Source organism: Prionailurus bengalensis, chromosome D1 (genome assembly GCF_016509475.1).
Source record: "Prionailurus bengalensis isolate Pbe53 chromosome D1, Fcat_Pben_1.1_paternal_pri, whole genome shotgun sequence".
Lineage (NCBI taxonomy): Eukaryota > Metazoa > Chordata > Mammalia > Carnivora > Felidae > Prionailurus > Prionailurus bengalensis.
In genome coordinates this window covers 105,237,178-105,297,647 of record NC_057346.1, presented here as the reverse complement: position 1 = coordinate 105,297,647, position 60,470 = coordinate 105,237,178, and the positions used below count along the sequence as shown (strand labels likewise).

Here is a 60,470-nt window from a genome sequence, read left to right as displayed (position 1 = left end):
ACGTGTTGGTAGCCATGTTTTCAAATCATTGCCCCCCTGAACCCTATGTTTCTTCCAAAATTATTGGCCTTTTCCTGGCATCATATCCTTTTTCATTCAGGCTGGATCCCATAGATCCAATTATTTTACCTTCTTATTAGAACTCACAAATGCAAGTTTCCCACATTGTAATTTCACCTTCTCTGTATGGAGTGTTGTAGGGGAACCCTCACAATCACATGGATAAGCAGCACAACAAATACATGGTTTCAAATCTCATTGGCTTTATCTGTGTTTTTCATCTGCCCTTTGACTATGCTTTGATCATTTCTGTATCTGATTCATATAACTCTTAACCCAAACAAGTCCTTTACCAACTACTACCTTTCACTCTTAGATGACTGCCTAGCCATTTATTTCAAAGGAAAAATTAAGGCTGTCATGCCCTTCCCTTATGTCTCCCAATATATGTATTTACATGACAATTATTTCCTATTTGTTTACTTGCTGAGAACCGGGTATCCTTCCTCTGTTCCTAAAGTGTATATCTCTATGTCCCTGTGCTATTAATCTCATTTACTTTCATGGGCTCATGATCCTTATTCCATCAGTTACCTCTTTGTCTGCAATATATTCAAATCTTACTCCCTATTCTACATTTCCTCTTAAATTATATATGTACTCAAGTCTCTCTCCCCCTTTTTTTTTAAGTTTATTTATCTTAGAGAGAGAGAGAGAGAGAGCATGAGCTGGAGAGGGGCAGAGAGAGAGAGGGAGACACAGAATCCAAAGCAGGCTTCAGGCTCTGTGCTGACAGCTCAGCTGGGGCTCAAACCCACGAAACATGAGATCATGACCTGAGCCAAAATTGGGTGCTCAACCAACTGAGCTACCCAGGCGCCCCTCAAGTCTCTCTTATAGTTGTAGTTTCTAGTTGATGGTTGGCTGAACAGATGCTACTTCTTTCTCATGTCAACTCCAACGCCAAGAAATTAAAAAAAAAAAGCCCTTGCTACATTGGAAAACAGGAAGTGACATTATTGTTGAACCAGAATCTGTGAATTCCTAGGCAACAAAAAGTATACAGACTGTACTGAAGAAAGAGTGCATAACCTAAAGACACTGCAACAGAAGATGGTTCTAAATGGTGGAAGTTCTTGCATTTCATGAGCAAACGACATACACATATAGCACACAGGTATATGTACACATATAGTACACATATTCCACTCCTGAATTCATTTCTTAAAGAAATTATTCAAGGGGCAAAGAACTGTAGGCAACCTAGATGTTTATCTCTAGGAGAGTTAATGTGTACAATGTTCTGGATGCGTGCCGCAGAGTGTTGGGCAGCACTTAAAAATCAATTTGATAGATGTACTGATAGCAGTGTGGATAGATCTTTAAAACGTACTGCTGAGAGAAAAAAAAGTACGTTGTGTATGTATGTTGTGTGTTTGATCTACACGAATTACAAATACATGCTTACCGTACAATGTCATGCATTGTCTGGAAACACTTAAAAATATGCATATTGTATACAATGGAACAGTTGCTCTTGGAGGGAGGGAAATGTGAGTGGGGTATGGGGGATGGGACATGGTGTTTTTTAAAAATAGAGGAGGCTTACAGACATATAAAATTTCTAACAAGGTAATGTACCTAAAATGTTTATAAAATTCAAAGTGTGATAAAACATAAAGTAAACTTGGGGGCAAAGAGATGTAACATTTTGGGAGCTGGACTTTCTAGAAAAATGAAAATCCAAGAGACATTCATTCATTTAGTCTCAATAATATAGGGAGATATTAAATTATAATACACTCGACTCTGGGCAAGCAATGCAAATGTTAGCAACATCTAGGAAGAAGGAAATATTAGAATTTTCTTTTTTTTTTTTAAATTTTTTTTTCAACGTTTATTTATTTTTGGGACAGAGAGAGAGACAGAGCATGAATGGGGGAGGGGCAGAGAGAGAGGCAGACACAGAATCGGAAACAGGCTCCAGGCTCTGAGCCATCAGCCCAGAGCCCGACGCGGGGCTCGAACTCCCGGACGGCGAGATCGTGACCTGGCTGAAGTCGGACGTTTAACCGACTGCGCCACCCAGGCGCCCGGAAATATTAGAATTTGTATTTCAAGCTAATCTATTAAGAGACACTCACAGGTAATGGGATCTTTTATAATTTATACTGACTTTATTTTCCACAATGAGATGATTTCCTTGAGTCAGAATTTAGCATATCATCATATAATATTAGATCTAAATCCCACTCCAGAAACATTATACCCATTTTTAGAATTTCTATTGTATGGAAGAATCTATGACCAGATTCAACTTGAGATAAATTTATGCTCACCTCCCCACAGAAGAAAAACCATATTTATCAATTAAAATTTTTATTAATGAAATGGGGGAAAGGAAATACTACGATGGACTTCATTAAAATGCATTTTCCAAGAAGCCTCTTGAACAAAATGAAGTTCTTCATTCACCACTATGCTTTCCTCCTTGACTCAGGTCATTACGGTTCTTTAATATGTAGGAAAAGGATCCCCTTCTGCCGTGTACCTGAGGTAAGTTGGATGTTAGTAAACTGAATCATTAATACACTCCCAAATAAATAACTGCAGGATTTGGGGAAGAATTTTGGAAAGAATGCTAATTGGAAAGTTCTCATCCTTGAGATTTAAAAATTAAACTATGGGCTTTTGGTGCTTTTAAAAAATTTTCCTTCCTCCTTCTTCCTCCTTTGCTGCCTTTTTCCCTTTTTTCCTTCTCTTTATTTTCTTTCTCCCTTCCTTCCTTTTTGTTTCCTTAGGTTGACAGCCAAAAATGATGTTATAGGAATAGATACATCCCTTAAAAATATTGATCACGTAAGAACATATAGTTTTCTACTCAAACTAAATTGCATTATTTAGTATAGCGTTGAATACCTATCAGTTTAAATTCTAATTGGGTCGAGAGCTATATACATTCTCATAGGTTCAATTCATGATTTTTCTCTTTCAATTTATTCATAGGGAATTATGAAGTTGACGTGTGTGTATGTGTGTTTGGTGCGTGTGATCTAAATATACGCGTCCTCTTTTTCTCCATCTCCCAGTATTAAAATTTATGGCAGCCAACACTTACAGCATGAGAGTTTGATATTATAGCACAACATTCATTTCTGTAATCATTTAGATCCAATCTACTTTCTTGAATCGCATTTCCCACCACTCACCTCCACAAAGACTATACTCCATGCTAATTAATTTATTTACCATTTCATAAATATGCCTTGTTTGGGTTGCCATCTTAATCTGCAGAATTGCTTTTCTTAAATAACCTCTATTTTGAATTAATCTGATAAAACTATTTGGAATAGAGATGGGATTATCAGAAAAATTTTTCCCTTTGAATTTTCCACTTTCTCTTGATACTCAGAGGCTACATCTCCATTTCTACTGCAAAAGGCATTTCCTTTTGAAAATACGTGAGATGTCATTCCATAGAAATTACAAGGGTGTTGAAAGCCTGATATCTGGAACACTGATTGCCTTTTAATACATTTTCTATAAAGTTTCCTTCTCCATTGCTAGTTTCTGAGAACCTAAGAAACATATCATTTGAGGATGTTTTCCCATATTCTGGTGTTCCATAATTTCCATAATCATACATTCCACACATGACACTTCTGATAGGAATGAAACCTAATAGTCTTGGGTATAGCTTTCAAAGCTGAGATTTACCCATATCATTCTTACCTCATCTCATAGCTTAGATGAAAGGTTTCCTTGGGCTCCTTCATTTTTTTCACATTATTTGGCAATTTGCATTTCCATTCTCCTATCAGAGCAATGGTTGATTTAATCTCAGTGATTTGTACTTTAGTATGAATGTTTCAATGCCTATCCTTACTTAGCAGATGCTTGAGGTGGAAGAAAATATTATCTGGGTATCAATGGCTTCATCCAAGTACATATGAAGGCTTAGAACCAGAAATATTTGAAAACAAGATCTGTAAGTCTCTCCCTTCCCCTTTTCTCTCAACTCTTTTTTCCTACTTCTGCTCCAAGACCCCCGGGGTTCTAGGCATTCTGATTCTTTTTTTTTTTTTTTAGTGTTTATTTATTTTTGAGAGAGGCAGAGCATGAGCAGGGGAGGGACAGAGAGAGAGAGAAACAGAATATGAAGCAGGCTCCAGGCTCTGAGCTGCCAGCATAGAGCCTGATGTGGGGCTTGAACTCATGAACAGCAAGATCATGACCTGAGCCGAAATCGGTCGCTTAACCGACTGAGCCACCCAGGCGCCCCTAGGCATTCTGATTCTTAATGATCATTTCCTAAATCTCCCTATGTATCTGGTCTAGAATACATAGATAAACCCCTCTTTCCTCCACATTAACGTTGCATTCCTTCTGAGTTGTTCTTCTGATTCAGTGATCCTTAAACCTGGGCCTCTGATAGGGGAACTGGGGAGGAAAGGGCAGATGTATCTTTTACCAAAGTTCTCTGATTCTGTGATGTTGAGGTCAGTTGGAGATAAAGTTTGTCTTTAGACATGACGTAGTAGATGTGGAGGAAGTAGGAAAATGGATTTTACCATCTCTTCCAACTTCTCAGTTACTGTAAAATCGTGGTTTCTGAAAACGCCAAAGAGTCTACACTTTGCTATTCAACACGTTTTCTCAAACTTTGAAAATTAAAGGTATAAGACTTCAGTATTCCCATATCCCTGGACCTGCTTATAACCTCCAAAAAGTTCTTTTTGTTTGTTTCTAGTGAAATATCTATTGACTTAAGCAGACTCAAGCCAGAAAATCATCTATCTTCTATCCTGTTCTCTTACGAGGTGTGAACATAAAAAAATTATGTAATACAAAACATCTTTGTCTAGGGCAAATTATTGTCCCTCAGTTGTGTAGAAACCTGTTCAGTACACATTAGTACAGTGTGTTTTCAGCTACCTTTAACACATCTTAGAGACGACACTAAAATCTTATTAAAACTTTAGTTCAGTTCTTCAAACAGATTCATAATGGAAGCCAGTATCTTCTAATTCACCAAGGGAGAAAGGGGATACTTACCACATCTTTATTATCTGAGATGTTTAGCTTTGTATATCCAATGGGCCACTGTGCACGCTGTAAACAACTCCAAGATGGTGAATAAAAACAGATATTCTGAAAGGATTTTACCACTTCTCTGTTTCCAAAAATAAAATGTACATTCCTTACAGATATTTATATGTTAACACTTTAAAAATAATCAAAGCATTGTACAATTAATTGCAAGAAGATAAAAAACTAAGAGAAAAACTACTCAATATATCCTCAGCCCCCCAAACTGTGGTTATTTATATATATTTTCTTGATCATAGTGATAACTCAGAATTATTGAGGATGAGCATAAGCTGACAGTTTTCTGCCAAATGGATAAAGAGAATCATTGATTACGTTTTCCTGTGTGTGGTTTTGGGTAAGGTCAGCAAATTTTCACTGAAGCCAGTGGACCTCTAGAGAAGATGGACTTGGAACACTCTTGAAGTTCGGTGTTACAGAACTTATTTAATGGAAAGACGTTTAGAATTAGGCCTGTTTTAGGAAAGGGCCCTAAAGAGGAGCTTACAGTGGAGGGGAAAAAAAGGTTTGGGTTTATGACTAGACTCAACAGAAGGGCTTTTGTGTCCTATGGGTAGGTGGTGTCCTCCTGGGATTGTGCCTCTGACTATAAACCCCAGTAGACCCATATCCTTGTAGGACACTTGGATAGTTGCAGGCCAGAAGGGCCCAAAGCACTTCGTGACAAGGCCACCTTGGGCTATTGACACCAGTTTTCAATACTGACACCATTTGATAGCAACTGAATCCATGACATGTGAAATTATGGGCATGTTGGTAGATCACTGAGGTAGTCTACTACTACTCAACTAGAGGTTTGGAGTCCATACTGAATCTTTGGCTGTCAATGTTCTTGAATAATTTGAGATGGTCAACGGGGAAGAAGACCTTGGATTTCTTGCTTATATAAGCATTGGTGGTTCGAGAGATAAATTGGAAAAATGAAAGAATCAAGATTATAATTGCACTCCAACCCAGTAAAACGAGACATTCCTATTGTGTAAATATAATCTGAAGCAATAGCTGGAGGCTTATGTTTATTCAAGGTTTTACTTTAAGGTATCCTTCAGGGTATGTGTCATAAAATATTAGCATTCCCTGCAGCCAGAAGATGTTTCTCTGATGTGTCATTTAACTGATTTCTGTTAGGCTCAATTTTGTGTAGTGAAATAACTTGGAATTTAGACCATTTTTTATTAGGATGAATGTTCTGCAAGTAAAGAGCTCTGACCATGAGTAAGTAGATTAACATTTTTTTCTTTTTTTTTTTTTAATGTTTATTTATTTTCAAGAGAGAGAGAGCATGAGTAGGGTAGAGGCAGAGAGAGAGGGAGACAGAGAATCCCAAACAGGCTTTGCATTGACACAGGGCTCAAACCTACAAACCATGAGATCATGACCTGAGCCAAAATCAAGAGTCAGTCGCTTAACTGATTGGGCCACCCAGATGCCCCAACATTTCTTAGCTTATTTCTGTAATTGAGTCAGAGACATAAATCATTCCCTGAGGAAGTTTACAATCCCACTTGCTGTAAAATCACTTTCAAAGCTATGTAGAAATAAGAAAAATTCATCAAAATGCAAACCAATGTATGTGCTTTGGAGCTAGCTAATTAACTAAGAGTTTGAGATTTTGAAGTAAAGAGAGCTTGATGTATTAGGCTAAAAATTTAGAAACAGGCAACATCTGGTAGGCTCAAATCAGGAAAGCTGGTTTCTAGGTCTTGGTCAAAAGCCCATCTCTTTTGACCTCTGTCAAGCTCTGGGCAGATAGGATAGAACAGAAAGACAGGAATCCACAGAGAAGGTTTTAGAACTTATGGTTTTAACTCCCACCCAACTTGCTTAGCACTGATTCCTATCTCCTTGCCATCATAGCTTCTTCTCCCCCCCACATGAACAAACATATATGGTTAAATGCACAAATGTCCACAGTCCCACGTGGATAGAAACACAGCTATACACACATAGTGAAACACAAACATAGACACACTTAAAACAGACTCAGACCTGCTGACAGGAAGATTGACAGACACGAAGCAGGAAGTTCAGAAAGATCCATATAGTCGTGTGTATACAGAACTGATTACACATAACATTCCAAATCACATCCATTTATAGCGTTCGACTTTATTCTGTCTGAAGATCACATCCCTGGCGAGCATAAATCCCTGGGTCCCTGGGTGTCACAAGTACATAAGGATGTTATTTCCTTCTTTGAAGATCAAATCTTGCTAGAATACACTTGATCATTTAAGGTCTGGGAAAACTGGTTTCCGAGATGAGGTACCTAGGAAGAACTGAGCTGCCCATTATGAAAATACTAGGTGGGCCTATTGTATACCAGAATTGGTATATAATACCAGTTTTGAATACAATACTAATTCAATACCAGAATTGAATATAATGCCAAACCACTCAAAACACATCTATTAATATTTAGAATACATTCCATTTGCTTACTTGAGGTTTGGGGTGATCCTAGATTTAGAAAGGTAACCTGTAGTTTGAACCACATTTGTAGCAGAAGGCACACATCAGAGTACACTAATGATAAAGGTCACTGCCATATCCTGCCTAATACTTAACTACTTCGATCGCGCACCAAAGAATTTAAGTGTAACTCTAAATCTCTGACGAAATTCTCATAGAAACCTGGTATTTACCTCGGGCCAAATAGGAGCTTGTGTAGTCAAACTGTATATTATAAACTCAAATGATAGTATAAGCAGACCAATCACGGCAGCGCAGGCACTTACGATGTTCACTGCCATAGTATAGGACATCTGGAATAGAAAGAAGCGAGTCACCAGTCACCGGAAGTTATCCATATACATCACTGCCAGGTACATTCAAGTAGAAGATTTATACAAATCCTGATCTTTCCAGAATAGTAAAGGCCATCAAAAGGACTGTCAGAACTGCAGATTTGTCCCAATAACTGAACAATTTGGGAGAAAATAAAAATTTGATGTAGCGTGCATATATTTATTCCTTCTCTGACAACTAATTGTTGAATGCCAATTCTGTATCATGTAAACTGTCCTCTGTGTTGTTAGATAAAGAGGCAGAAAAGAAGTGGTCCTGCTCTCAAGGAAGACTGGTGAGGAAGGTGAACAAGTGCCTATCAGATGTGAATAAGATGGAAAAAATGTTAACAATAGAGCCAAATTTTCAGTGCCACACAGGCATAGATGACCAGAGAGCTAATGTTCCAGGAGTTTGCCATGGTTCATTTAACAGTGCTAGAAGGGGAGTCATGGGGAATTTTGCTGGAGAGATAGGTGTCATCTAGATAGATAGGATTTTATCTTGAAGATAGTGGGGAATTAATTACATCCCTCAAAGTGCCATTGTTTTCAGGCCACATCTTGTTAGGCTATGTACTCAGGACAATGCATATGTAAATGGTGCTGCATAATCACACTTTGTCCATAGATGAAGTCAGAGGAGAGATAAGCCCTATGATACTTTTGGAGGATGTCCTTGTCTTATACTTATTTCCTTGCAATCATTTGCATCAGTGGAATTCTATCTTTTTTTTTTTTTTTAACGTTTATTTATTTTCGAGACAGAGAGAGACAGAGCATGAACGGGGGAGGGGCAGAGAGAGAGGGAGACACAGAATCTGAAACAGGCTCCAGGCTCTGAGCTGTCAGCACACAGCCCGACGCGGGGCTCGAACTCACGGACTGCGAGATCATGACCTGAGCTGAAGTTGGATGCTTAACTGCCTGAGCCACCCAGGAGCCCCAAATCATATGTTTATCTATATGCTGTTCACTGTTGTACACTGATCTTAATTTATTCTTTTGGAATAAATTCCCCTTAGAGATAATTACATTAAAATAAAATGTTCATTAACTCTTAAAACCAAGTATTATTAGTTTTACACTTTCTTTCTTTTTGATTATTTCCACATAGATTTTGAAATCAACTTATCAACAATGAGAAAAAAATCCTTTTAGGACTTTGACTGGGATTGTATTGGATCTATAAAATCATTTGAAGGAAAACTGACATCTTAAAAGTGTTTGTTTTTCCATCCATGAACATACCCATTTATTTAGATACTGTTCAGTTTCTCTCTGTGATGTTTTGTAGTGGTCTATGCAAAGGTTTTGGAAATATTTCATTGACACTTAGGGATAAATTCTTGTTTTTTAAGTTTATTTATTTTGAGGGGGGGGATGTGTGTGGGGAAGGGACAGAGAGAGAGGATCCCAAGCAGGCTCCATGCTGTCGGCTCAGAGCCCGATATGGGACTCACACCCATGAACCATGAGATCATGAACCGAAATCAAGAGTTGGATGCTTAACTGGTTGAGCCACTCAGGTGCCCCTAGGGAAAATAATTTCTAAGTGTTTTATTTTTGAGTGCAATTGTAAAGGTGTTTTTACAAATTTCATCTCCAATACACAGAAATACAGTGGACTTCTTAATGTGAATTTGTATTCCTCAATGTTGATAAATTCTAATTAGTTGAATATTTTTTTTTGTAGACTTCTTAGGATGTATAGGAATGTCTATGAATAAAGCAGGTATTACCATTAACTTTTTAAACTTGATGGTTTTTATTCCTTCTTCCTGACTTAACTGCACTAGACAAGAACTCCTGTACAATATTATATAAATTTGGTGAAACAGTAATTACTGGCAACATTCAGATCCAAGGGAAAAACAGGTTTTTACCATTAAGTATAATATTAGCTATAGAATTTTTTGTAGGTGCCCTTTAGTGGGTGGAGGACATTCACTTTTACTATTTTGATAAGATCCTTGTAAAAAAAAATTTCAAATGCTTTTTCTTCATTTCTTTAATTACCCTAATATATTGAATCACACTGATTGTTTTTCGAACGTTGAACCAAGCTTGCATTCCTGGAATAAATTCTACTGCATTATGATTTAAAAAATATATCACTGAATATGATTTATGATATTTTAAGTATTTTGACATCAGCATTCATTATGGGCAGTGATCTTCTATTTTTCTTTTTCTTTTAAGGTCCTTGCTAATTTTTGGTGTCAGGATTATGTTGGATTCCAAAAATTCCATTGGAAAATGTTCCTTCTCCTTTGTTTTCTGAAATATTTTGTGTACCATGTGATATCATTTGTTCATTACATCTTTGATAGATTTATTACTTAACATGTGTGCCTAGAATTTTCTTCATGGAAAGATCTTTAATGATTAATGCAATTCCTTTAACAAATACAGGGATATTTAATTTTCTATTTCTTCTTGTCCTTTTGGTAAGTTGTGTTTTTCACAGTTTATTAGTATAATGTCATTTATAGCATTTCCATGTTATTTCTTTACTGTCTCTAGTATCTGTACTGATATTTCATCTTTAATTCTTGATACAGTAATTTATGTTTTATCTTATTGTTTCTTGATCAATCTTACCAGAGGTTTATCAATTTTATTAATCTTTTCAAAGAACAAATTTTCAGCTTTGCTAGTTTCTTGTGTATCTGTCTTCTATTTTATTGGCACCTGCTCTTATCTTTATTGCTTCATGCCCTCCACTTACTTTGTATTAAATATTCTCTTTCTTTTCTAGTTTTTAAGTTGGAAATTCAGATAATTGGACTTTAAACCCTTCATTTCTTCTACTATACACTTTTAAAAGCTGTAAATTTCCTTCAAGCATTGTTTTATCTCAAAAATATTGATATGTAGTGTTTCTGTCATTCAGCTCAAAATATTTTCTAGTTTTTTTGTGATTTTTTTATTCATGTGTTATTTATTAACTGTATTGTGTAATTTCCAAATATTTGGATTATTTCTTGGATATACAATGATTAATTTTTAATTTAATTTGCTTTCATTTTAATTTAATTCTATTTCAAGTTATTTCTGTTTCATCAGTAGGTTGCCTATAGTAAGAATAATAAACCTATTCTATAATATTTCGTGCAGTCATGTGAAATTTGTTATTATTTTCTGTTTCAGTGTATGCTGTATCTTGGTGAACTTTCTATGTGCAGTTTAAAAGAGTATGTATTCTAGAGTCTTTCTCTGTGTAGTGTTTTACAAAGATTAACTAAGTCAAATGTTTCAATTTTCTACTCCTGGTTTTTGTTCACCTGTTCTTTCAATTACTTAGAGAGACATGTCAAAATCTATTATGATTGTGGATTTTTCTACTTCTCCTTTTATTTCTTTTGTTTTTGCTTCATTTATCTTAAACTTCTAATATTAGATACCTACACATTTGTGTTAGTTATGTATTCCTGATGAATTAACACTTTATTACACTGAAATGTCTCTATTGGTAGTCACATGGTATGTCTTCATATTTATTGGTTCTTAATGATTATAACACATGAGCTTCCTTATGCTTACACATGTCCATCTTTTCATGTATATTTTTTGATATTCTATTACTTCTAGTGGGCATTACTTGTTTGGCTAGTCTCAGGATATTGGACTTTTAACTGGAGTGTTTGTCTATTTACATGTGATATGATTATTGATATATTTGGGTTGTTCTATTTTTTTTTTTGTTTTTCTTTCTCTGCTTTGAGTTAAAATATTGTTTTTAAGGTTTTTATTTTACTCATTTGAGAGAGACAGAGATGGTACGAGTGGGGTAGGGACAGAGAGAGGGAGAGAGTGAATCCCAAGCAGGCTCTATGACGCGAGCGCAGAGCCCAATGCAGGGCTCGAGCTTACGAAACACCACAAGACCATGACCTGAGCCGAAATCAAGAGTCAGATGCTTAACCGACTGAGCCACCCAGGCACCCCTGGGTTAAAATATTTTTTAAGCTTTTGTTTCCTTAATGGGAAATTTATTTATTTTTATTAATTTTTTTAATCTTTATTTATTTTTGAGAGGGGGGAAGCCGGAGTGGGGGAGGGGCAGAGAGAGGGAGACACACAGAATCCAAAGCAGGCTCCAGGCTCTGAGCTGTAGCACAGAGCCTGATGCAGGGCACCAACCCATGAGCTATGATCATGATCTGAGGCGAAGTCTGACACTCAACCAACTGAGCCACCCAGGCGCCCCTCCTTAATGGGCTTTTTAACTGCATAGTTTTGTATTATTGTATAGTCTAGGTTCTACTATATGTATCCTTAATATATCACTCAGAATTAATATTGTCCCACTCCTTGTAAAACATAACACATTTATGGTATTTTAATTCTATTTACTTTTGTGTTACTTTTGTAAAATATTTTACTCACACATGTTATAAAATTGAAAATATAATGTTAATTTTTAAAGTGAGGTATATAATTGACATGCATGATTATATTGCTTTCAGGTGTACAACATAATGATTTGATATTTGTATATATTACAAAATGATCACCACAATAAGTCTAGTTAACATCCATCATCATACATAGTTAAAAAAATTTTTCGGGGCACCTGGGTGGCGCAGTCGGTTAAGCGTCCGACTTCAGCCAGGTCACGATCTCGCGGTCCGTGAGTTCGAGCCCCGCGTCGGGCTCTGGGCGGATGGCTCAGAGCCTGGAGCCTGTTTCAGATTCTGTGTCTCCCTCTCTCTCTGCCCCTCCCCCGTTCATGCTCTGTCTCTCTCTGTCCCAAAAATAAATAAACGTTGAAAAAAAAAATTAAAAAAAAAATTTTTTTTCATCCTAGTGATGAGAACTTTTAAGATTTATTCTTTGGGGCACCTGGGTGGTGCAGTCGGTTAAGCGTTGGACTTTGGCTCAGGTCATGATCTCATGGTTCGTGAGTTCAAGCCCCACATCGGGCTCTTTGCTGTGTGCACAGAGCCTGCTTCAGATCATCTGTCCCCCTCTCTCTGACCCTCTCTTGCTTGTGCGTGCTCTCTCTCTCCCCTCTCTCTCTCTTTCTTTCTCTCAAAAATAAATAAATAAAAACTTAAAAAAAGATTTATTCTTTTAGCAGCTTTCTAATATGCAATGCAGTATTATTAACAATATCAGTTGCCATGTTGTGTATTACATCCCTATGATTATTTATTTTATAATTGGAAGTAGACACATTTTGACTCCCTTCACTCATTTTGCCCACCCCCACCCTCCACTTCTGGCAACCACCAATCTGTTCTCTAGTTGTATAAAGGTTTGTTTGTTTGTTTTTTTTAGATTTTTAGAAATTTTAGACTTTTTGTAGAATATTCATGTATATATGTAAATTTAGATTTTTCTAGGCTGAGATTGCACTGTATTTATCTTTCTCCATATGACTTAGTTCATTTAGCATAATGCCCTCAAAGTCCGTCCATGTTGTTGGAAAAGGCAAAAATTCATACTTTTTTATGAGTGAGTCATATTCCATTGTGTATGTGTGTGTGTGTTGTTCTTGTATCTTGGCTATTGTAAATAATGCTGCAATGAACATAGGGATGCATATATCTTTTCAAGTTAGTATTTTTGTTTTCTTCAGATAAATCCCTGGAAATGGAATTGGTGGATCACATGGTAGTTCTAGTCTTAACTTTTTCAGAATCTGTCATATTGTTTTCCATAGCGACTGCACCAATTCATTCCCACCAACAGTGCACGAGGGTTCTCTTTTCTCCACATCCTCTCCAAAACTTATTTCCTTTTTTTTTATTGTAGCCATTCTAACAGGTGTGATATTATGGTTTTGATAGGCACTCCCCTGGTGTTTAGTGATTTGAGCATCTTTTCGTGTACCTGTTGGCCTTCTGTATGTTTTCTTTGAAAACAACAGGTGCTAGTGAGAATGTGGGGAAAGCAGAACCCTTTTGCACTGTTGGTAAGAATGCAAACTGGTACAGCCACTCTGAAAAACAGTATGGAGTTTCCTTAAAAAGTTAAAAATAGAACTACTCTATGATCCAGCAATTGTACTACTAGCTATTTACCCAAAGGATACAAAAATACTAATACAAAGGGAGACATGTACCCCTGATGTTTATACCAGCATTATCTATAATAGCCAAATTATGGAAATAGCCCAAGTGTCCAAAGAAGATGTGGTATATATATGCAATGGAATATTACTCAGCCATAAAAAGGAATGAAATCTTGCCATTTGCAAGGGTGTGGATGGAGCTAGAGAGTATTATGCTGAGTGAAAGAAGTAATCAGTAAAAGACAAATACCATATGATTTCACTCATATGTGGAACTTAAGAAACAAAACAAATGAGCAAAGGGGAAAAAAAAGACAGAGGCAAACCAAGAAACAGACTCCTAACTATAGAGAACAAAGTGATGGTCACCAGAGGGGAGGTGGGTAGGGGGGATGGGTAAAATAGGTGATGAGGATTAACGAGTATGTTTGCTGTGATGATTACTGGGTGTTTATGGAAGCATCAAATCACTATATTTTACACTGGAAACTAATATTACACTATATGTTAACTAACTGGAATTTAAAGAAAAACTTTTTAAAAATGTCTATTTCAATTCTCTACCCAACTTTAAACTGGTTTGGCTTTTTTTGCTATTGCTTTGTGCTTGATCTTTATATATTTTGGATATTAACTCCTTATCTGATATATGATTTGTAACTATTTTCTCCCATTCAGTAGGTTGGCTTTTCATTTTGTTGATGGTTTCCTTTGCTGTGCAGAAGTTCCTAATGTGATGCAGTCCCATTTGCTTATTTTTGCTTTTGTTGCCTTTGTCTTTGGTGTCAAGTCCAAAAAAAAAATCATTGTCAAGACCAATGTCAAGGAGCTTATGGCCTATGTTTTCTTCTAGGAATTTTGTCTTCAGGTCTTGCATTCAAGTCTTTAATCCATTTGAATTAATTTTTTGTATGGTGTGAGATAGTAGTCTAGTTCCATTCCTTTGCATTGTGGCTGTCCAGTTTTCTTTAAAATTTTTTAAAAAGTTTATTTATTTTGTGTGTGTGTGAGAGAGAGAGAGAGCACACAGCAGGGGCAGAGAGAGAGAGGGAGAGAGAGAGAATCCAAAGCAGGCTCCGCACTGTCAGCACACAGCCCGATGTGGGGTTCAAACTAATGAACCGTGGGATCATGACCTGAGCTGAAACCAAAAGTCAATGCTCAACTGATTGAGCCACCCAGGTGCCCTGGCTGTCTAGTTTTCTTCACACCATTTATTGAAGAGACTGCCCTTTCCCATTTTATATTCTTGGCTCCTTTGTCATAAATTAGGTGACCATATATGCATGGGTTTATTTCTGGGATTTCTGTTCTGTTCCATTGATTTATGCGTCTGTTTTTATGCCATTTATCATACTGTTTTGATTACTATAGCTTTGTAATATAGTTTGAAATTAGAGACCACGATGCCTCCAGCTTTGTTCTTCTTTCTCAAGATTGCTTTTGGCTATTTAGGGGTACATTTTTTTGTTTTTAGTAGTCAGTAAAGATATTAAGAAATAAAAAACACAATATTTTATCTTTACCTATATGTGGTAGGCTAAATAATAGCTCTATAATAGATGTCATAATCCCCAGAAACTGTGACTATGTAAATATGAGGCAAAGGGGAATGTATAGATGTGATTAAGTTAAAGACCTTGAGATAAGGTTATCCTCAAATATCTGGTTTGGCCTAATGTAGTAACAAGGGTCCTTGTAAGAGGGAGGAAAGAGGACAACAAAGAAAAGACAATGTGTTTATGAGACAGAGGATAAGAGATTAGAATGGTGTGGCTCCAGCCGAGGAATGTGGCAGCCTCTAGAAGCTAAAAAAAGGCAAGGTACAAAATCTTCCCAATAGCCTCCAGAAGGAAAACAGTTCTTTCAACATTCTGATTTTGAGACTTTTGATCTCTAAAACTCTAAGATAATAAATTTATGTTGTTTTAAGTCAATAAGGTTGTGGTAATTTATTACAGCAGCAATAGTGCACTAACATACTATATATTTATAATTTCTGGTGTTCTTTATTTCGTCTTGTGTGTCCAAGTTTCCATCTGCCACCACTTCCCTTCAGCCTGAAGAACGTTAATTTCCTTTGGTATTGCAGATCTGATAATAGAAACATTTCTCAGCTTTTGCTTATATGAAAATGAATTGATTTCACCATTGATACTAAGGGGATATTTTCAGTAGGTATGGAATTCTAGTTGACAGTTTTTCCCCCCAGTGCTTTAAAGATGCCATTACATTGTTTTCTTGTGTCTTTTTTAGAGTAGAAATCTTGCACATATGTTGATATATTTGTTTCTATGAGTCTTAACAGTTTTAATATTAATGTAAATGGTATTTTAACATTTGTTTATCCACTGGTTTCTGCAAGCATATAGAAAGATAACTTATTTGGTTTTTATATATTGAAGATATAAAATTCATTTATTTCTTAAACTTTGTCATCCAGAAATATTTTTTCTTCTTTCCAATATCATATACTTCCTTTTTCTTTGCCTTATAGCAATGGATAGGACACCTTAAATAAAATACCGAAGATATATGATGATAGCCTATATGCTTCTCTTGTTAAAAGATAAAGCATTAGGGGAAGTATTAAAATTTTCAGTTTTCACTATTAAGCATGATATTATTTCTCCCTCTCTCTTTTGACAGATACCTTTTGTTTTTTTATTCATTCATTGAGTTGATCACTTGATTTTTATGTTTTTAATGTGGTAGATCACATTGATTTATTTTCAAATGTTAATCTAACCTTGTATTTCTGGAATTAGTCATGATGTATGATCCTTTCTATTTGCATTTTTCACTATATTATCCTTTCTATTTGTATTTTTCAATATTCTATATTTTATTTGCTAATATATATTTTTAGGATTTTTACATCTATGGTCATGAGGGATTTTAGTCTGTAATTTTCTTTTATTATAAGATCCAGGTAGAGTTTTAGAATCAATGATATATTGTCTTCATAATGGGTTGGGAGGTATTTTTCTTCTTTTTCTATTCTCTGGTAGAAAGTCGCATAGCTTCTCCAAATATGATTGTAGATTTCTCTTTCTCTCTTATTTTGTCAAAAAATTTTTTTTGCTTATTTTAAAGCTACCTTAATAGGTAAATATTTATGGGGCACCTGGGTGGCTCAGTCAGTTGAGCATCCAACTTCGGCTCAGGTCATGATCTCATGGTTTGTGAGTTCGAGCCCCGCATCAGGCTCTGTGCTGACAGCTTAGGGCTTGGAGACTGCTTTGGATTCTGTGTCTCCCTCTCTCTCTGATCCTCCCCTGCTCACACTCTGTCTCTCTCTCAAAAATAAATAAAGATTAAAAAATTTTTTTTAAAGAGGTAAATATTGGGGCGCCTGGGTGGCACAGTCGGTTAAAGCGTCCGACTTCAGCCAGGTCACGATCTCGCGGTCCATGAGTTCGAGCCCCGCGTCGGGCTCTGGGCTGATGGCTCAGAGCCTGGAGCCTGTTTCCGATTCTGTGTCTCCCTCTCTCTCTGCCCCTCCCCCGTTCATGCTCTGTCTCTCTCTGTCCCAAAAATAAATAAACGTTGAAAAAAAAAAATTAAAAAAAAAAGGTAAATATTTAGGATTATTATACATTATGTTGAACTAAACCTTTTAGTATTATGCAGTGTCCCTTTCCAATAAAAATCTGATAACTTTTGCTTTAAAGCCTAGTTTGTATAATATTAATACAGCTTTCTTTTGGTTGGTGTTCACAACAAATATTGTTATTCCAACTTCTACTTAAAACTGTCTATATGTAAAGTATGTTTTTAAAATAAATAACAGCAGTGTAAGATGAGGATCCAATTTTATCATTTTGCGTATTGTTTATTTGGTTTTCCAGTACCATTTGTTGAAACGACTATCCTTTCCCCATTGGGTATTCTTGACTTCCTTGTTGAATATTGGTTGACTATAAACGCAGGGATTTAATTCCAGGCTCTGGATTCTGTTCTGTTGGTCTGTCCTATTTTATGCCAGTGCCATACAGTTTTTATTACTATAGTTTTGTAGCATAGTCTGATATCAGAGGTGTGATGTCTCCAGCTTTGTTCCTTCTCAAGTGACTCAGAGACAATGTTACCTGCTTACTGACTCTCCTTCTTCTGGCAAATAAAACTGTTATCTCTATAGTTGCTACAAGTATTCTGACTTACCAAGAATGTTGAACGCATCCTCTCTGTTAATACTGCAAAGACTCCTGAGAAGAGAAACTGGAAACAAAAATCACATTTATTAATATACCAAGTCATTATTTTTATATATAAACTTAAAGAGTAAAAGAATTCTGGAATGCTGTAACATGAGGAATATCATATTAATTCTTTGGTGGGACCATTGAGAAAATCATTCCAAAAATAATTCAATTTTCTGTATTACAGAGATGGAGAAGGCAAGAAGTCTCTGTTCAGTAAAACAACACATGCATTGGAAATGGAACCATGTGGATCTCAAGTTGACTTCATAGGGCAAAAGGAGTGTCAAATTTTACTTAGATTTTGTCAATCATAATCTAGTGATCCCATTAGGTGAATTATGAGAAAATATATCCCATTAATGAACTTACTACTAGACAATGATATATACTGGTGATTTCACATGGAAGTACTTTTATTACAATGTTAAAAATATTTTAGTAATGGAAAATATAATTTAGAAATTATTTAAGTTTCATTTTACACGTTTAAATATAAGAATTATATAATGTCTTCCATGAGTAGCTTGTGCTGAAACCTTCTATCATTTCCTAAAACTTGTTAGAAAGATGACAGGGTGTACCAGAAATTTATTCATTTCATTGGTACAACTTTACGCAGGCATGGAAACTTCCCATAGCATTAAAACATTAACTATTCCATTAGTGGTAAAGGGAAGGAATGCTCTTTCCCCAGAAAAATGGGGCCACTAACATGTCAATACTAAGTAGCATTTTGGGGTCAGAAGGCTCTGAATTTGAATCCTTGCATTTGCTTTCTATGTGACTCAGTGGAGTCACATAGACTCTATCATTAGTTTTGCTTTTTTCATTGGTAAAATGGGGATTCATATTTTCTGTCTGTTTTACTGTGTTGTTGTTGTAATAATTACATAGAGAGCAATTCGCTGAATTATTTATACCCAACTTGGTCCTACTAGCTTCCACCTAAGGCTCAGAACTACATTTTCTAGAATTCCTTTCCTCTGATGGTCTCTGCTTACAAGTGGCCAAAAGAAAGTCTGGAGCAGTATTTGGAAGAGAGAAGGGAAGGAGAAAGTATCACTCTCACAAGATCATGGTGATCAGATATGGCAGCCATGGCCTTATTTTTTTTTTTTCTCCTATTCCTCTGTTATGTTTTCATTTTTGTCTTCCACAGGCAGCTTCCAGACTTCTCCATAACCTTCCCTCGGCAACCCCACTCTGGTGGCCAGGAACCCATGGCTTCTTAGATTTAATTACAACTTCAACCTTTCCACTCTTGCTGGTGCCTCAGGCAGAAGCAGTTAGAGACTCTCCTTACGATTCTCCAACTCTCCTTTCCATGTCTTCTCATCTCCAGGAACTCCCACATTTGTGAAGGCTCCGATTCTCATACTAGTTTCTGTATTTTCATAAATCTTGTGGTGGTCCTGTTTTCTTTAAAAAAAAAAAACAACCCTGCAGTGAAATAAGCACTTTACCAAGTGCTTTACCAAGTACTAAGCACTGGACCAAGAAGACTCTGTTCTTCCTTAGCATCTTGGACTTTCTCCACTTGAGGTTCTCATTCTGGAAAAGCCTCCCAGAAAACCAAAACATAAAACAAAGTCATCAGAAAGAAGACCATCACCAGGATGTTTTCTTTTTTAATATCAGACAGAATCATGGTCATAAAGAAAATTACTGTAGTTATTTCTTGTATATTGCAGGCCTCATCCCAAAGTGCAGAGCCTGAACACATACGTTCATTCACTTTAGCAGCTCCATTTCTGGATGATGGTCCATTAAAAACATCAAAGGAGTATATGAGCAACAGTGAATTCCAAATGATGTATAGTTAGATCATCAACTGTTTCAAAGATGTCAATTCCCCTGAAGAAGGGCTTAGGACATAGAGACCAGCTAATGGGATGTGGTATGGCAAACAAACAAAACAGAAACAAAAAACCCTTGATTTTATGGGCTATAACTGATTTATAAAATTCCCATTTTCTCTATTCATACATTTATATTTGTCGGACTCAGGCTGGTGGTATATAAGAGAATATTTGGGGGCCACTTTAGGTGAATCGGGCACCTGGGTGGCTCAGTTGGTTAAGCATCTGACTTGAGCTCTGCTCATGATCTCACAGTTCGTGGGTTCGAGCCCCGCATCGGGCTCTGCTGACAGCTCAGAGCTTGGAGACTGCTTTGGATTCTGTGTCTCCCCCTCTCTCTCTGCCCATTTTGCAATAATATTGATTTTTTTTTTTTTTGGTGTTGAGTTGCGTAAGTTCTTTACGTATTTTGGATAGTAACCTCTATTGGGTATATCATTTGCAAATGTCTCCTCCCATTCGGTAGATTGTCTTTTAGTTTTTTTTATTTTTTATTTTTTTAATTTTTTTTTTAACGTTTATTTATTTTGGGACAGAGAGAGACAGAGCATGAACGGGGGAGGGGCAGAGAGAGAGGGAGACACAGAATCGGAAACAGGCTCCAGGCTCCGAGCCATCAGCCCAGAGCCTGACGCGGGGCTTGAACTCACGGACCGCGAGATCGTGACCTGGCTGAAGTCGGACGCTTAACCGACTGCGCCACCCAGGCGCCCGATTGTCTTTTAGTTTTGTTGATGGTTTCCTTTGCTGTGAAAAAGTTTCTTATTTTGATGTAGTCTCAATAGTTTATCTTTGCTTTTGTTTCCCTTGCCTTGGGAATTATATCTAGAAAAATGTTGCTACTGCTGATATCAGAGAAATTACTGCCTGTGCTCTCTTCTCGGATTTTTATGGTTTCAGGTCTCCATCCATAGGTCCTAAGACCTATGGTTTTAGGTCTTTCATCCATTTGGAGTTTGTTTTTGTGTATGGTGTTAAAAGGTGGTCCAGTTTCATTATTTGCATGTAGCTGTCCAGTTTTTCCAGCCCCATTTGTTGAACAGACTGTCTTTCCCCCATTGCGTATTCTTGCCTCCTTTGTCAAAGATTAATTGACTATATAAGCGTGGGTTTATTTCTGGGCTCTCTATTCTGTTCCATTGATCTATGTCTATTTTTGTGCCAGTACCATAGTGTTTTGCAGTATATCTTGAAATCTGGGATTGTGATATATCCAGCTTTGTTTTCTTTCTCAAGATTGCTTTTTCAAGATTTGGGGTCTTTATGGTTTCTGCAAATTTTAGTATTATTTGTTTTTAGTTTTGTAAAAAATGCTATTGGTATTTTGATAGGGATTGAATTGATTCTGTAGATTGCATTGAATCTGTAGACATTTTAACAGTATTAATTTTTCCAATCCATGAGCACAGTATATGTTTCCACGGGTTTGTGTTGTCTTCAATTTCTTTCATCAATTTTTAAAAAAAATTTTTAATGCTTAGTTTTTGGAAAGACAGAGAGAGAGAGAGAGAGAGAGAGAGAGAGAGAGAGAGACAGAAAGGAGCAGGGGAGGGGCAGAGAGAAAGGGAGACACAGAATCTGAAGCAGGCTCCAGGCTCTGAGTTCTGAGCTGTCAGCGTATGGACCTACGCAGGGCCTGAACCCATGAACTGTGAGATCATGACCTGAGCTGAAGTTAGACGCTTAACCGACTGAGCCACCCAGGTGCTCCTCTTTTCATCAATGTTTTATAGTTTTCAGAGTACAGGTCTTTCACCTCTTTGGTTAAGTTTGTTCCTAATTTTTTTTTTTTTTGGTGTAATTGTAAATGGTGTTGTTTTCTTAATTTCTTGTTCTGCTGCTTTGTTATTAGTATATAGAAATGCTATTGATTTCTGGGTATTAATATTGTATCCTGCAAGTATACTGAATTGACTTATTAGTGGAGTCTTTAAAATTTTCTATATATAGTATCATGTCACCTGCAAATAGTGACAGTTTAACTACTTATTTACCCATATGGATATGGATGCCTTTTATTTCTTTCTCTTGTATAATTGCTGTGGCTAGGACTTCTGGTACTATGTTGATTAACATACACAGATTTTCAACTGTACAGGGGTCAGTGTCCCTAACCTCCACGTCACTCAAGGGTCAACTGTACTTTTGTTTGTATGCCACTGGGTTTTGTCATGGTTTGTTATATAACAATAGGTTACTAATAGTAACTTTTTCAATGAGAACTACTTTGACCATTCAATTTAAAACAGTAACCTATATCCTTTCACTACTTCCCCAGAATCTTCATTCCCCCTTACTCTTTTTCTTTTTTACTTCCATAGCCCTTGGAACATACTACCCCTGCTAGAATAAAGCTCCCTAACGTCTGGGATCTGTTTTGTTTGCTGATGCATTTCAGGCACCAAGAACAGGACTTGACATATAGTAGGTACTCTATAAGTACTGGTTGAATGACCAAATTTCAAATTTCTTCTCCTTCTCTCCTTCTTCTTCTTCTTAATATTATTGTTATTATTATCATTATTAAGATTTTCACTCAGGATTTTGTGGGGACAATGTGGCATTATCCACCATACTCGCAGACATAGTGAATTTTTCTTTAGAGATTTCTTTTCAATTCCACCAAATTCTTCTCAGATCAACAGAACAAAAAGACTTCAGTTTTCTTTCCCTATGTAAATTCTGTATGTCCCACTATTTCCTTAGCAATTGTGCTAGCTCATATTACTTGCTCCACTGGCAAAATAAATGGCCTATGGGTAGTGAAATAGTCACCAACCATTTTCCATTTTACAAAAATGCACCTTATGCACCTTACTGTTACTATTGTTCCCATTATCCAAAGAGCATGTAAAAAGTATCCTGTTAACAAAGACATACTCTTATTATGAAGGAATATTACTGGTAAGGATCTAGGTTCTTTTCCTATTGATAGATTCCTTTTCAACTAAATATAAGAATGCATTCATTGAGAATAGAGATTGTGATTTTTTTTTTTTTGTGTTCTATCTCTGACACACTGCTTGGTTCGGAAACAGTCACTAAATGTGATGAATAAATGAATAACAATGAAGGAATAGATTATTCACTTACACACACAGATGACCAATATGCGTATCTTGTTATTACTACAAGAGGAAGATACGCTTTTCCAAATGCAATAACTTGTGTGGTAAACAAATACGTCCAGAGCTGTCCCACGAAGTGAACAATCAGACCAGTCATTATTTGTATGGCCTGGGAGGAAAGAATGCCATTAATTAATTACTACTATTCTAGTTCAATCTTTGAAAGGAACAAACATCAAGAAAATGTCAAGATGGAGAAAAAGGCGACTACCTAACAGAAGTTTAGGATTCTCAACATTTAATTTAAATGAGGAGGCTAGGTTATTATTTCAGAGCAGTTTTCAGATACAATGACTATTCACATGCCCAATAAAATTGTACTAGGAGCTTGTTTATCTACTTGGTTAGCTAAGAGATCATATGGCATGATTCTTGGAGCCCTGAAAGAATTGATCTCCCTCAATGTTCATCAGTGCCTATGTGGCCAACAATCTACACCTGCAGATACAGCTACCAGACTTGGCATTTCTGACCTTACTTGTCCTTCTCTCATCCTCCTAAAATTGAGATTTTCTTTTACCACCCCCATGCCCATCTGGACATATAGTAGCGTCCTCTGTCCTTTATAAACAGGAGTCAAAAAAATAGTGAATCCTTCGGATTTTTGGTTTCTTTTTTTTAATGCTTATTTATTTTAGAGGGAGAGAGGGATAGAGAGAGTACAAGTGAGGGGCAGAGAGAGAGGGAGACACAGAATTTGTTTTTTTTTCAATATATGAAGTTTATTGTCAAATTGGTTTCCATACAACACCCAGTGCTCATCCCAAAAGGTGCCCTCCTCAATACCCATCACCCACCCTCCCTCCCTCCCACCCCCCATCAACCCTCAGTTTGTCCTCAGTTTTTAAGAGGAGAGACACAGAATTTGAAGCAGACTTCAGGCTCTGAGCTGTCAGCACAGAGCCCAACGTGGGGCTTGAACTCACGAACCATGAGATCATGGCCTGAGCTGAAGTCGGTTGCTCAACCTACTGAGCCCGCAGGTGCCCCAAGGGATTTCTGGTTTCTTATAACTCTTCCTAGGAAACATTATCAGGTGTGGAGATTGAGGAGGATTTCTGCCCACTAAAGCCAGACCAGCTACGATCATTTCCAATCAAAGGAGGAAGAAATTTTTAAGCTTGCTATGTAGAGCCACAACTCGCTGTAGGGACTTTCCATTGGTTTTCAGATAAATGTTTCTCAGGTGTGCCTCCTTCTGCCACAGCTGAATCAACCACCCCTCCTTGCACCTCCCTACCACTGAAACACAGGGGTTAAGCCTGAAAAATCTGAAGGAGTTATATCGGAGTTCAGATCCTAGTACCTCTTGCTTTACTCGTGTTTCTACAGTGCCTGGGGACACTGACATCTTTTTTTCCTCACAGATCCTCTTAAACAGGATAACTAACTTGAAATTTGCAACAGGCTTCTGTTCTGGTATATGATTATAAGGAGAGCCAAAAAGTGGCTAGTTGGTGGGGATATCTCTCTCATTTGGAGAACACTTTGCCATCCATGCAACACAATACCATGCATTATGTGGCACTTCTGACAGGTTGTGGCAGGGGAAGGAAGCAAGGGGTCTTTGGGGTAGATAGGGCTTTTCCCACATGGCAGTGGTGTAGAGTTTCATAGGATACAATAAATTTGTCTGAAGTCTGAGTTTAGTGAAGGATGTAGGATCTTTAAAAACTTATTTTTGTGCCTTGAGTTTGATACACTTTTTATAGATTTTGGATACTAGCCCTTTATCTGATATGTCATTTGCAAATGTCTTCTCCCATTCCGCTGGTTGCCTTTTAGTTTTGTTGATTGTTTCCTTCGCTGTGCAGAAGAGTTTTATCTTGATGAGGTTCTAATAGTTCATTTTTGCTTTTGTTTCCCTTGCCTCTAGAGACATGTCTACTAAGAAGTTGCTGCTGCCGAGGTAAAAGAGGTTGCTGCCTGTTTTCTCCTCTAGGATTTTGATGGTTTTCTGTCTTTCATCTATTTTGAATTTATTTTTGTGTATAGTTAATAAAGTCATCCTGTTTCATTCTTCTGCGTGTCACTGTTCAGTTTTCTCAACAACATTTGCTAAAAAGACTGTCTCTTTTCCACTGGATATTCTTTCCTGCTTTGTCAAAGATAAGTTGGCCATACATTTGTGGCTCCATTTCTGGGTTCTCTATTCTATTCCATTGATCTATGTGTCTGTTTTTGTACCCGTACCATGCTGTCTTGATGGCTACAGCTTAGTAATACAACTTAAAGTCTGGAATTGTGATGCCTCCAGCTTTGATTTTCTTTTTCAACATTGCTTTGGCTATTCGGGGTCTTTTCTGGTTCCATACACATTTTAGAATCATTTGTTCTAGTTCTGTGAAAAAATGGTGTTATTTTAATAGGGATTGCATCATGGAGGGTCCTCAAAAAGTTAAAATTAGAACTGCCCTATGACCAGGCAATTGCACTACTAGGTATTTATGCAAAAGGATACAAATATGCTTGTTTGAAGGGGCACATGCGCCCCAATTTTATAGCAGCACTATCAATAATAGCCCAACTATGGAAAGAGCCCAAATGACCATCAACTGACGAACGGATAAAGATGTGGTATATAGATACAATGGAATTCTACTCATCGATCAAAAAGAATGAAATCTTGCCATTGCAACAATGTGGATGGAACTAGAGTGTATTATGCTAAGTGAAATAAGTCAGTCAGAGAAAGACAAGGGTCATGTGATTTCACTCATATGTGAAATGTAAGAAACACAACAGGTGAACATAAGGGAAGGAAAGAAAAAAATAAGGCAAAAATAGAGAGGGAGGCAGATCGTAAGAGACTCTTAAATACAGAGAACAAACTGAGGGTTGCTAGTGGGGAGATGGGTGGAGGGATGGACTAAATGGGTGATAGGCATCAAGGAGGGCACTTGTTGGGATGAGAACTGAGCATTATATTTAAGTGATGAATCACTGAATTCTACTCCTGAAATCAATACTACACTACGTGTTAACTAACTTGAATTTAAATAATAAGAAAAAAACCCCTTTTTATTTTTAAATGATTATAAATTCACAGTTATTTGCAAAAATAGTACAGGTCCTGTGCACCCTGAACCTGGATTCTCCCAGTGGTTACATCTTATGTAATTTATAGTATAATATCAAAACGAGGAACTAGACCTTGGTATAATATGCGCCTTAGGGCAAAACATGTTTCTTATCCCCCCCAAATCACTATCAATAGGCTGGGATGACACAACAAAAACTTAGTAGAAAATATAGGAGACAAGCTTCATGACACTGGATTTGGCAATAATTTTTGGAAAAATAGATTGAATTATGTCAAAATTTAAAACTTCTGTGCACCAAAGAACACAATCAACAGAGTGAAAAGGCAACTCACAAAATGGTAGACAGATTTGTGAATCATATATCTGGGAAGGAGTAAATATCCAGAATATGTAAATAACTCCTACCACTCAACAATAGTAACAAAAATGGACAATCCAACTAAGAAATGGGAAAAGGACTTGACCTTTCTCTAGAGATATGGAAATGGCCAATAAGCACATGAAAAGGTGCTCAACAGCCTAACTAACCGTTAGGGAATTGTTAATCAAAACTACAATGCCACACCACTTTATACCTATTAGGATGGCTATCATCAAAAAAGAATACAAATGTTGAAGACCATGTGGAGAAATTGGACCCTTTGTGTACTGTTGGTGGGATGTAAAATGTTACTGCTGCTAGGGAAAGAGTTTGGCAGTTTCTCAAAGGTTAAACATAGAACTACTCTATGACCCAGCATTTCCATTCCTAGGTATATATATATAAAAGAGTTGAGAGCAGGGACTTGAAGAGCTACTTTACAGCTATGTTCTTAGCTGCATTATTCACAATAGTCAAAAGGTAGAAGCAACCCACGTGTCTATTGACGGATGAATGGATAAACAAAGTGTAGTTATGCATACAACGGAGTATTATTCAGCCTTGAAAACAAAGGAGATTCCACATCAACTACATCACGGATGAACCTGGGACCCATTATGCTGAGTGAAAGAATCTCATCACAAAAGAACACGTGCTACATGATTCCAAGTATCTGAGGTATTACAGCAGTCAAATTCATAGAGACAGAAAGTAGAATTGTTATTGCTAAGGTCCATGGGCAGGGAGAGGGAGTGGGGGAATTATTGTTTGATAGGTACAGAGTTTTAATTTTGCAAGATGAAAAGAGTTCTGTGGAGAAACCGTCAGTGGTGATGGTTGCCCAACAGTGTGGATGTACTTAACGTCCCTGCACTGTACATTTAAAAATGGGTTTGATGGTAAATTTTATGCTTCTGTATTTTAGTACAGTTTAAATCTTCTGTTTCAGCAAATCTTCGTGTGTATTGTGTTGGCAAGGACATGGGGGTATGGCCTTGTTACTGCTAGGAGTCTTCTTATATCTGTCAAAAGTTTTAGCTGTAATTAGTGATAGGAATAGGGAGAAGTGTGTCTATTCCATCTTGTCCTGGACGCTGGAAACTGGAACTGGAGGCTAGAATGTTTTATTAAATGAAATGAGACCTGAACTCTTGGGTAATGGTAGATCTCATTAGAAGGGCAGTAATGTAGCCAGCAACCGTCCTATTTATTCTCAGACACACTTTAACTATTCCTTCTCAATATCCTTGCCCAGATAAGTGGGCAAGAAGGTCAGAAATAAAAACCTTTAATATCATATTATTGGGAAAGAGGAGAAGAAATTTTGGGTTCATTGCGTGCTTTAACGTAGAGTCCTCGTCCAATTCTCTCAGAAGATGAGGTAGATCTTAAATAAGTGAAGGCAATAATACACTTGAGATGTTGGGAATATTCCTGGACCAAGCTTTAATCCTGTTGGTTTGATTCCTAATCTGACTCGATCACCCAGCAAAATGGGGAGATCATGCGAAAGGATAGCCTGCTACATTTGCTGGGAGCTGATTGGGAAAACAGTGGATGTCCTGGGGATGAAGTCAAGAACACATCGCCACTATGATCACTGGCCACAAAGCCTTATGTCGGCAGCTTCTCCTGAATACAGTTTCTACAATCTGACCATCTCATTTGGGGCCGTGTTATCATTAGCTTAACATGAAATAATTTCTAGATGCCCAAAAGGGATTTTCTACCCATAACTCAGAGTATATTTTTCTTGGAGTGTGACTAAGTTGTAATGGTTTGGAATTATTTAAATGTAGTATTTAAAGTTATGTAGCTTTAGCCTGATGTACAGTTTAGATGATCGGCTTGCATGTGGAAAATGCAGGCATGATGTAACCATTAACCCTCTTCCGTTTGGAAAGTTCACAATAGAGGTGGTTAAAGTCTCCTCAGTTTTGCATTTAGAAATTGTGACACTACAGTCATTTAGTTGTTCAAGAAGCATTTTGCTCTTACCCCCAACAATCTTGTTTCTTCTCTTATCCACAGACGACGTCTTGGCATTTTTCACTAAGATACAATAGAGAAATGGGAGGCTGAAATGTGTTTCTTTTCTGCAGGAAAATTTAAGGACAAGTTAATTTTAATTATTTTCTTGGGTTAAAATTAAGAGGAACATCTACCCCTAGAGTTGCCAATTTTTCACTGTTTTGTAGTCCCCCGAGAGAATGTTTTTCCTCAAACCATCAAGATTGCAATCTTGAAAAAAAAATCCAATAATTGTTTCTCAAATAGTCTTACTCATTTTCCAACCTTAAACTGGACTGTAGCAAATTGTTGTGCGGTGGCTTCCCTGATCCATCGATCCCTCTAGCAATTACCCATATCCCCACCTTCATGATGTCAGGGAGATTGGACTTTTGTTTGCTGAGCTTTGTTCCCTCACTCCACGCTATTTCTCTCCAAATTAGAACCTGGTGCAGGGGTACCCGCAGAATCTATCCATGTGCCTATATTGGCTGCAAGGGAAATTGAAAAATAAAATGTCATATATTCTACTTTGGAAAGGTGAGCTTCACAAGTTAGGGATCTACAAAAATGCAGGGGAGGTGTTCAATAGATAAGACAATTAAAAATAACAGACAGCTACCATTCAATTGTGGATAACCTTTGAGATTTCTATATAACTCCTATCAGTCCTCCCTAGACTGCATATTTAACATCCATGAGGATTTTTCCTTGATCCTAGCTGATTGGGCCAAAGGTGAGCATCTAACTTGAACTGGGTCCATAGTATAAGTATACTCCTTCCTGGATTGTTTGGGCTGGTCTCCCGATGAGAAGATAGACCTTGGGAGATGTGATTTGTCACGCCCCACCGTAATGGACAAAGTGGGAGAGAAGGTGAGTTTTGGGAGGGAGGTGAATGGAAAGGACACCCAGAGAAATGAAGAGACGGACAAGGAACAGAATTTCCTGAGTTTCTGATGGCTTTCAATCTTCCCCTTCCAGTTTCTTTTGGAAAACTGGTTGACTTCTTGCCCTTACATTATGTAAACATAGCTATTCTTATATTACGATAAATATATCTTCATTGTGCTAAAACTAGTAACAGAGAGTTTCTGTTTCTTGCAGTGAAAGTCTTTTTATTTTTTTAATGGCCTCGTCTTCTAACTTTTCTCACACGGCTTTGAGAATCTGCTCTCCAGAATCTCCAATGGCTGATGGCTCTTCTGTTTTTCTCCGGCCTCTTATCTATAACTATACCTTAAGTCTAAGATGGGTCTTCAGATTCCTCACTTACAAACTTTCCCTTCCATTTACACAAACCAGGAAATCTATGGCTTTGAGTTGCCCCTGACATGGCCTGTCAGCGCTTGCAACTGAGAAAATGTAGAAAGGCATAGTGGAAAGAGTCAAACTGAAGTTCAAATTTTGTCCTTACCAGTTACGAGGTGGTCTTGCCCATATCACTTATTCTTTCGAAGGCTGTTCCCTCAGCAGCAACCCGCCCCCCCCAACAAAAAACAACAAAAACAAAAACAAAAAACAATCCTGTAGGATTGTATTGGGGGAGGGGGACCAAATAAGAGAATTGGCACAGAACTGAAACCTGAACAAGAGCCAGCACTGGGAACACCTGCCCTCAGAGTGGTGCGCACGGACCATGGATCCCTGCGGTCACTTGATTACAGGGCTAGAGGGGCTCGATCTCACAGGTGGTGCCCTTAGTTCGGTGCCGTCCAGCTCCGGGAGTCGTGGGGGCGGCACTTGCCCAGTGGGCGCCACTTCTTCAGCGGCGCCCCTCATTTCCCCTCGCGGGGCCCTAACGCTGCGGTTGGAGCCAAGAGCGTGGCTTGTGGGCGCAGCGCGAGGGGCCCCGCGCGGACCCCTGCACGGCGGGGGCCTCCAAGTTCTGCTGAGCGCAGGCTCCCAGGACACTGTCAGGGCGTGAGATGAGAGCTGACTCAGGCCAAGCTCTTCCTGCCTGGTGCTCTGACCACGGATCTGGGCCTTTCCCTGATTCCCTGGCCGCCTCCGCAGAGACCTCCCCATCAAACAGATGTCCTCATCTCCCCTTTTCTGCTAGGTTGGGGTCAGCGAAAGTCTTTCCACCTTTAATCTCGACGCAGTGTAGCGGAGACAGTACTGGTCCGTAAACCTGGGCCTCGGTCCTTAACTCTCCTATTAGATACATGAATGCTTGCGGCAAAATATTTATCTTCCCTGTTCCTTAGATTGTTTTTCTGCACCCTGAAATAATCTATGTTCTGTGTACCTCCCACATGTACGAAATCGTGTAATACAAGCTTCAAATTTGTTGTCATCAGCTCCCAACGGCTAATATATTGGAATCCTAACTTGAGCGCCAACTCCTTGAGGCCAGGTGCCATTTATAACCTTATTTATTTATTTATTTATTTATTTATTTATTTATTTATTTATTTATTTATTTATTTATTTATTTTACTTATACTTCTATTTTTTGAGGAGATCACACATGCTAGCACAGGAGAAGGGCAGAGGGAAGGAGAGTATCCAACAGGCTCCACACTCAGCCTGGAGCCTGATGTGGGGCTCCATCCCAGGACCCTGGGATCCTGACCTGAAAATCAAGAGTCCCACGCCCAACCAACTGAGCCACCCAGGCGTCCCAGGAATATTTAATTTTTTAGTCAAAATAATACAAATGTGGCTTGGAAGTACTAGAAATTATGTTTAAGTGTTAATTGTAGGGGCTAGAAATACATAATTGTTATTTTAAGCTATTATGGTTAAAACAACTGTATTTTTGTTTGTTTGTACCACTTGTCAATGTCTTTCTTTACTTTCCAACATTTGATTTGCTCCTTGTTCTCTTTGGGCTCCTGTGGACTCCCTTCCATGGCCTTATGTTTCGGTCTTAAATGATATTCTTCCCCAGGGTCCCTTCTATTTTCATTCTCTTCAGAAACTACAATTAGAAAGATCCTTGAACTAAACTTACCAATTTAGCTTACAAACTTTAAGGGGTTTTGTTTGTTTGACTAATTCTGTGATTTGGTTTCTTAATTCTGATTTTAAGGGCCTTTATAGAAGGCTTGGGATCTCTAAGATATCATCTGGCTACTACTTTATAAAGTTTTATACCTGGTTTCTTGTGGACATTTGGATTGCTGGGCCTGGGTTTCTCAATGGGACATGACATTTGCACATATAGAGTGGACCACAATCTTGCCTCAAGATCATGAAGATATTCACCTATATTAAAATCTAAAAGCTTATTGTGTTATCTTGTTTAAAGATTGTGGTACAATATATGTAACATTTATCATTTAAAGCAATTGTAAGTGTACAATTCAGTGACAATATGTTCCCAATGTTATATACCCATCACCATTACCTGTAGCCAAAACTTTTTCATCATACCCAACATAAATTCCATATCCATTAAAATATAACTTCCCCTCTTCTTTCCTAGTGCCTGGTAATATCTATTCTGCTTTCTGCCTTTATGATTTTGACTATTCTAGGTACCTCTTACAATTGGAATCATACAATATTTACCCTTCTATGTCTAAATACTTAACTATGCACAATGTTCTTCAAGGTTCGTTCATGCTGTAGCATGCATCAGAATTTCACTCCTTTGTAAAACTAAATTGTTACTTCATTGGATGTACAGACCACATGTTGTTTACCCATTCATCTGTTGATGAATATTTAGGTTGTTTCCATGTTTTGCCTACTGCAATCATGTTGCTTTGAACATTGGTTTATATGTATCTGTTTGAGTCCCTGCTTTCAATTTCTTGGGATATACACCTAAAAGTGGTGTCACTGGAATGTATGGTAATGCTATGTTTAATTTTTTTGTTTAATTCCACTGCTTTCCAGAGACTACATTTTATATTCCCACCAGCACAGCACAAGTGTTCCAACTCTCTACATACTCACCAACATTTGTTATTTTATTTTAAATAATAGCCATTCTAGTGTGTGTGAAGCAGTATATCATTGTAGTTTTGATTTGTATTTTACTAATGGCTGGTGATGTTAAACATATTTGCATATGCTTATTGGCCATCTGTACCTTTTTTGGAGGAGTTTTTATTAATCCGTTGCCCATTTTTGAATGTTTTGTTGTTGAGTCGTAGGACTTTTTATATATCCTGAATAGTAATCTCTTGTCATATATATGATTAGCAAATATTTTCTCCCATTCTGTAGGTTGTTTTTCTTCCCCACTTTTTGGTAGTGTCCTTTGATGCACAAAAAGATTTTAATTTTGATGTAGTTCAATTTATCTATTTTTTCGTCTGTTGTCTGTGCTTTTGGTGTCATACCCATAAAATTGTTGAAAAATCTGTCATGAAAATTTTCCACAATATTTTTTCCTAAGAATTTTATAGGTTTAGCTCTTAAGCTTAAGTCTTATTCTACCTTGAGTTAATTTTTGTATATAAGGGTCCAACTTCATTCTTTTGCATGTGAATATCCAGTTTTCCCAGTACCATTTGTTAAAGAAATCCTGTCCTTTCCCCATTGGATGGTCTTGGCAACCTTGTCAAAATCCATTGGCTGAATATGTGAGGATTTATTTCCGTCGGTCTATTCTATTCCATCGGTCTATGTCTATCTTAATGCTGGTACCACACTATTTTAATTCCTAAGCCAAAATGGCATAAATCAAAGAAACAGTTACCACTCACTCATATGGAAAACATTTTGAATGTTCCAGACCCCCAAAATAACCTCTTAGGCTTTTCTGACAACTTAGGATACATCTTGCTAATGGATACACAAAATAAATCAAGATAAAGCACAGATGCTCACAGACGCAATTCAAAGTGACGGTGGCTTGATGCTGAGATGCTAAGTATAGTTCTCTGGGGAAGGAACATGGCAGAACTTCTGTTGCTGCTCAGGATGCACAATGTCTCTATAATGGCTCACTGCAAAACAAATGCTAAACATTATTTTCACTTTTTGTCCTTTTTTGTTAAAGTATAAACCAAACTAAAACCTTTGGATTTCTTTCAGTTAGTGAAAACAGGCACTAATGTAGATCTCTTATAAAAGCAAACTGACAAAACATGGACTTTTGAAAAGCAGGGGATACAAGTATAATTAAATTAACTTATAATCAGAAAGTGTAATGCCTTCACTTTGTTTTTCTTTCTCAAGATGGCTTTAGCTATTTGTGGTCTTTTGTGATTCCATATGAATTTTAGGATAGTTTTTTCTATTTCTTAGAAAAATACCATTGGAATTTTTATGGAATGCATTGAATCTGTAGATCTGTTTAGGTAGTATGGAAAAAAAATATATTTTCAGTTTTATTTGAGAGAGAGCATGCACAAACCGGGGAGACGGGCCGAGGGAGAGAGAGAATCTTAAGCAGGCTCCACGCTCAGCACAGAGCTCAAGACAGGGGCTTGATTCCACGACCTTGGGATCATGACCTGAGCTAAAATCAAGAGTCTGACGTTCAATGGACTGAGCCACCCAGGCACCCCAATAGTATGGATATTTATAAACACTATTGATTCTTCTCTTCCAAGAACACAGGGTATCTTTTCATTTATTTGTGTCTTCTTCAATGTTAATGTTTTCAGTGTACAAATTTTTCAGCACCGTGGTTAAATTTATTCCTGAGTATTTTGTTTTTAATGCTATTGTGAATGGAATTCTCATTTCTCTTTCAGTTAGTACATTGTTAATGTAAAAATGCAATGATTTTTTTAAATTCTCCTAGAGACTTCTTGTTTGACCTGTGGCTTATTTAGAAGTGTGACGTTTAATATCCATTCTTTCCTCTGCAAAGTTACTATACTGACTTCCAAAAGGTCTTTTACTTGCTTTGATCTTTAAGCAAATTGAATCCTGAAGTATATAATACTTCGTGCTTGGTATTTTTGTTCAATATTCTATTATTGATGAGTATTTGGATTTGGAATTTTAGATTTTTTTCAGCTGGGCTTTGGAATTCTGATTCTATGATTATTCTATGAATCCCTTGTCTTTTGTTGAACATATGTACTAATTTTCAGGCTATAAACCTAGGAATGGAGTTTCTAGTATTAGATATTCTTAAACTGTTATCACAAGTGGTTGTAACAATTTATGTGTTTCTAAAAGCTGGGTATGTAAGTTACAGGTTCTCTACATGATCCAAAAGAGTTGATTCTATCATTCTTTTTAAATATGTTTTTGCCATCCAGGTGGGTGGATACTATCATGTTTTATTCAATCCTATACTCTGATTTTTTGTCTGCTTGTTCCATCAATTATTGAGAAAAGTTATGAAAATTTTCCTAGTATAATCATGGATGGTCCATTCATTATTTTAGTTCAACATTTGCTTTATGTATTTTAATGATGTGTCATTATTTACATACAAATGTAGAATCATGTCTTCCTGATGGATTGACACTTTTGATGAAATTTCCTTTGCATCTTAAGAATTTTTTTGCTTTAATATTTACCCTAATACTAGTTTGTCTTCCTTTGTTCTATTTCTTTTCTTTCCTTTCTTGCCTCCCTTTGGATTTCTCACATTTTTATTTGTTTTATAAACTATTAGGTTGCTATACAGTCTTTTATTATTCTTTAATGTTTTTATTTATTTTTGAGACAGAGAGAGACAGAGCATGAGCAGGGGAGGGGCAGAGAGAGAGACACAGAATCTGAAGCAGGCTCCAGGCTCTGAGTTGTCAGCACAGAGCCCGATGTGAGGCTTGAACCCATGGACCATGACTTATTTGCTTTTATCTCTACTCTCCTGAAATTCTAAATACATGGTATTAGAATTTTTCATCAGTGCCATAGGTCTCTTACTCTTCCCACTCCCCACATTGCATTTTCGATAATTTTATCAATGCTTTAGTCTGATTTTCCCTTCTACTTTTTCTTTTATCTCACTGATTTCCTTATCAGCTATGTTTTTTTTAAAAATTTTTTAATGTTTATTTATTTTTGAGAGAGAGAGAGAGATTGCTAGCTGAGGGGGGGGGGGGGGAAGTGGGGGAGACAGAGAGGGAGACACAGAATCTGAAGCAGCCTCCAGGCTCTGTCAGCACAGAGCCCGACGTGGGGCTCGGACTCACGAACTGCAAGATCATGACCTGAGCTGAAGTCAGACACTTAACTGACTTCCAGGTGCCCCTCCTTATCAGTTATGTTTAATAGCTGTTACATTCACATATTTAGATCTTAATTTGTTATGTCATTTCTCATTTCTATTTAATTTTTATAATTTTCATTTCTCTGCTGAAATCTTAAGATTTTATAATTTTGTTATTTGCATCTATTGTGGGCCTGTGGTTTCTCTTGGATTTCAGTTAATTTTTTAAATTGTTTTTTTTTTTAAAAATTTTAATGTTTATTTATTTTTGAGAGAGAGAGAGAGAGAGAGAGAGCATGAGCAGGGGAGGGTCAGAGAGTGAGGGAGACACAGAATCTGAAGCAGACTCCAGGCTGTGAGCTGTCAGCACAGAGCCCAACATGGGGCTTGAACTCATGGACTGTGAGATCATGACCTGAGCTGAAGTCAGACACCTAACCAACTGAGCCACCCAGGTGCCCCTTTAAATTCTGGCTTTGATTGAACCCCCATTGTGTATGCAAAACCTTAGTGATAACTTGATGCTCATAATGATGTTTTCCTCTTGAAATTTTTGCTTTGGTAGAGTGTTAGATTTAGAGAAGCTCGCTTTAGTACAATCTGTAACTGAGCTGGTTGGGTCTCAGCATCGGTCTGTGAGAGGGATGGCCCGCCTTTGCTCACTTTCACTGCTAGGATATAGCCCTTGTAGGGAACACAACAGAGAATTCTGGATGTTTATGAGTTTCTCACTTTTCAGTGAGCCTGAGCTCCAAGTACTTGTCTCCACAACCCAAAAGAACACTGGAAACTCCTCTAGCTTCTTAACCTCTCATCTGCTGTTTGTGATTCAGAAAATGCATCTGGTGGAAAAGCTATGCCAAAAGCTTGTATTGTGCCTTGTTTTCAACTCTGGAATCTTAGCTCCTTAAATCCAATCTCCCTAAATCCTAGATCTCAGGTTATCTTCGAACAGATGGTGTTTAAAAATTGTGGCTTGCCTTTGTTGCGTTCTTTGTAGGATGTTTGGGCTGCAAGAACCTAGTCCTTAATTGCTGAAAATGGAAACTCTCATTTTCATATTTTTAGCTACTACCAAAATCAATCTCTATAGTGAGCTTTCATTCAACTCCTAGGTATGTATTTTCAACTGCCTAATAGATCTCTCTACTTTAATGTCTCATAGTTATCTTAAATTCAATTTATCCAAAAATAGAATTTATCATATTATTGAAGCCTGCTAGGTCTTTTACACTTTGTATCACTCAATCCAGAAACTGGCGGTGGGGGGGGGGGGAGGTTGTTTTAGATTCTTTTTTTCCTTCATCACCTATGTTTAATCAGTCATTATAGCTAAAACTTACCCTCTTTTTCATTACTTTTCTGAATCATTGTAATAGTTATCCATTACTCCCTCCCACACTCTAGCCGTTCTTATCAAATTTAACCTTTCTAATGCATTTCTCCCTATTCTATACTTTTTCCTCAAAAATAAATCCAAGCCTGTCATTCCCTACTTAAAAACTCTTCAATGGCTTCCCACTATCTTCAAGATACAGTTCAATACAATATAGTCATCAATCTTTGATGATTTGACTTAGTATCTGGCCTTTTCTTCCCTCTCCCAACTTTCACTCGAACTGCTCCTTCTTGTCATTGTGTTTTAATTATATTTTAGTTATTAGAATATACTATGATCGTTCTCACATTTTGGTTTTTGCACTAGCTACTCTCATTTGAAATGTCTCCCCACCTTCCAATCTGCTTCATCAACTACAATTAACCCCCCTGCTCAGAGGCCATATCCTTCATAAAGCTTTATTTCCTCTTATATCCCAACAGAAGGATCATTATCTCTTCTGTGCCACTTCATTTGTTTCATACTTCTGTTTATATACATACATCACACTGCATAGTCTTGATTTGTTACTGGTTTGTTTCTTCCCCTAAAACAAAAAAACAAAAAACTCTTCGTGGTGAGGTCCCTTATTAGTCTTTGATACTCCCGAGTTTAATATAATCATTAGCACACGGAAGACACTCAATGTGTGTTGAACTGAAATTCTTAAACCCATGAAATCTTTTTATAGCAACTGATGAAACCTTTTGAGAGACAAGGCCGAAAACCAACAAAAAAAACGGCAGCACATTTAAAAGAGAGCTACATGAACTCACTGGCATGATTGATTCTGCTGACCAAGGCTTGCTGAAGTGCTGTTCCCTATTAGAAGAGAGGGGGTATCTGAATTCAGAACAGATTCTTGGGAGATTCTCCTGATTATGAAAAAGCATCCTGTTCACTTTGAAAAGCAATTGAACAGATGATCGAAGCAATGATGAGAAATAAGAAGCAAGGGAAATGAAAGGGAAGAAAGACAGCAGAGACTTTCAGGGCAGGAAGGAACTTTAATGAGGAGAGAGACAGTCAAAGAGGAACAATGAAGGGACTATGAGTCGGATGACTTTGGATTCATCCTTTGTTCAAGTAGAAGCTAGTTCTGGTAGAAGAAGTCATACTGAAATGTACTCTTTACTTGTATTTTAAAGTTTTCCTGAGAATTACGTAGTATCACTCACCAAGTCTTTATAGCCTGCCCTCTAGAGACAATCACAGATCTTTTTTATGGTCTCTTACAAAAGCTCTCTTAGGGAGAGGTGACAGCTTCAGAGTTAAGACAGGGTTGACAGGTTCAGAGTACTAGAAGATAATTTTTCCCTCATAATAACGTATTTAAATAGGGAAAAGCTTTCTACTTGGAGCCTACAAAAATATGTGCAGAGAAATTTCTTGAATACCGAGAAGAAAAAATCCAACTTGTTTCGTATTTTCTTTTGCACAACACCTGTGGGCTTTGTAGCAGCTTTGTTATACAGAGATATCATTAGGGCCCACAGCAGGTATGAGCACCAGGAAAAATCTCACATTTTTAAGGTTCTTAAAAAGTACTCTCAAATTCCTCTGGGACAGCTGTGAGACTATCTTCATTATGACGACTCTGAAAAAAAAAAATTAACCTCATGTAAATCATATCATGCTTCCTAATATCATACATCTAATAAAGACTTAGTTTAAAAAAATATATAAGCAGTACTGATGTTTATAGAGTAAAATGTCAAAGTTCCATTTGTCCTCTTTCTGTCCCATCTCTACTTCAACCCACTCTCTTAATTCCTACTAGACACTGGTAGATTTGGCAGACTTCCAGACTTTAACAACAACAAAATATTCTTCTTGAACATGAACAGATGCCAGCACCCCACAAGTTACCTTGTCATGATATTTCCCAATTTCTACCCATTTCTTCCTTCCCAAAGTCACTGTCATTTTGACTTTTAGGTAATTAATCATTTCTTCCTAGTTTTACTAGCTTGCATCCCTCCGTAAACATTACAGTTCAGGTTTAGTTTTGCCTGGTTTCAAACATCATATGAATGGAATCATAAAGCATGCATTCTTTGAGTCTCACTTTCCATACTTAACATTGTGTAAATGAGAGTCATCATGTTGTTAAGGGTAGGTACAGTTCATTTTAATTACCATGTCGAATTTTGTTAGAGTAACATTCCTCAATATATTCACCACTCACCCATTTGCACTGTTTCCACCTTGGGACTATTATGAATTAATATTGGTATTTCCCTGAGAGTATACCTTAGTACATTGCCACACACATTTCTGTTGGGTACATACTAAGAACTAAAATTACTGACAGGGTATGTACACCTTAACTTTCCATAATAATGCCCCAAAAGTTTTCAAAGTCGTTGTAATATTTTATATTCTACGTAGGAGTGAAAGATTTCTTTTACCCATAGTCATTATCATTAATTAGAATTGTATTTTGAAATGTAATCATTCTGTTAGGAAATTAATATCTCAGTGCAGTTTTAAGTTTAATCTTATTATTGAAACAGTTGGATTTATGTCTAATACCTTGCTATTTCTTTTCTATAGGTCTTGTGTCTTTTATGTTCCTCCCTTACCTATTAATACTTTCTATATATTATCTTAATTTTTTGTTGACATTATTTTCTTATAATTTTTCAGTGTTCTTACTCATTAGTCTAGGACTTCCAATGTGCATCTTAATTTACCACAGTGTTTCAGATGAATGCTAATTTAATTCCAGTAAAATACAGAAATTTTGTTCTCGTATAGCTCTATTCCTTCCACCTTCCTTTGTGTTATTATTGTCATATTACACCTACATGTCATATAGTCAACAATACAGTGTTATAATTATTGATTTTGTAAACTTATTTCTTAAAATTTCAGAAAAAAAGGAGAAACTATGTATCTATAGAACAGGGATTGGAAAATTATGGCATATGGACCAAATTTGGCCCACTGCCTGTTTTGGAAAGTTTTACTGGAATAAAGCCATATCCATTCATTCATATATTGCCTATGGCTGCTTTAATGCTACAAGTTAGAGCTGAGTCATTGTGACAGATGGAATTAAGGTTGATAATCACATGACTTGAAAAAAAGATTATTTTCGATTGTCTGGGTGAGTTCAATGCAATTTACGCAATTGTCTTTTAAATCAGTTAAGAGAAGCACAAAAGATATATTTATATTGTTTTTATAGTCATCTGTGTAATTACCTTTACCTGATGCTCTTTATTTCTTCAGGTGTTGAGTTCCATCTGATATTACCTTCTTTTAGACCAAAGAATTTCCTATAGTGTCTAAGGCAGTTCTCCTAGCCACACATTCTCTTTGTTCATCTGTGTGTGTCTTTATTTCACCTTCATTTCTGAATGGATAGTTAAAGGATATAGAGTTCATGCTTGACTGTTTTTTCCTCCAACACTTTAATATGCCATCTCACTACCTTCAGGCCTCCATTGTTTCTATTTTTAAAAAATTTTTTAATGTTTATTTTTGACAGAGAGAGAGAGAGAGAGAGAGAGAGAGAGAGAGAGATGGAGTGTGAGTGGGGGAGGGGCAGAGAGAGGAGACACAGAATCAGAAGCAGGCTCCAGGCTCTGAGCTGTCTGCACAGAACCCCATGTGGGGCTCGAACTCACAAACCGTGAAATCATGACCTGAGCTGAAAAGTCAGAAGCTTAACCGACTGAGCCACCCCAGCGCCCCAGGCCTCCATTGTTTCTGATGAGAAGTCAGCTGTTAACCTTATAGTGGTTCTATTGTATATGAAATCAATTTTTCTCTTGCTGCTTTTAAGATTTTCTCTCCTTTTAAAATAAGTTTGGTTCTCAGGTGTCTAGCAGTGAATCTCTTTGTGATTATTCTAAGTGGATATTATTAGGCTTCTTACATATATAGAATAATACTTTTCATCAAATTTAGGAAAATTTTGGCCATTATTTCTTCAAGATTTTTTCCTGTTCCTCCACTTTCTGGGATTCTCATTATGCATATGTTGGTGTACTAGATGGTGTCCCATAGATCTCTGGGGCTCTATTAAATTTTCTTATTATTTCCTGTTCTTCAGATTGGATGATCTATATTGTTCTATCATGTTTGCTGATTTTGTCTTCTGTCAGAGATCTGCTCTTCAGTCCTTCTAGTGAGTTTTTCATTTCAGTAACAGTGTATTTCTAAACTCCAGAATTTCCATTTGGTTCTTTTTAAAAATTAGTATCTCTTTCATTTATATCATTGTTTATTAAAAATTAATAGCTTTATATAAAGAACTGTACATACTTGATGCAATTATATGAATTTAGGTGCAATTAGATGAATTTAGACATACACAAACACCATGATACCATATGACCACAATCAAGGTAATAGACATTAAGACTCTTATTTGATGAGTCATCATTTTTAATATTAATATGTTAATTAACATATTAGTCAATCTGTTTTTCTTTAGTTCTTTAAAGTATTTCTTTGTGAAGCCCATCATTTGTCATTCTCCTCCTCCCTAAGACTGTATCTATTGACCGCTTTTTTTTAAGGGTGTCACTATTTCCTGTTTTTTGCATGTCATATTTTTTTTTCTTTTTGTTGAAAAGTGAATATTTTACATAATATATTTTAGCTACTCTGGATTCTGATTCCCTAAGAGTGGTTGTTATTGCTGCCCTTTGTGACTTGCCTCTATCAATTTTGTGGAGTCTGTGTCCCTTGCAGTATATGGCCTCTGATATATCAATCTACTTACTTTTTTCATTTATGTTTTTAATCTTAAGACTGGTTTAATGGGGTTCTTCCTTGGTCAGCATACGTGGTCAGCCAATCAGTGGTCAGAGGTGTGCTTAAACACCTTGTGATGTGCCGTACTGTGTCTCCCTAAAGTTTATATATTAAAGTCCTAACTCCTAGTGCCCCAGAATGTGACTGTATTTGAAGACAGAGTCTTTAAAGTAGTAATAAAGTTATAATAAAGTCATTAAGGTGGGCTTTACTCCAAATGACTGATGTCCTTATAAGAGGAGGGAAGACCATGTGAAGACCTAGGGAGAAGACAGACATTTAAAGCCAAAGAGAGAGGCCTCCGAAGAAACAAAACCCTGCCAACACCTCGATTTTGGAATTCCAGCTTCCAGAAATGTGAGAAATGAACTTCTAGTTGTTTTAGTCATCTAGTCTGTAATAGTTTGTTATGGTAGCCCTAGCGAAGTAATACATATTTTGAGCCAGTAACATTTCCAGCCTTTGTCAATGAATCAATGTAGCTTAGGGGATGTATTCAAAGTTTAGGCTGTTTGTAAATCTGCCCCAGCTTTTAATTTGTGTTTGCAAGGTGTCTTATTCAGCCAGGGGTGAGCAGTTTACTAGGACCCTCTCCAGTGTCCTAATGCATGCATAGCCTAGCCCATGCACATTTATTATGTTCCAGGAAACAAGGATAAGTAGGATATTATCAAGGCCCACTTTGGCTCTCTTGCTCTCAGGATCTCCCCGTTAAGTTTCTGGCTGGTTGCCAGTCAATTCCTACCCAAACAAACATCATGAGCTCAGTTAGGTTGAGTGTTATATTGGCTTTCCTAGATTTTTTGGCCACTGAGATGACTACTGTTTTAATAACACCCCTGGTCATTAAACTTTCTGTACTCTAACAGAGTAAAACTAAATAAAAACCAATCCTATGTAAACTTCTGCAAAAGGGAACCTGGGAGTGGAGGCTGGGAGGAATTGGAGCAGCCCCAAACTAAAATGTTTAAACTATTCTTAGTGAGATTTAGTGAATTTTCTTCAGTAAATGCTTCTCAATACTTTGTATGCTTTGGTAAATTTCCAGAATCTTTAAAAGATTGTTTATTGACAGTTTGTCCAGTTTTAGCATTTATTTTCAGGGAGCATTACTATATCCTCACTCAACCATTCTGGAAGCCCCACCCATCCCCTATGTTTAGAAAACTCTTTTTTCCATGTAGTCTCAGTTACTTCTGCACTTCAGTTAGTCCCTGCATGGAGGCCTTTTCTTACTATCCTATGTAAAAATAATCTTTGCTTTGTCTTTTTACTCCATTTCCTTTTACTCCATAAGTTTTCCACTTCCTTAAATTATTTATATATATATATATATATGTATACATACATATATGTAGTATATATATAAACACTCAAAAATATAGTACTATAATATATATTATATATAAAATATGTAATATATAAAAGTATAGTATTAATCTAACATATAGATATATAGTACTATAAATTAATATAATATAAATATAATATGTATATAAAGATATGTATATGTGTGTATATATATACATATATGTACATATGTTCGTGGGTGTATATGTGTGTGTGTGTATGTTATTTGTTAATTGTCTTTCTCTTCCACTGAAATGGAAAGCTTTCTGATGGTAGGGATGTTGTCTTGTTAATCACTGCATTCTTTTTTTTTTTTTTAACTTTTTTTTTTTTTCAACGTTTATTTATTTTTGGGACAGAGAGAGACAGAGCATGAACGGGGGAGGGGCAGAGAGAGAGGGAGACACAGAATCGGAAACAGGCTCCAGGCTCTGAGCCGTCAGCCCAGAGCCTGACGCGGGGCTCGAACTCATGGACCGCGAGATCGTGACCTGGCTGAAGTCGAACGCCTAACCGACTGCACCACCCAGGCACCCCTGCATTCTTTTTTTTTTTAATGTTTATTTATTTTTTGAGAGAGAGAGAGACAGAGTGTGAGTGGGGGAGGGGCAGAGAGAGAGAGGGGGACACAGAATCCAAAGCAGGCTCCAGGCTTCAAGCAGTCAGCATAGAGCCCCACGTGGGGCTCAAACTCACAAGCCACTTGAGCCAAAGTCAGCTTAACTGACTGAGCCACCCAAGTGCCCCTTAATCATTGCATTCTTAGTGCCTATTACAATGCCTAGTAAAGAGTAAGCCCTCCATAAATATGAAAGAATGAATGAATGTAGGTACTTAGCTTTTTTAAGCTTGTGACAAAATAATCATTCTCATAAACTTCTGTAGTACTGTGGATTCTGACAGCATTTTGGGATGTTATCAAACCTGTCACTACACTTCTAGAAATCAGCTACCTACAGAAATACTAGTCTTATATGCAAAGATCATTGTTTATAATTTTTAAAAAACTGGAAAAAAGATAAATATGCAGCCAAAAAAATGTTGAAATAGATACTAAGGAAAAGTATGATGCTACTAAAAGGCATTGTTTTGTTTTATCATGGAAAGATGTTTATGATAGTTGAGAAAAAATGCATGTGAGAAAGCAATATGAATAGGATCACACAGTTAGTAAAAAAGAAAACTGTATGTGTGGGTCTGCGTGTGTGTTTGCGTCTTTTTTGTGTGGATTTGGATGTGTGGGTATGATGAGGACAACAATTTACTCTAATTTTACTTGATAGTTTCAGGTATTACTTTGGTAACTTTATAAACAATAAGGAAAAACGTTAAAAAGAAATAGTCACATATTCAATTTTCATGAGTTCTAACACATCGTATCATCTCTTTATAGAATGTGTGCTAGAAATCAATATCTCTTGACTTGCCGGAGACTACACGTACACTTACCAAACCAATACAGCCAAAGATTGCGTATGTTAACGCAACAGAAATCTCAAAGGAGTAAGAGAGCAGTAAAATACGTGAAACTTCCCTTCCAAGTTTCTGAAAACAGAAAATAGGGAGAAATCTTGCATTATTATCTTTAGTAAGTGCAAGTACATTCACAGAAAGAGCTCCTACCGTGACAGTCAAAGAAAACAGGAAAAATAAGTAAGATGCTTTCACCATCTGACTTCCCTAGTCATTTTCTACTCCTTTGCCTTTGGCTCCACTTTTTTCTAGCCTTAATTCCCCCAGTTCACCATCTACAGCTTCCGTTTTTGATCTTCATCATTCAGCCTTCTAGTCTTGCTTTTTAGAACTCTTCATTCTTGTTATTCTCTTCATGACAAGGGGTTCTATCCAAACACTTCAGTCAATAAGATTTGATTCTTGTCTCCAATGGTAAGATGCCTAATAAAAGATTTTATCAAGCAATCTTCATGTATTAAAACAACTATTGTTAATTACAGACCTACTTAAATGTATCTGTGTGGTGATAAAAATCTCACATAGAAATTGCTGGAACATGATGTGGAAGAATGGGTAAACACTCAAACACCAGCATCTCACTTGGAAGTATGAGGTGATTATGATTTTGCTGGGATAATAAAGCAGATCCCTTCTGTTGTTGTCAGAAAGATATTTTCTTTTTTTTTTTTAAATATAAAATTTATTGTCAAATTGGTTTCCATACAACACCCAGTGCTCATCCCAACAGGTGCCCTCCTCAATACTCATCACCCACCCTCCCCTCCCTCCCACTTCCCATCAACCGTCAGTTTATTCTCAGTTTTTAAGAGTCTCTTATGGTTTGCCTCCTTCCCTCTCTGTAAAGAAAGATATTTTCAACTACATATCAGGATGAATGATACTGGTCTTAATCCTGAAAATAAATATAGTTTTTGTGCTGGCTGTAGAAAGACAAGAATGATATGCAGATGTGGAAAGAATAACATTACAATTTTCTCTCCTTCAGTTCTTTCTCTTCCTCCTTCTCCATTTTCATTCAGTTTATTTGGTATCTCTTATGCAAGAAACTATTAGGTGGTAGGGAATAGACGGTAAGAATGAAATGACCAAAAATTCTAGCTTTATTAGGGTTTATATTCAAGTAGAAAAGACAGATAATGTAAGGTAACATATGATAAGGTTAAATATATCAAAAGGGATAAAAAACTTGCTCGGTAATTTTAGGGGACCAGAGGTTTACCCTAAGCCATTCATACCTAGGAAGGCTTCATAAAGAGGTAAGACATTGGAAATAAGAGTAGGACTGAGAAAAATGAAGGAGGGATACAACATTCTAGGCAGCTTTAAATTTTCATTTACTAGTTTCAGTGTAACCTATCTTGTTCTGGAAAAAATGTAATAGCACACATTACAAGTGTGACAAAATAATTAAGAGATGGAGACATAAAATAGAAATGATAATAAAGTGAAAATACATATCACACGACCTATGGTTTGATAATATGAACAAAAAATTGAATGCAAGAATGACCGTGTTTTGGGGCGTCTGGGTGGCTCAGTTAAGCATCCAACTTCGGCTCAGGTCATGATCTCATGGTTTGTGAGTTCAAGCCCTGCATCGGGCTATGTGCTGACAGCTCAGAGCCTGGAGCCTGCTTTGGATTCTGTCTCCTTCTCTCTCTGCCCCTCCCAACTTGTGCTCTCTCTATGTCTCTCAAAAAATAAATAAATGTAAAAAAAAAAAAAGAGTGACTTGTGTTTTAAGAAAACGATAAAGGAATTTAACTCGGGTGTAGGGAGTGCATGATGTTAACAGGAGGATAAAGAAAAGATTATAGAGGGTTTGAAATGGCAAGTTACCTTATCAAGAATTCTGATCTAATTCTGTTGGCAGAAACACAATTGTAGCATCTTAGCTGGGAAGTTCTGGTGACCTCTTAGCTGCCAAGATTGTAAAAAGTCATTTTGTCCACGCTCCTTAATTTATACATGTGAAGTGTTACTCTCAGACAAATTCTCCCCGCTTTTTGCCAGAAAAGTTCAAACAGGCAAACAGCAGAGAGTGACTGAGTTCTTGACACGTGATTTAAGCCTTTGAATCCCACATAAATCAGTGAGTGCCCTTTTCTTGCTTAAGTCAATTTGCATTGTATTTCCTGGCACTTACAACCAAGAGAGCCCTAATTAATAAAAATTAGAGTAAATAATAAATAGTACTTGGTAATTGGAAAGACAGTGGAGAGATAAGGGTACAGGATTACATCAAGGTTTTGAGCTCCGGAGGCTGAAATAAGGGAGTCTTGCAGTGCAGTACTTTTGAGGAGGCAAATATTTTCCATTTTATATCTGTTGAAATTCTGTTTGACACCAGAAGCATATATCCATATGAGATATACAGGCATATTTGGAATTACAGGCCTGGAGTCTGGGAGACAAAGCAGTTTAACTAACAGGTATATGTTATCATTTGCTCCATTGACACATAAAAAAACTAAGGAACAGGGAAGTTAGGAAACTTGTCCGTAGGGTCACATACAACGAGTATTAAAGACAGTGTTTGAATAAAGTCAGTCTGGTTCTGGATTTATACTAGCAACCATTTTCCTATCTGAGAAGTATGTTTCAGGGGCATGCACTTTTTGGGATAGCTGAACCTACCTGGAAACACTGGTAACTTGATGAATTTGTGGGGTTAGCCAAGCAACTTGCTTATGTTAGAAAAGCTGGCATATGGGAAATACTGTAAAATGTTGGCTGCCTTAGTAAATGCAGGAGTAGAATTCTATAATGCCTCCAGGAAAAGATTGTGGGTCTAATATATAAGTTCATTTCATGTAATTAATCACAGCAAACAAAACTGAAACGTGTGCATTTGGGAGACTGAAACTGATCATTAATACTGAGTTCAGGTCAGCACTGATGGTCCCTTTATAATACAGTGCAGGTAGAGAGCACGATGGGGGGAGTAGGAAGTTCATCCCTCATCTACAATGACTCTTCTCATTAGAATTATTTTTGGACTAAAACTTTCAAATTGTTATTTTTTGTTCTGTTGTTCTAAAATAAAGAGGAGGGCCATCTGGGTGGCTCAGTCAGTTAAGCGTCTGACTTTGGCTCAGGTTAAGATCTCACGGTCCTTGAGTTGGAGCCCTGTGTTGGGCTCTGTGCTGACAGCTCAGAGCCTGGAGCCTGCTTCAGATTGTGTGTCTCCCTCTCTCTCTGCCCCTCCTCTGCTTGTGCTCGGTCTCTCTCTTTCAAAAATAAACAAACATTGAAAACAAAATTGAAGAAAAAGAAAGTAAGGAGGAGCCCCACTCTAGTATGTTCTCATTTGAAATGGAAGATTTTTATTTGTAAGTATTGCTGAAGTCTTTTGCAGCACTAATATTCTGGGATTCTGAATTTAAAGCCAACACAATTGAAACAGATTGTGATATCAGTGAAGATACTCATATTTAATGGAAGATGTTACTATCTTACAAAGAAAGGCAGTTATTTCTCTAGTACAAGGTATACGATTGGTTATTCGATTAAATGGAAGCAAGACAGATTCATGTACATTTAGCATTTGAGGACACAAGGCAAATTGATGCGAGACACAAAAATAGGCTACACATGAAAAGCTCTGTGTTAAACCAGAAATTACTAGGTGTCAACAATTCCAACTATAAGCATTGGTAAGCAGAATTCTTTTGTTGATTTTGGGAATCGTTTTAAGGTCTAGGATTATACTTTTCTTTCATTAAGAGAATCATCAGTGACCCTACGCCTAATGCATATACACTTATCACTGAAGCCTTCACATTATTTACTTGCTTTGTTTTAATTAGGCATGCCAGGAATTCAAACATTCTAGTAATATTTACCAAAAAATCATGTCAGAATTATTTTTGAATTAAAATTTTCAATCAAGGGGCGCCCGGTGGCTCGGTCAGTTAATTACCCGATTCTTGATTTTGCCTCAGGTCACGATCTCATGGTTCATGAGACTGAGCCCTGCGTTGGGCTCTGCGCTGACAGTGTGGAACCTGCTTGATATTGTCCCCCCTGCCATTCCGTCCCTCCCTTGCTCATGCAGGTGCACATGTACTCTCTCTCTCTCAAAGTAAATAAACATAAAAAAACCCAAAATAACTTTCAATCAAGACCTTATTACTTAAATAAAAGAATTTCCTGAAGACTAGTAAAAGCTTTGTTTTACTTCCAAAGGCTTTAAAACCTTGGAAGAGAACTGTTTTAAATTAAGATGTTCCTAAGGAATTGGCCACTTACCGCTTGTCCATAATTCCTATATGACACCGAATTAAAAGAAGACAACTCAATTATTGTTAGAACTGATGCAATAACTGAAGTAATTATGCATGAGATGTTCATGATCAAAGCAAATGTAATCTGTAAAGAAGATACATGGTAAGTTTGTTATATTCAAAATAAACACTTTGGTTGTTTGTACTGCTGAAAAAAAATCATCTAGTCAAAATGCTGATCTAGTTTCTGAAGTTTCAGAGGTGTTAGTATGCTTGCCATTAGAGTAAAGTATTTTTCTGGTTTACATGATACCCAGTTAATGTGGAGGGAACACTGAAATATCACACCAATAAGCATCCGTCTTCCATTTGGGCTTAAAAATGTTGTGTTTTACAATATTCCGGGTCATATGAAAGAAAGATTAAGATAGGGTTTGAACAAAAGGAGTTCCACTGCAAAGAGGGAAAAGAAAAAAAAAGATGGAAAATGACTGCTTGTAGAAATAAGTCAAATAAGAGTCAATGATTTTTAACCCAGGATTTTCATTCTCTAGGGAGATCCATCAGTATCTTTGGATGTAAGATTTTATCTGTAAAACTGTGAGATCAGACTCACTGATTTCTAAGGTCTCTTTGAGCTCTAAGATTCTGAGAGTTTTTTTCTTTCCAATATCTTACCTGTACCATAGATGGATCCTCTGGGTAGATCCTCTATCTTATTACAAGATCCAATACTATCCCCAAACTAGATAGACAGTTTGGAAAAGAAAGTTTTACAGTAGTATTATGTCTATACATAAAGGCATTATTAGGTCCTATTAAATTTTTTCTACTAGTAAAGTTCATACAACGTTAAAATAAGATAGAATACTAAACCAAAAACGCCCTATCTTTAAATTTAGAAACCTTTGCATAATGATACGGACCACTATAGAATGTCTACATTAAATTATGTGTTCCTAGATTTTCACTTGATTCTTTATTTTACAAGCACGGCAGATTCCTTCATTGTTTAGATACTCACTAAAACCTTTTAGTTTTGTGACAAGTGATTTCTAGGATACCCTAAGCATCTCCACTTACCACGCCTGGAGTTGGATGCTTTGCTACTCTTATTATGGAGACTCCTGCAATGATAAACTGGATATAAAAACATATTTATAAATACTCATTGATGATGCTCATCAACTTAAAACATATTTTTAACAACTCCTCTTCTAAGTCAATTATTTTTAGACTACCAAGAATTATAAAATATAAAGAGGTTTCAGTAGAAGGGGTCAGGACAAGTTTCCATCATATAGTCATGAACTGAAACGTTATAGCAGGGTCACTAATCACAGAAACTTATGGGGAACAGTGGGCAGAATTCAGGTTGTGGGTTATGCCAAAGATGACTTCAAGAGTCCCGAGTCAGGGACCAAGTTTGCTTATATCTGCACAGACTTTCTGAACTCACTTGATTATTATTTCGAATGCTATCCTTCCTAATAAATTGAAGCCACTGATTGTAATTACTGTACATATATCCAGATGTGGAAAAAGTGGTTCATGAGTCTATTCCAAATTGTTTGTACAAAACATACCTCTTGAGACTGTAGTCATTATTAAGGTAACAACTACATTTCATGTTTTTGCCTTTTTTTTTTTTAAGAGTTTCCATTATTTCATACCAGGTTACTTTGTCTATTTCCCAGAAGTGCAAAGCTATGCCATATTGTTTGAAGGTGAGCTGTACAATTCCCTTGATATATTCCTTTTGTCTTATCTGTTTTAGGCATTTTCACAAAGATCTAAGTCAAAGAATAATTTGTGGGAACACAGCATTCATGCTATCCCGTTTACAGGAAGGCCAAACCTTGAAGCTTACTAACTCCTAATTATCTTTAAGGATAACTTAAATCTGCACACTCAGCACTTCATTCTGTAACATTCTGTAAGCTGAGATTTCTAAGAAGTACACAGTGAAAGGAAGAACTAATATAAAGTTGAATCTTAACGTTTGTTTATTTTTGGGACAGAGAGAGAGAGAGAGAGAGCATGAACGGGGAAGGGCAGAGAGAGAGGGAGACACAGAATCGGAAACAGGCTCCAGGCTCTGAGCCATCAGCCCAGAGCCTGACGCGGGGCTCGAACTCACGGACCGCGAGATCGTGACCTGGCTGAGGTCAGACACTTAACCGACTGCGCCACCCAGGCGCCCCTAAAGTTGAATTTTAAACTAGAGTGCTCTCTAGCTAATTACCAAACCATGTGCTTCACAAAATACCTTTCAAAGTTTATGACCTCAGTGAGAAGTTTTGAAGTTTTAGATAATTTATTCTAGGAGCTACACATGCTATTTTTGTAACATGTATGATTAAACGCTGAGGGCCATGAATCATTTATCTGGATTTTGACTGCAAATTCACTATTCTACTGTTCTGTAAAGCAATGCATTGACACCTGTGAACCAACATATAAAGGCAGGGGATCTCCTAGAGGCCACAACTTTCTCTATAGCCCTCTCAAGTGGTGGTCATTTTCTCTTACAGCCCTGATACCATTGGTTCTAGGCATAAGATAAGTGGTCTCCTTGCTCCTCATTATTACTTTCAACTCTCTCTCTCGTCAAATATTGTCAGATTCTACCTCCCACTATCTGTCCTGGTTGAAGTCATCTATTGATGACTTGGTCACTCCTCTTGGTGATTTTAATTCTTGTCTCACTCTCTCACACCTCTTACATCTTGGTAATTATCCTTCTAACACCCTGGGCTTGTGGTTCTTTGACTTTCTCTTCTCCAGACCTCCGACCCCATCCTATCTCAGTCACTCACTCCCATATTCATTCTCTTGTGCTTGTTTCTACCAATAAGTGTAACATATTTCAAATCTCAATTTAAAGTATCCTACTAGGACCACCAGCTTCTATCTCTATACCTCATGCCTGTAGTATCACAACTCTAACAGTCCTTTGGATTGGATTTATAATCGAGACCCTCACCTCTCTGTTATATTCTCTCCTTTGCCAGTTTAAACTCCATGGTCAACACTACATTCACTTACAAACACTTTTAACTCCTTTTCACAGTTCTTGTTTGATCACAGATCATGGTTAAATCCAAATCCCGATTAAATGCAGTTCCCTTTCCTACTGAATGCCTGCACCCATGTGGCCAAACATGATCTAAGACACACAACCATCATGACCCATCTCACTACACACAAATCATGTTCCTAAAGCTTAAGTGAGCTCTTAATGCTTAGCGAAAGGCAAACTACTTTTCCACAATGCATGCACTCTCTTTTTCTGGATGACTATTTCATATCCTTTCTTCAAACAACCAGTCCATTATCCCATTCTCATTCTCAGCTCATGATCTGACTTCCTAATTCACTGAGATATCTGAAGCCATTGGAGGAAAAGTTCCATAAGCTCCCAATGTCCCATCTACTTGCAAATCAAAATTTGTCCTTTCTGTTCCTCTACCTTTCCATCCCATTACCCACCTTGGCTCTGTTTACATTATAGATGGACAGTTCTTTGTTGTGGGAGCCATCCTATATGTTTGTGAGGTATTTAGTCATATCCTTGTCTTCTGCCTGCTAGAAGTTCACCCCAGGTGTGAAAACCAAAAATGTCTCCAGACATCACCAAATATTCTCTGCGGGGCAAAACCAGCTCTCATTGAGAACCACTGCTAGAGATGAACTGCCCATGGACCTAGCTATTTTATGTATTAAAATTCATCATCTCTTGCCTACACCAGTACATGATTCTAAAAATCCCAACCTGCTTCCATTTATTTCATATCCATTTTCTCTCTTCTGGTTCAGTCCCCTCGATAAAAGACATGATACTTCCAACTTACTGAAGCAAATAAGCAAACCCTCTCTTGACCCAAAGTTCCACAGCTACTACCTCATTTCTCTACATACACTACATTACACTGAACTCCTTAAAGGAGTTGTATCTGCTGTCTCTAGTTCTCCTCCCGTTATTTCTTAAACCAACTCCAGTCAGGTTTTTGCCCCATCATTCAACTGAACCTACATGTCAAGTTTATTGCTGGATTCCATATTGCTAAATCCAATGGTCAATTCTCAGCCCTATTTGGCAAAATAACAGATTTCAATATAGTTTATCTTTCCTTAATTGTTTACTTGGCTTTGAGGATGCTGTATTCTCCAAATTTTTTATTACTTTACGGCTGTCTAGAAACCACAGAATACACACATTAGAAAATGTGAGTGTAGACTCATTGTGTGAAGGACCCTAAATATGAAAACTAACCAGGATAATGGATATTATAATTCAGATTCTTTGTCTTTCACATATCTAAGGATAATCCAACCTGTGGTTGTCACAGTCTATTCCCTCCTGTATCCACATCTCTTATAATAGCACTGGTAAATTAAACGGGCTCAAAAAATGTCTGTTGAAAAAAGGAATTTGATTTTGAATAAGTTACCAACATGGGATTTACTTACATAATTCTGAAAACTCTGTTTAGAAATTGTTCCCTATCTTCCACTAGTAGCACGAATAGTATTTATGGCATGATGAAATCATATAAATATATTCTACTCACGATGACTCCCCATAAAGGACATCCTGCTTTGTAAGTTATAGGTTCGTATGCGCCAAAGACTCCTCTAATTTGTCCCATATACAAAATCAGTAGGAAGTACCACATGAAAACATGAAATATGCCAATCATAATCTGGACAGCCTGTGAGAAGAGAATGGTATTAGTACTGAAACCATGCAATTTACAACATAATTCCAGTAAATGTTAACTAGAAGACACGTTCAAGGTTTTTATGAAAGATAAAAGTAAAATAGCAATGCACTTACCATGTATTTTCCGGATTGGTTAGCTTCAAAAGACAGCCCTAACTAGAAAGTACTGAGGTTTACCAAATAGGAGTAAGCCATACTTGGAGCAGCAGAATGTTCAATGATAATTCTGGTCAATTCTCTCATAAAAAAGTTGACAGTCTGACTCTACTACTGGCTGTCTTCCCTACCTATCAAGTAATGGCAGGAGAAGAGAAAACTGAAGGTATTTGAGGAAAACTGTGGTTGCAATTGATTTGCATGCAGGAAGCCATGTGGCCAATATTTGCTTGTACATTAGTAATTTATTAAGGTTGAGTCACTTTTTGCATCTTTTATTTATCTTTTCCTTCAAGGCATACTTGTTGTGTATGTTGTTCACAAGCATGCTGGGGTGAGGCATGGTCCAACACAGAAATACAAAGAGGGGCACCTGGGTAGCCCAGTCAGTTGAGTGTCCGACTCTTGATTTCAGCTCAGGTCATGATCCCAGGGTCGTGGGATGGAGCCCTGTGTCAGGCACTATGCTAAGTGTGGTGCCTGCTTAAGATTCTCTCTCTCTCCCTCTGCCCCCTCCCCTCCCCATGCTCTCTCCCTCTCTCTAAAACTAGGGATAAAAGAAAAAGAAAACAAGAAATACAAAGATTTCCAATGTAGACTTCCTTGTACGAGGTCTTCCTTTTGGATAGGGGAGGGGTTGTGTAGGGGAGAATTATTACTCAACTTTAATTTGTAAGAAGATAATTATAATCCAAGTAAATAGGTGCCAGTAAATTTATTCCTCAATTTATATGTGGACTGGTATTTCATATATTGGATCACATTTTTAACTACTCTTTAAAAATTTCAGAGGGCACATTATTTTCACTTTAACATAAATTTTAATAGGACACTGCTTAGTGTTTTAATAGTTCCAGCTCTTGGTAAAGCAAGTAGTCTAAAAACACATAAATGCAATTGGCTAATATTAGAGATACACTTTAGAGACTTTTCTTTTATAGAAAGACCACTTTTGGGTAACAACCTTATGCACTTTTTACAGATTTAGAATTTAGGATTTCCTCTGCATCAAATTTGGAAGAATGGCATTGTCTTCAGAGATTCTTTGGATTTGATTGGGAGAAAATCACAAAATCCTTGAGGGCCCGGACTTCAGTTATCTCCCCGTTGTCACCAGCCTCTAATACGGTGCCCGGCATAGAGCAGGCATCCAGTGAATACTTCTTGTAGAAGCACATCAGTATGAAGAACATTAATTCCACATGGCTTTCCAACTGCTAAGAGAGTGGGCTTGAAAAAGTGTCTCCTTGGCAGTTTTCCTGTATAATACTATGAAACATCCAAGTAGCCAAAGCTTGAAAAGGACTCTACAAGAAAGCAAGGTTGCTGGTGTGTGAAGGACAAGATGGGTTTTCTTATTTAAAAATGGTTCTTAACCTAGAGTCAACAGATGGGATTCTAGGAGGTCACAGTCCTCTTCCCCCAACACAAAAATATGAGGGCCAAAGATTATTATATACACATGAATCTGGGGAGAAGATTCAGAACCTTCTTCCCATGTACAAAGGGGTCTGCGACTACAAAGAGATTAATAACCTCTGCTGAACAGTCAGGTGGGAGACTTAGACAAGTGATCTACACAGCAGCCAAGTTCAAAGGAAAAGTTCACATCCAGTGGAGAAGTTCTTTCTCCTTCAGATATGAAAGGGCATGATCTTCCTAATTCCTTGGTGTTTATTAAGAGCTAGCTAAGCTCTCTGTTTATAACTTAAGAGATGAATTAGTAACCATCCTCCTGCATAGACATCAATACAGTAATTGAAAGAGATCAGCAATGGATCTCTCTCTTAGTTAAAAAAAATACCATGTCTTTGATTTCTTTTGGGATTTATTTATTACCCTGTGTATATTGGTTTAGTCAGTATGCTTATATCTAAGCACGTATTTCTTTATGAAGAGACAGAAGATAAGTCAAACTTTGTAGAAGGCAATTAGCATTAAAAAACATTTTTTGGGTGAAGGGGAGTGGGAGATACAGGCTTCCAGTTTTGGAATGAATAAGTCACAGGAATAAAAGGTACAGCACAAGGAATATAGTCTATATCGTAATAGCATTGTATGGTGACAGATGGTAGCTATGCTTGTGTTGAACATAGCATAACAGAGTCATGTTGAGTCACTACGTTTTATACCTGAAACTGATGTAACATTGTGTGTCAACTAAAACAAAACAAAAAAAACCCCAAAAATCTTAAAAGCCCATTTTTTTACTTTTTTATCTTAACCAAATATGCCCCTCTTCAGATGGAAGAACCATCCTCGCTCAACTGAAATAGTGCATGTTCCTGAATTTAATCAAGAGCGAAGTCTTACTTACCCCTAAAACAAGACCGTCTGCTGTAGAAAGTTTTGAACATACACATACAGCCATACTACCAGCATTTCCTCTGGATGATTATGCTTTGAATCTTTGGTGGTATCTTTATTAGCAAACTTCTACAAAATGACACAAAACACATATACACGCTTTGCTTAAAAGAAAGTTTGATTCTTTCCCTACTGTTTCACAACCACCTCCCCAAACTCTGAAGCAATTGCTTTCTTCTTTCCCTGCCTTACTTTGTAAAGGTATCAGTTTGCATCTGCCTGTTCTGAATAACAGCCTCCATAAGTGAAAGGTCTCTCTCTATGACTAAAAAGTATAGGTATATTACAGTTATTTTTCCTGAGTGGGCAACAGTGGCTCTGGATGATAAGGTATAAAGAACACCCAGGGAACAGAGCTAGAGAATTTTCAGTAAAGCTTTTATAATTCATTTGCAATGTGTAATCGATTCAATGCAATTCATAATGCCATGTTTGCATTTCAAACCCAAGTTCTTGTACTTAAATTCATCATGGGCTCATGATTTTTTTCTTTTTTTTCCCACACACATTTGCTATCTAGTTCTTCTTTCTGTGTGAAAGAACTTTTTCTGCCATCAGACAACTTACCAGAGTTGCTTCTACAATCCTAAAGGCTTCTCCTGTTCTTTTGTTATTGTTTTGTTTTTTCCTGTTATTCCTGCATTTCTCCCTCGTGTTCAGAAAACATGGCTAATAATTGTATCCTTTATGGATCTGATGTTACATCGTCCTACGTCTTCTAACATGTCATACTTAGGTCAATAACATGAATCATGCTACTTAGCCCGGTGATCATCTAAGGTATGATCTTAAACCTTGAGTCTTGGTCCTTTCAGAAAGCAGTGTTTGAGTAAATGATCTCTCATTCCCTATACCCTTAAAATCTCATGATTTGATTATTTTAATGAGTCGTTAGTTTCAAATATCGGTTTTCTGAGTGTCTCTTAAATCTCTTAAAGTATAGAGACAGAAAAAAGCTAGGCAAGAATTTAAGAGCTACTGACAGCAGAGAAAACAATGTTAATAACCTAAGTATAAATAGTAAGTTTTGTATATTAAAATGCCACCTCTGAGAAATACCAAAGAAAAGGTATAGGCCTAGACAGCAACCAAGATTGATCATTTTGTCATGCTTAAATAAAAGGCATAGAATTTCAGAATTCATATATAAAGTAGTGAGGAAGTCATATCTAGGTTGCTAGGAAAATAATAAAAAATAATTAGCCCTTTGGCGTACGCAGAAAAAATTCTTTTCACAAAGCTGATAGTGGAAGCACCACGAGTGACTTGGGGAGAATATTCAGCACCTTTAGCGTCTCCATCAGGCCCCCACCAAAACCACCAAAACTTTAATGAAGTACTCATTAAAGTACCAAGAAAAAACAGGTTGTGTGTGTGTTTAAAATTCTTTAGCTTAACTGCTAGAAGGAAGAAACTAAGAAATTCGACAACATATTGCTGGAATAAAGGATAGTTAGCACTTTTTCAAATGACATTCTATCTACATTCAGTTACCCTACAACCCAGTTAAACATCTCATTTTTGTAAAATTAGATGAATAAAAAATAAATAATTTATTTGTATTTATTTTCTGGTGGTCCCATCCCTAATCCCAAAAGCCAGCTGCAGAACAAGCCCCTAGCCCTTATTCCCAGCCCTATCTTCATTCCCTACACTTGCCTTATTACATAGTAATTCTGGAACAGTCACAGAGAGCTCATGTCTAGAAACCTTGTCCATCTTTAGCACGCAACGCCTCACTGTCTTCAGAATGAAGTTCAAACTCTTTGGAAGGGCAGATAAAGCCCTTCATCAAATATTCTCTGCCCACCTTCTCAGCCTCATCCCTGTCACTCCCTGGGGTTCAGCCCCAACAGCTCCAAAACAACCTTCCTTGGGAAGCCTCTGCCCCACCAGTCCGTTAATACTCCTCTCCTTGCTCCCCTAAACTACATCACCGTGTCACCTCACTTTGGATGATCAGGACTGGCTCCCGAGGCAGGGTGAGCTCCCGGAAGTGGAGGGATTCGTTTCTGCACTTCCAGGGCCAGACCTGGGCTGTGACCCTGGGACTCACACTTGATGAAACGGACTGGCTGAGGCCATCTGCACAAAGATGGGCGGGGCAGAATAGGGGAGGTGGGAGACACCCAATCCTGTCTCCATGCCCCGAGGGCTTTTAACACCGAAGAAATGGCGGAAGCAAAGCGACATCATTACCCCTCATTTTACTTGGTCAAGGTCCTAAGGATCGAGTTTTGCCCTCTCAGGTCCAAGCCGAGGCTAAGAGGCGGATCCCCGCAGGGGCTGGTCTCCCTGCCCAGCAGCGCTCCTCCAGCACCCCGTCCGGGTCGTCCTGCCAGTACCCAGGCCTAGCTCAAGACGCAGATTTCAGCTGGCGGCGCCCTCAGGGCCAGGCCCCCAGACTCCACCGGGCGAGCATCACTGAGCTTGCCAGGAGCCCAGGACCCAGCAGGCCCGCAGGCTCTTCAGGCCACGCGGGCCTCCAACGGCAGCAGCAGCAGCTGCACCTTCCTCTTGTGCCTGTGCCTGCGCCTGCGCCTGCGCCTGCGCAGGGACTCCTGGTACAGGACGGCAAAGAGGGCGGGGACGGTGGGGAGAGGGGCCGTGTGCGCAGACTCACTAGGGCTCTGTGGGCCACGTGGTCGGACCCGCTTGGTGTCTGGAGAAATGGCCCTTCCAAACTTCGCCTTCTGTTACTGACCCTTCCGGTGCATGTTCTATATAATGAGTGGCCAGGATGACTGATGAAAAGTCAGTCCCTCACTTTCTCTGTCCTCAAAGGAAAATTGTAGCACAAGTGGCGCAAATGCATTTTAGGAGGTGTACCTGTTGAAAACGGCAGGTAGTTGGGTCGATGACTACCCTCCACCATTTTTTTTGTGTGTGTTTGTTTTTGTTTTTTTGTGTTAAACGGAAGAAGCCAAGGAAGGAAATTAATGAAGAGACTATTTAGCGAGACACCGGCATGAGTTTTTGATCCTCTTGCTGAGGTGAGTTTACCTTTCAGGTTACACCGGTATCAGTTTTCTGTTTGATGTGGAGAGTCGTGAAAACAATCTTTAGGAAAAGATGTGTAGAGAAGTAGAGGTAGCAGCCGGAGGATATAGAAGAGTCTGGTGTGGGAAGGTAGATGAGGAAGTCAGAGGTTGGGGGGAACCTTAAGCAGAAAATGTGATCTTAAATTAACTGACAAGTGCAGGTACTCCTGTTATGCAATTAGCATGACTTACTGAGGCAGTAAAGTCGCTGCAGAGCGGACATTCCTGCAGCCACAGAATGGCTTAATGTCATAAAGTCTCTTTTGTTCTAGGAAAATTTACATTGGTATTTGGGAAAATTAAAATTCAAGCTTGGGATGTAAATATCTAGTGAGTGATAATGAGCAAAGCATTCAGAAACAGATTTTTCTTTTATAAGGAAATTACCTAAAGGCCGCTAAAAAACCCCTTTGTGCCAAAGGCAAATTACCAGTATATGTTAAAGCCACCAAGATCTTTTAGGATCATGCATAGCCTGAAAATCAGTTACAAACTCAGTAACTTTATTGTTAGCCCCACAGGTAGGTTCCTTGCATTCTGACTCTACAGTCCCCTCAACTGAAAGAAAAGAAAATATGTCCAGGCTGTTCTAATGCCTTTACGTCTTGTATTGGTCAGTGTATCACCGAGGGTATTTGTTTTAGTGCTGTAATAAAACACTTCAGTTTCTAACATTAGGATTGTTGTTTTGTGCTTTACCTGTCTGAGCAGAGAGCGATCGGACAATATTAAGCACTCTATGCGCTATAGAAAGAGGAACTCGCTTGAATGTGTTATCTATATCAGGATTATGGATTTTGTAGAAATGAGAATCAGTTTTGATGAGATGGTTCCCTATTGGAATTGGCTGCCATGATTGACTGATTGTAAGAGAAGTGATATATCTTTTCATTTAAGAAAGGAAGTTACCTTGGATTTGAGGATTTTCTTGGACGGTGGGGGGGTGGGCAAATATGTACTCGTCTTTATTCAGTGAATACAATACATATTCATATGTATTCGGTGTGAACATAGGCAAGAATAGACGAGTAGGTCAAACTGTGGGATGGGCAAAGTTCCTTAGTACTTAATTCCTCTGATAATATTACAGATCAGTAAACCAAGTTTGCTTTTCTCAGTCCCCATAAACTGGGTTTAGAAATTGAGAATTAATTTCATTCTCGTTTTGTCACTTGGTTCTCAAAACGCTGCATCCTTCAACAATAAAGAGGCAGTCAGTCATGGTATGACATCCAATATGACTTACTTTTTTTTTTTTTGACTTTTTAATTTTTGTCGTTTAAACTATTTTTCCATGCCGGTTATATTGTTAGTTTCTCTTGAACTGGTTCCAAGGATAACAAAGACATTATGAAGGTAACAAAAATATTATGAGGAA

The 60,470-nt window shown here is 37.5% G+C and overlaps 1 protein-coding gene across 13 annotated transcripts; it reads right to left on the bottom strand.

Annotated features, from left to right (window-relative positions):
- Positions 1-2,362: 2,362 nt before the first annotated feature.
- MS4A13 (membrane spanning 4-domains A13) lies at positions 2,363-58,579 on the bottom strand. 13 transcript variants are annotated; one of them, XR_006297474.1, is made up of 14 exons: positions 58,251-58,579; positions 56,002-56,120; positions 53,377-53,517; positions 49,886-49,942; positions 48,828-48,947; positions 44,550-44,645; positions 38,505-38,577; positions 28,513-28,566; positions 23,075-23,218; positions 18,082-18,138; positions 7,755-7,874; positions 5,056-5,173; positions 3,733-3,814; positions 2,363-2,551 (listed from the first exon to the last, which is right to left on the bottom strand). XR_006297474.1 is itself a non-coding variant. In XM_043581258.1 (8 exons), the coding sequence occupies exons 3-8, from the start codon at positions 28,558-28,560 to the stop codon at positions 2,468-2,470; spliced, it is 510 nt and encodes a 169-aa protein (XP_043437193.1). In that variant the 5' UTR covers positions 28,561-28,566; positions 28,890-29,015; positions 29,942-30,346; the 3' UTR covers positions 2,363-2,467. The 13 variants fall into 13 exon arrangements, 5 of the variants coding, with proteins under 5 accessions (XP_043437193.1, XP_043437195.1, XP_043437194.1 ...); XR_006297479.1 differs by having other exon boundaries at positions 5,056-5,122; XR_006297480.1 differs by having other exon boundaries at positions 5,056-5,112.
- Between the last annotated feature and the right edge of the window lie 1,891 nt (positions 58,580-60,470).

What these genes read in the sequence shown, in the direction of transcription:
- MS4A13 (XM_043581256.1), bottom strand. Translation starts at nt 56,055, where the DNA reads ATGGCTGTATGTGTATGTTCAAAACTTTCTACAGCAGACGGTCTTGTT. An exon ending in GTCCTTTATGGGGAGTCATC is followed by an intron (nt 49,943 to 53,376) that starts GTGAGTAGAATA and finishes TTTTATATCCAG; the next exon opens with TTTATCATTGCAGGAGTCTC. An exon ending in ATAGGAATTATGGACAAGCG is followed by an intron (nt 44,646 to 48,827) that starts GTAAGTGGCCAA and finishes TTCTGTTTTCAG; the next exon opens with AAACTTGGAAGGGAAGTTTC.